The 72,089-nt window shown below is 42.7% G+C and overlaps 4 protein-coding genes across 6 annotated transcripts; 1 reads left to right on the top strand and 3 right to left on the bottom strand.

Annotated features, from left to right (window-relative positions):
• Window positions 1-12,529: 12,529 nt before the first annotated feature.
• On the bottom strand, window positions 12,530-13,904 carry LOC112239921 (hatching enzyme 1.2-like). Its single transcript, XM_042304576.1, has one exon. It carries the CDS (start codon window positions 13,541-13,543, stop codon window positions 12,734-12,736), a length of 810 nt encoding a protein of 269 aa, XP_042160510.1. The 5' UTR covers window positions 13,544-13,904; the 3' UTR covers window positions 12,530-12,733.
• Window positions 13,905-29,860: 15,956 nt separating this feature from the next.
• Window positions 29,861-33,699, top strand: si:dkey-246e1.3. 2 transcript variants are annotated; one of them, XM_042304570.1, is made up of 3 exons: window positions 29,861-30,071; window positions 30,315-30,411; window positions 33,375-33,699. In XM_042304570.1, exons 1-3 carry the CDS (start codon window positions 30,065-30,067, stop codon window positions 33,697-33,699), a joined length of 429 nt encoding a protein of 142 aa, XP_042160504.1. In that variant the 5' UTR covers window positions 29,861-30,064. The 2 variants fall into 2 exon arrangements, with proteins under 2 accessions (XP_042160504.1, XP_042160503.1); XM_042304569.1 differs by having other exon boundaries at window positions 29,865-30,067.
• Window positions 33,700-33,829: 130 nt separating this feature from the next.
• On the bottom strand, window positions 33,830-44,423 carry xpnpep1 (X-prolyl aminopeptidase (aminopeptidase P) 1, soluble). Of its 2 annotated transcripts, none has more exons than XM_042304566.1 (20): window positions 44,288-44,423; window positions 42,667-42,791; window positions 42,232-42,295; window positions 41,585-41,689; window positions 41,242-41,334; window positions 40,952-41,095; window positions 40,686-40,781; window positions 39,628-39,709; window positions 39,257-39,467; window positions 37,516-37,605; window positions 37,341-37,391; window positions 37,140-37,198; window positions 36,542-36,619; window positions 36,357-36,428; window positions 35,593-35,653; window positions 35,414-35,483; window positions 35,131-35,304; window positions 34,843-34,919; window positions 34,609-34,707; window positions 33,830-34,197 (listed from the first exon to the last, which is right to left on the bottom strand). In XM_042304566.1, the coding sequence occupies exons 2-20, from the start codon at window positions 42,781-42,783 to the stop codon at window positions 34,078-34,080; spliced, it is 1,863 nt and encodes a 620-aa protein (XP_042160500.1). In that variant the 5' UTR covers window positions 42,784-42,791; window positions 44,288-44,423; the 3' UTR covers window positions 33,830-34,077. The 2 variants fall into 2 exon arrangements, with proteins under 2 accessions (XP_042160500.1, XP_042160492.1); XM_042304558.1 differs by lacking the exon at window positions 44,288-44,423 and adding an exon at window positions 43,300-43,398.
• A 1,329-nt stretch (window positions 44,424-45,752) lies between these two features.
• On the bottom strand, window positions 45,753-69,295 carry cusr (Copper-only SOD repeat protein). Its single transcript, XM_042304552.1, has 11 exons — window positions 69,009-69,295; window positions 63,890-65,743; window positions 63,394-63,640; window positions 62,240-62,339; window positions 58,910-58,987; window positions 58,071-58,175; window positions 57,399-57,531; window positions 56,885-56,999; window positions 53,058-53,182; window positions 46,171-46,251; window positions 45,753-45,984 (listed from the first exon to the last, which is right to left on the bottom strand). The coding sequence occupies exons 1-11, from the start codon at window positions 69,085-69,087 to the stop codon at window positions 45,893-45,895; spliced, it is 3,009 nt and encodes a 1,002-aa protein (XP_042160486.1). The 5' UTR covers window positions 69,088-69,295; the 3' UTR covers window positions 45,753-45,892.
• Window positions 69,296-72,089: the final 2,794 nt, after the last annotated feature.

Genomic DNA, 72,089 nt, shown 5'->3' with positions numbered 1-72,089 from the left:
TAATACAAAACATGGCATTGGCTTTTCTCTACAAGTATGATGAATGCGAACGGGCACACACACACACGCGCGCACACAGAAATCAGCCACATCATATTTAGCTTACGTTGATTGGACTAAATTGTTTTTGGTATCTTTTAGTTGTCACTGTATTATACTAAGCAAAGGTGATGTGATGATGTTGAGTGGAGGCAACTCCTGTTGTTTTTTGCATCTTGCTGGTAACTCTCTGTGGTTCTTAATCACTAGTTTTTTAATGGTCCGAAAATGTCAGAAACATGAACTTGCTTGACCATGCTGTAGGTCATGTAACTGTCTGTTACATTCTATATGCGTAGTGGACTTCACCAGGCAGAGGTTTCTATCCGGTTTTGTGATAAAACAAAGGTGTGGTTGAATTTATTCTGCCACTGTCAAGTTATTGTCTCGGCCTTTAGGCCTGTATTTCACGATGTCAAGACATATCAATTAGCAGGTTATAGAGCAAATAACGCAATAGGTTGTAATATGGCCATTTATCCTTCCTTCTATGTCCGCTTTAGGGGTACATCACCCCTTAAAAGGGGTACCTTGCTGAGCTCTAGTGGTTTCTTGGCCTGGGTATAGAGCCCCAGACTGGTGCCTTGGGTCTGGGGTAACCACCAGATGGCTGCTTCATAGTCTCTAGGAGAGTCTTAACCTTCACAGTTCAGAACATGGCTTAGTTTAAGGATGCTTTCTTCACAGTCAGACAGTAATATATTATTCATCTACAGGCATTCAGAGACACGACTAACAGTGAGTATTTTCATTGACTTTGGGTCATATTTTCACATCAATATAATTTCCTTGTCTTGTTTAATAGCAAGGTCTCAGGTTTATATCTGAGAGATCAGATGGTTTAGATTTTCCTGTCATCATGGTGTTGTATTTAAATGCAGAAGTCGTTTGAGAAAAGTGAAACCTATACTCCCTGTACGGACGACATGTTCGTTGATGGTCTAATGGCTGTGTCAGTCTCCCCCCAAAACGAATACACACCTGTTAAAACAAGACAGGACTTATAGGGACTAACACAGACTTATGGGGACTGTCAATACTCTAGAATACGGTCCTTATGAGTGCCCTCAACATGTGCTTCCTAACACAGGACATGTTTTAGAAATGTTAAGCTTTCATATGTGATTTGCTAATCAAATTAAGATGGCCACGGTCCTTTTGCGATGATGTGATGCGATCATCACCGTAGAGACGCCTTGTTACCCTGGGATGTATACCCTAACTTCCCTAACAGGTTGCTAATAGGTTGCCAATAGCGGAAGCTGACTTGTACTAATGTCACGACCACTTAAAAGTGATATGTAACTCATTAATTAATTTCCTCTCGTTCTCATAATAGGAGATTTTCACGTTAAGGCGTGGAGGGAAAATAAATACATTCCATTGGAATATCAGGTTTAGACTAACTGAGTTAAAATAATAAACTTTCCCTCAAGTTCATAAGTGTTAGCCTGGGAGGGGGAATGATAGCTAAGCTAACAGTGCCATGGGTCTCTGGGTCTGGGGTCTGACATGCTAGCTCCTCCTGTATGGACTGTATATTCAGGGGCGATACTGTGAAAACGTTAGCTGTAACACTCTGGGATGTTAAAATGTACTGGGAAAGGATTCTGTGCGAGTGTTACATAGATCTTGTTTTCACAGTGCTAAGTTCTTTAAGTGGTGTGTTAACAGTGTTTGTGTCTGAGCTATGTGGTGGGAGTGGTGTATTTATGGCCCCAAGGTCATTTCTGCTTTATGTTTGACCATTCTCGGGTGTGCAGTGCTCATTGTATCCATGAGAGACACCTCCGTGAAAGAGGAGTCCCTTGTAAAGATTCAGTCATAGTTCAACATTCAACTCCATCTAGGACCAGCAGAGAGTTATATACATATGACTCTGAGTCAACCTACAGTTGATTCATAGGTGGGCCATGACAGTTGTAGTGACATGGAGTCGTCCCTTGCCATGGAATTCTCATGCAGTGGTGCTCACAGTCCGCTTGTCATGTCATGGTGGAATTCAGACCTCCTAACCTAAAGTTTCGCCTCGGTGTTGAAAAGCAAATCTAAAGATGAGTTAGTCATCTTTTAGAAATTAAAGAATGACATCTTATATAATTGAAGTGTGAATGGCATACATCTATTCCAACAACATTATCCCTCACAATTACATTTTAAACTTGATTGAACATCCACTAAGTCCTTAGAAAATTTACTTAAACCATAATGTGGCCATAAACCATGTGTCTTTACGTTAACCTTGTTGCTTTACAATAACATCTTTGCAGAGTAAACTAACGGCAGTCTATGACTTCCTTCCTGTCTAGGCAGTATGGTATATTTTTTATGCCTTACGATGATCTGTATAATATCAACATGGCGCCGGTCCAAATTGTAAAAATAAACAGCCAATAGAGAAGTTTGAGGACGTAATGACTTATTAGCTACAGATAGGGACGAGATAGGGACTAGGCTGTTCACTAGGGCTGGTATTGCAGTATGAGGTAGATTTAAATTAAGAGTTTCATTGAAAAATGCTATACAGTATATGCATTTTCAGAAACGTAGTTAAATTAGCTTTTATTGTTTAAAGATATTCTGAAAGAGAATGGTGTGTTTTTTCACTGTCTAATCATGTCATGGGGTTTTTCAATGACAGACATGTATTTGTTTAAAATGTATCACTTGGTGGTTTCATTTCAGAGAGACAAATAATCCTTATTTTTTTTGCATAATGCTATATATCCGCCTCACTCTCAGAGAAATAAATAGTACTGCTAGGCTTTACACAGTCAAATGTAACAAATAAAATAAAAATTATAAAGAAATGTAAAAATATATATATTAAATAGTATGTAAAACATTTACGTTTGACATTTTAGTAATTTAGCAGATGCTCTTCTCCAGAGTGACTTACAGCAACATTCATCATAAGATAGCTAGGTGAGACAACCACATTTGACAGTCAAGTATACAGGATACAAAGATTCGATTCCTGCTAAACAATGGATATATAGCGTTTTACAAAAAAATAACTCTATAATCTAAAATCTATAATCTAAAATCAATGTATAAAAAATCTGAGAACAGTAATATTTTTAGACACACATGAATGTACACATCAGCAATCATTTCTGATGTAAAAACACGAATGTGAAACGTTTGTGGATGTAGCGTTTTGGAAATAAACTCATGCTGTTTAAATCATGCTATTCTTACGCTTCATTGGGATTTCAATGGTGCCGAAAATGCTTCACTTGTGGAGAATAAGTAAACATAGTATTATAATGTTTTTATTGAGATTATGTTGCCTTATTAGGCCTAGTCATGTCTGTCTGTCTGTCTGTCTGTATTGGCAGTGTTTTCTGAACAGGACTGTCTAAGATTCCATAACCCATGTCAACCTTCAGATAGGTTCTTAATATTCCATGACGGCAAATATGTACGTTTAGAGTGACTGCCATCCATCTTGTCCACCAACAGTCTGATGAAACACTTAGCTAGGAGAATGATAACATGACACTGATGCAGAAAATGAGATCTAAAGTATTGAAGAATTGCAAACGTACAGAGTTCCTTGCTTTCCCTGGATTCAGACTAAATACTACTTTAAACGACAAACCTGACAAACCTATAATCAATCATTTTCAGTGGAAAGAGCTGACATGAGCAGAAACTCAGAGGAGATTTAAAGTGCTTAAACACTGCAAACACAGAGGGTGCTTATGGAGAGATAACATAAACAGATTGTTGTAGGGGTGGGTTGTACAGAGACATGGGCACGAGGTGATGAGATCATTGTGCTTTGTGGTTTAAAGGTTAAGGGAATCTCCACCCAAAAACAATATTTTAGTACCGTACTTGTTTCATTAGTCAATTGATGACATAGTCCAAAAATGTTTTGCTTGTCAGCAATCAAGTTTTCAAGATATGTAAGTTTCAAAATACAAAAAGCATCCCCTTATGATGCGTTTTGTATTACATGATGTTGAGTTTTGTATCACATGATGTTGCGTTTTGTATCACGATGTTGCTTTTTGCATCATGTGATGTTGCGTTTTGTATCACGATGTTGCTTTTTGCATCATGTGATGTTGCGTTTTGCATCATGTGATGTTGCGTTTTGTATCACATGATGTTGCATTTTGTATCACATGATGTTGCGTTTTGTATCACGATGTTGCTTTTTGCATCATGTGATGTTGCGTTTTGTATCACGATGTTGCGTTTTGTATCACATGATGTTGCGTTTTGTATCACATGATGTTGCGTTTTGTATCACAATGTTGCTTTTTGCATCATGTGATGTTGCGTTTTGTATCACGATGTTGCTTTTTGCATCATGTGATGTTGCGTTTTGTATCACATGATGTTGCATTTTGTATCACATGATGTTGCGTTTTGTATCACGATGTTGCTTTTTGCATCATGTGATGTTGCGTTTTGTATCACATGATGTTGCATTTTGTATCACATGATGTTGCGTTTTGTATCACATGATGTTGCGTTTTGTATCACATGATGTTGCGTTTTGTATCACGATGTTGCTTTTTGCATCATGTGATGTTGCGTTTTGTATCACGATGTTGCTTTTTGCATCATGTGATGTTGCGTTTTAACATCACATGATGTTGCATTTTGTATCACATGATGTTGCGTTTTGTATCACGATGTTGCTTTTTGCATCATGTGATGTTGCGTTTTGTATCATATGATGTTGCGTTTTGTATCACATGATGTTGCGTTTTGTATCACATGATGTTGCGTTTTGTATCACGATGTTGCGTTTTGTATCATGTGATGTTGCGTTTTGCATCATGTGATGTTGCGTTTTGCATCATGTGATGTTGCGTTTTGCATCATGTGATGTTGCGTTTTGTATCACATGATGTTGCATTTTGTATCACATGATGTTGCGTTTTGTATCACGATGTTGCTTTTTGCATCATGTGATGTTGCGTTTTTTGTATCATATGATGTTGCGTTTTGCATCCTGTGATGCAAAACGCATCATACCGGGATGATTTCTGCGTTTTGGAAGTTTAACATTAACAGTATCTAACATGAACAGTATCTATACATCATTTAACATGAATAGTATCTATACATCATTTAACATGAACAGTATCTATACATCATTTAACATGAACAGTATCTATACATAATTTAACATTAACAGTATCTAACATGAACAGTATCTATACATCATTTAACATGAATAGTATCTATACATCATTTAACATGAACAGTATCTATACATCATTTAACATGAACAGTATCTATACATAATTTAACATTAACAGTATCTAACATGAACAGTATCTATACATCATTTAACATGAATAGTATCTATACATCATTTAACATGAACAGTATCTATACATCATTTAACATGAACAGTATCTATACATAATTTAACATGAACATTATCTATACATAATTTAACATGAACAGTATCTAGACATGATATAAATATTTCTTCAGTAACAGCTTTACTGGAGAGATCAGCCTGTGTGTGACTTTCAGAACATGACGTTCTTTTGTTTGTTTCTTCATTTAATGTATTGTACAATGAGTGTACAAAACATTAGGAACACCTGCTCTTTCCACGACATAGACCAGGTGAATCCAGGTGAAAGCTACGATCCCTTATTGATGTCACTTGTTAAAGCCACTTCAATCAGTGTAGATGAAGGGGAGGAGACAGGTTAAAGATGGACTTTTAAGCCTTGAGACAAGAGACATGGATTGTGCATGTGTGTCATTCAGACAAACCATGTAAGTGCCTTAGAACAGGGTATGGTAGTAGCTGCCAGGCACACCGGTTTGAGTCTGTCGAGAACTGTAGTTTCCCGTATGTGTCAAGAATGGTTCATCCAGCAGACTTGACAACCGTGGGAAGCATTGGAGTCAACATGGGCCAGCATCCCTGTGGAGCCCTTTCGACACCTCGTAGAGTCCATGCCCCGGTGAACATAGGCTGCTCTGAGGGCAAAAGGGGGTGCAACTCAGTATTAGGAAGGTGTTCCTAACGTTTTGTAAATTCAGTGTATATCACTGTATTAAGTTTCCTAACTACAAGTCTTCACTCATAAGAGTAGACTAAGGAGACTTCTACAGAATATAGGCCTACATATAATGCCAAATACCTTTTCCAGTAGAAGTTGACAGCGTAATTTGTTATCGTTGGGGATATGTCACAGCATGACAATGTGCACCTGGGATTAGGAGGATGGAGAATATAGTTTTCCCTTCATAACCAACTGACCATCAAGTTACATATCCTGGCGTTTCCTATAGGAATACAGTAAGGCATATGCAGTGAACGCCAACCTGATCCTGTAGGCTAGCACTCTCTCTGTGTGGGTAATCACAATAGACCCACTAAACACAGTGAAAGCCAACCTGATCCTGTAGGCTAGCACTCTCTCTGTGTGGGTAATCACAATAGACCCACTAAACACAGTGAAAGCCAACCTGATCCTGTAGGCTAGCTCTCTCTCTGTGTGGGTAATCACAATAGACCCACTAAACACAGTGAAAACCAACCTGATCCTGTAGGCTAGCTCTCTCTCTGTGTGGGTAATCACAATAGACCCACTAAACACAGTGAAAACCAACCTGATCCTGTAGGCTAGCTCTCTCTCTGTGTGGGTAATCACAATAGACCCACTAAACACAGTGAAAACCAACCTGATCCTGTAGGCTAGCTCTCTCTCTGTGTGGGTAATCACAATAGACCCACTAAACACAGTGAAAACCAACCTGATCCTGTAGGCTAGCTCTCTCTCTGTGTGGGTAATCACAATAGACCCACTAAACACAGTGAAAACCAACCTGATCCTGTAGGCTAGCACTCTCTCTGTGTGGGTAATCACAATAGACCCACTAAACACAGTGAAAACCAACCTGATCCTGTAGGCTAGCACTCTCTCTGTGTGGGTAATCACAATAGACCCACTAAACACAGTGAAAACCAACCTGATCCTGTAGGCTAGCACTCTCTCTGTGTGGATAATCACAATAGACCCACTAAACACAGTGAAAACCAACCTGATCCTGTAGGCTAGCTCTCTCTCTGTGTGGGTAATCACAATAGACTCACTAAACACAGTGAAAGCCAACCTGATCCTGTAGGCTAGCTCTCTCTCTCTGTGTGGGTAATCACAATAGACCCACTAAACACAGTGAAAGCCAACCTGATCCTGTAGAATAGCACTCTCTCTGTGTGGGTAATCACAATAGACCCACTAAACACAGTGAAAACCAACCTGATCCTGTAGGCTAGCACTCTCTCTGTGTGGGTAATCACAATAGACCCACTAAACACAGTGAAAACCAACCTGATCCTGTAGGCTAGCACTCTCTCTGTGTGGGTAATCACAATAGACCCACTAAACACAGTGAAAACCAACCTGATCCTGTAGGCTAGCACTCTCTCTGTGTGGGTAATCACAATAGACCCACTAAACACAGTGAAAACATTCCCAATGTGACAATGACCTTTTTACACTTATGTATCATTATTTATATTGAATTACTTCAAATCTTATTATTATAAACGCTAAAGCCAAATTACCACCCTGCTCCTATAAGATTGGAATCCCATTTGAATACCATGTCTGAGCAGACATTGTATTCTTTCTCCACCACCTCTATCTGCCAGCTACAACATAGTGTGATTTTAATGTCATCAATCCACCATGTATTGTAACATGTTGACAGTGGAGCTGCTATAGCTGGTTGAAATACTGCCCTTTCTCAGGATTGTCCAGCGTTTCAAGTGGAGTTCCTCAGTGGAAGACCTGGGTTCAAACTGCATTTGTTTCCCTTCAAATCGTTTGATGGTTTTATTAGAGTCTGTCTGGACTGCCAGATGGATGGAGTTTGCACTTTTGGGACTATTCCATTGGTTCTATTGCGTCAGGTAAGCTCAATCAAGCACAGTGAACGGGTTTGAAAGAAAACAAAGATGATTTGAACCCAGGCAGGGTTGTCCGGTGCAGCTGGCAGAGGTTTTACAATATATAGCCCCTCCAGAGTGTCTTGTCTCTGGGGGCAGAACCCAATACCTCTCCACTCCATCCCTCCATCCCCTCTCTCCATGCTTGGATGAGCGTACTCAATGTACTGTGAGCTGTGGTGTATGTGATTTCACTGTTGGGGTTGGCAATGGTTAACAAACCTGTCTGATTCTTCTTCAACTACAGGGAAAACCCCACTGGATTGTGTTGAGAAGAGAACAGAGAGAATTAATTAATCTAAATTGGTACAAAAACCTGGACTACTAAACTATATCTGTGAGAACCACTGTCGTGATGTACAAGACATGAAGGTATCTGGCCCATTACGAGCCCCAGACCCTGCCTGTTTCCCGTGTCCATGCACCCTGTGTGAATACACAAGTCAACAGGGGGGCACATTTTTCCAACAGTCGCCATGCAAGGCTGCTGAGAGATATGGAGATGTCAGTCGGTTCTATCTTTGGGGCGGCTGTGTGCTCCTGTGTCCGTCCCCCACATACATGATTCCCCCTGAGTGTCTGAGACATTGTTTCCCAGCGTCCCGCGTTGCATCCCTAATGGCACCCTTTTCCCTATAGTGCACTACTTTCGACCAGGGCCCTGGTCAAAAGTAGTGCACTAAAAATGGAATAGGGTGCCTTCATGAAGCAGTCCCGGATGCTTGTCTCGACTCCCCGACCGGCTTGCTTTTTATTTTTCATGGGCAAATCCCACATCAAACATATATGCGTTCCCAGAGACAAGCGTATCTATCCATCTAATTTCCAAACCCAGAACCAAATATGTCACGAGAGACTACTATCCATCTCAAACTGAGGGAGAAAAAGCAAGCCAAGTCTCTGCACAACTGTACTGTTGTCATTGGAGCTGTCTTGGGGTCTTTGAGAGGATTTATGCAGTCCCGTTTTACAGCAACGATTCAAGATATGTCCAGGAGTTATTGCTGAGACTGTAGTTCAGTAGAGAACTGTAGTTTTATATGGAGGTTGATACCACGATTCAGCTCTTCTGCAAAAAATGAAGAGTTTATAAAGATGTCATAGATGGACTATATACAGTATTGTAGTGTTGTCTTGCTTTCAGTTTCCTCTTCAGAAATGCTACATCAACATGTCAAATCTAATCAGGTTGATTTGATACTTTGGTCACTGCGTGTCCTCTCAAGAGAACTAAGAGAATCGTCTTTGGAAAAACGAATTCTCCCAGACCACAACCGTTCTGGAGCTTCTCCAACGTTACAGCTGTCAGACATCTTGTTTGTATCCCAATACAATAGGGCTCCCAAGTGGAACAGCGGTCTAAAGCACTGCATCTCAGTGCTAGAGGCTTCACTACAGACCCTGGTTCAATCCCAGGCTGTATCACAACCGGCCGTGATCGGAAGTCCCAAAGGGCGGCGCAAAATTGGCCCAGTGTCATCCGGCTTAGGGGAGGGTTTGGCCGGGGTAGGCTGTCATTATAAATAAGAATTTGTTCTTAACTGGCTAGTTAAATAAAATGTTATAGTCATATTGATATAGGAGTGTTCCATAGTTCTATTATAGTCATGTTGATTTAGGAGTGGTTCAGAACTCCATTATAGTCATAATGATTTAGGAGTCTTCCAGAACTCCATTATAGTCATATTGATTTAGGAGTGTTCTACAGTTATGTTCTGTTACGTTCTGACCTTTATTCCTTTGTTTTGTCTTTATTTAGTATGGTCAGGGCATGAGTTGGGGTGGGCAGTCTATGTTAGTTTTTCTATATTTTCTATTTCTGTGTTTGGCCTGATATGGTTCTCAATCAGAGGCAGCTGTCTATCCTTGTCTCTGATTGAGAACCATACTGAGGTAGCCTGTTTTCCTGTGTGTTTTGTGGGTGGTTATTGTCTTTGTGTGTCTGCAGCAGATAGAACTGTTTCGGTTGTCACTTTGTTGTTTTGTATTTGTGAAGTGTTCAGTTTCTTATTAAAAAGATGAACACTAACCACGCTGCACTTTGGTCCTCCTCTCTTTCTCCCGAAGACGTCCGTTACAAGTGTTCTATCGTTCCATTGTAATCATATTGATTTAGGAGTGTTCCATAGTAATCATATTGATTTAGGAGTGTGTTCCATTGTAATCATATTGATTTAGGAGTGTTCCATTGTAATCATATTGATTTAGGAGTGTGTTCCATTGTAATCATATTGATTTAGGAGTGTTCCATTGTAATCATATTGATTTAGGAGTGTTCCATTGTAATCATATTGATTTAGGAGTGTTTCAGAACTCCATTATAGTCATATTGATTTAGGAGTGTTTCAGAACTCCATTATAGTCATATTGATTTAGGAGTGTTCCATAGCTCCATTATAGCTCTACAGATGTAAAGGAAGATAGGAGCCACATCAACCTCCTTGCTTCCATTTAACATTTTCTTTGGGCTTTGAGTCATTTCTATACTTTAAAACGCATGAGGTGAGTCTTCATAACAGAACCAGTGCTATTAGATGGAAGAGATAGACCTAATGGCAAAGGGAAAGAATCCATATGCTTTTTAAGAAATCTTCCACAATATGTCATCTACTGTATTCCTCTGCCTTTGTATTCTTGCCAAATGCACTCATTCCACTGGACTCAAGAAGATGCCCAGTTCCATTTTAAGAGCACTTTCACATGCACATGCATTCCTCCTAGTACCAGAGATCCTAAGATAGCTCACTCTTTCTACATGTAATTCAAAATGTGGCTCATCCTCATCAGCATTAACATATGACAATGAACAGATAGGACGTTGTCCATGGCCAGCGTCCCGAATTAAACCCTGTTCCCTATTTAGTGCACTATTTTTGACCAGGGACCATAGGACATGGGCCCTGGTCAAAAGTGGGGCACTATGTATGGGAATAGAGAGTGATTTGAGACGCGGGGCATGCTTCCACTACTGCAAAAGATATGGTTTCATACAGCATTCAGAGAGAGAATGTGTGTGTCTGTCTGTGGGACCAGGGTCCAGAAGATAAGTGTGTCTAGAACAAGAAGGATGGAGGGAGACTCTGCAAGTGCATGGTCAGTGGGAGTGAACCAGTAGAATCCCACTATCTGGACAGCACCCGTCAGATGATTTATAGATGTTCAAACTAACTATCAACAACTGTTCAACTAACCCTAACTCCAGGTTCATGTTCATCCCCTGGCTCAACCCTAACCATAACCCTAACCCTAACTCTAGGTTCATGTTCATCCCCTGGCTCAACCCTAATCCTAACCCTAACTCCAGGTTCATGTTCATCCCCTGGCTCAACCCTAACCATAACCCTAACCCTAACTCCATGTTCATGTTCATCCCCTGCTCAACCCTAACCATAACCCTAACCCTAACTCCATGTTCATGTTCATCCCCTGGCTCAACCCTAACCCTAACCCTAACCCTAACTCCATGTTCATGTTCATCCCCTAGCTCAACCCTAACCATAACCCTAACCCTAACCCTAACTCTAGGTTCATGTTCATCCCCTAGCTCAACCCTAACCATAACCCTAACCCTAACCCTAAATCTAGGTTCATGTTCATCCCCTGCCTAACCATAATCCTCAAACCTAACCATAATCCTAACCCTAACCCTAACTCTAGGTTCATGTTCATCCCCTGGCTCAACCCTAACCATAACCCTAACCCTAACCCTAACTCTAGGTTCATGTTCATCCCCTGGCTCAACCCTAACCATAACCCTAACCCTAACCCTAACTCTAGGTTCATGTTCATCCCCTAGCTCAACCCTAACCATAACCCTAACCCTAACCCTAAATCTAGGTTCATGTTCATCCCCTGGCTCAAACCTAACCATAACCCTAACCCTAACCCTAACTCTAGGTTCATGTTCATCCCCTGGCTCAACCCTAACCATAACCCTAACCCTAACCCTAACTCTAGGTTCATGTTCATCCCCTGGCTCAACCCTAACCATAACCCTAACCCTAACTCTAGGTTAATGTTTATCCCCTGGCTCAACCCTAACCATAACCATAACCCTAACTCTAGGTTAATGTTCATCCCCTGGCTCAACATTAACCATAACCCTAACTCTAGGTTAATGTTCATCCCCTGGCTCAACCCTAACCATAACCCTAACCCTAACTCTAGGTTCATGTTCATCCCCTGGCTCAACCCTAACCATAACCCTAACCCTAACTCTAGGTTCATGTTCATCCCCTGGCTCAAACCTAACCATAACCCTAACCCTAACCCTAACTCTAGGTTAATGTTCATCCCCTGGCTCAACATTAACCATAACCCTAACCCTAACTCTAGGTTAATGTTTATCCCCTGGCTCAACATTAACCATAACCCTAACCCTAACTCTAGGTTAATGTTCATCCCCTGGCTCAACATTAACCATAACCCTAACCATAACCATAACCCTAACCATAACCATAACCATAACCATAACCATAACCCTAACCCTACACTAAATGATGTAGTGTGGACAATTGACTGAAATGACTTGACAAAAGAAAGATAGAGGACTTATGTGCTTCCTCATGAGATGTATTTTTATTTCCATTACTATCAACTAACGAACATGACAAAATGAGTTAACCTCACGTTGCCTTCAAACAACACAATGCCAGATCATTTTAACATTGACAGTCCGACATCAAATTCAGACATCAGATTCCGACATCAGATTCAGACATCAGATTCAGCTCCAACTTTTCCCTCCCTTTAACACCTGTAGAGCTTGTTAACCCTCTGAACGTCGATCGCAGACATCTCCAAGCTCTGTCCGATGGGCACAGTGGCGTCAGGAATAGGAGTGATCGTCTCCTTCCTATACACAGTGCTGAACGACCATCTATTATAATGCATGACGGAGGAGTAGTCATAGGGAATGTCCAGGTTGTTGGTGTCCTCTTTGTCGAAGTTGGGCTCCTCACCGTGTTCAACATACTCCCAGTTGATCCTGATGTACTTGTCGCGGTCACTCCTGTTCTGTTCGTGGTAGAAACCCAGAGCGTGGAGCAGCTCGTGCTGGATGGTACCGTGGTAAACACACCCTCCTTTTTCGAGGGATACGAGCTGCTTACCTCCGGTTTTTCCAACCCATGAAGAACAGCCGGATCTGCTTTCGATGCTAAGGTAGTCCCTCTGGTTGCTACGTTGGACGAAGCGCACGCAGGTCTTGGCGTGGAAGGTGTTCATGGCATACTTGATCTTCCCCTGGGAGTAAGAGTCAAAATCTGAACTGAGCGTGTAAGGAATCTTGACGAGGTTCTCTGACTTCTTCCTCTCCCAGAGACATTTGTTGGACCACAAGCACCTGATGGCAGTCCTGGTTCTGGGGACCATGACGTCTCCTTCCATCAGCATCTCTGTGGTGCCATTGTTGGTCTCCAGGATCCTGGTGGTGATGTCCACCAGATCATCTGGGTCTTCTGTGAAGACCATCTCATCCTTCTCATCAAGCTGGAGAGGGTGGGCCTGTGTGAGTCCTAGGAAGAGGAGGAAGAAGGAGAGAGAAAGAAGGTAGGCCATTTTTCTTAGCAGTTGGAGAGACTGTTTGGGTGTCCTCTTTCGCTGTGGCTGTGGGGGACAGCCTGGCCAGACGGATGCCTGACGAAGACCCAGATGACACAGGACACAACATTCTCAGAAGCCTCAACTCGTGACCAATCCAGCCTTGAACTGGCTGAACCTGCTGGTCATCACTCTCTGTACCCAAAGTAGCAAATGTTTCACTGTTCCCATTGTTCAGTTGAAAGTTGTATCATCTTCATATCAACCAACGTCTGTACTGATGCATGTATGGGTCATTCAGAATGACTACATAATCTTCAGACAGAGTAGTTAGCCGCGTCTATTCAAGTTGTTCAGGTAATGTAATGTATCTATACCAGAGCTGTAGGAGTTGTCCAGCTATGCTGCTACAGTCTTTATGATGCGCCACCACCAGACCAGACACTCTCTCCCCACACATTCCTAAACCAGAAACTCTGATTGTAATTGCCCAACTCTGAGGCCGCTGTAGCCTGGTTGAGGCATTAAGGTCTTAGTGACTAGAAACATGGTAAAGGACAGACAATACTGTATAGTCCACAAGTGGTAACAATTTCATTTCATTCAATAATCCGGTTTACGTTAATACGTCGTTTTAAAGGCCTTATACCCAATCATTCCAATCCTAGCTGTGCTGAAGACATTGTACTGGATACACATAGACTGTGTGTCTGGGGCTGGTGTTTGTAGGGTTATGGAAGAGTGGAGGGACAGGAATGCTGTTTTTGATTCTGTTAGACCCCATAGCAGCACTGCAGAGATCCTAAAATGGTTGAGGATTGTGAATGGTGTAAGTGGGTGGTGACGGAGTGGGTGAGTACACAACAGATAGAGAACAGGCTGAGTATCTCTCTCTGTGTATATCTCCCTCATTCCCTCTCCCTCCCTCGCTCCCTTGCTCTCTCTCTCTCTCCCTCTCCCTCTCTCGCCCTCTCGCCCTCTCGCCCTCGCCCTTTCTCTCCCTCTCTCCCTCCCCCTCTCCTTCTCCATCTCTCTCTTCCTCTCTCCCTCTCTCCCCCTCCCCATATCCCTTTCTTTCTCTCTCTCTCTCTCTCTCTCTCTCTCTCTCTCTCTCTCTCTCCCCCCTCCCCATCTCTCTCTCTCACATACTGTAATTCATCCTCCAGTATTTATCTACATGTGTGTGCCACACACTGGTACACTCCCTCCTCCTTCCTACACCACATCATCAGACATAACCTCAGTTCCTAGTCTTCATTCATCCCGCCTGAGGTGAGAGGGCGAGAAGAACTGGGTCTGATGTATGTCCATGGGCCTGACATACAGGCACTGTCTCCAAACGTTCTGCTTCACACTGATTAAGCTACACAGTGTGAGGGACGACCTTGGATCAACTGCACTTCAAGGATAAAGATCTGTATATGGCTGAAAGCTACACACTCCTCTATGGTGAACCATCACTCTACTCTACTCACCCTCCCTAATGGTACATTCACATATAGAAATGACTAGTAGTCTAAGGATTAAAAGCCACCCGTGTTAAGTTTGTTTAAATTATTCTACCTTATCAACAAGTGCAAAGCTTCTATTTATTTTTCCTTTGATTTTCGTACTTCCTTAGTAACCTGATGAATATGTCTTCATTGCACCGCTGTCATGTTCAAGCTTAGTTAAACGACTGTGGGTCGACTCTACTCTTGTGGTACGGCAGATAGCACCCCTCTTATCACATACAGAGATTCATATAACATTCATGGGAGTTAGATGATCAAGACAGACTATGGTCTCTAATGCCACCATATTCCCTAGATACAGATGTAGGATCTTAATGTGAGCCCGTTTGCTACACCAGGAAGAGAATCGTGCGCAACAGGAAAAGTGAATTATTATGTGGATTATAATTCATGGACATTTTTGTAGGGGTTGATACATTTTCATAAGGGAAAATGAAGTCTGAAATTTTAAAGTGGAAATTACCATCCTTGAATACACTGCTAGTTTGCATTTCCTGCTGTGCAGGAAGATTCCTGCACAACAGGAGGATCGAATTAAGATACAGCATCTGTAGAGCAATACTTTTGACTAGCCCTCCCCCTATGTAGTGCACTACTTTTGTCAAAAGTAATACACTTTGTAGGGAATAGGGTGCCTTTTGGGATGCACAGTATGTTAATATCTAGGGTGTGTAGATGAAACTAGAGATGCCACTGTAATGTGATGGAGGAGATTTACACTACAGTACAATGCTGAGAACACACAAATGGAATGAGGAGGAGAGAGAGGAGGAGAGGAGGAGAGGAGAGGAGGAGGAGGAGGAGAGGAGAGGAGGAGGGAGGAGGGAGGAGGGAGGAGGAGAGGAGGAGAGGGGGAGAGGAGAGGAGGAGGAGGGGGAGAAGAGAGGAGGGGGAGAGGAGAGGAGGAGAGGAAAGGAGAGGAGGAGAGGGGGATAGGAGAGGGGGAGAGGGGGGGGAGAGGGGGAGGAGAGGAGAGGAGAGGAGAGGAGGAGAGGAGAGGGGGAGGAGAGGGGGAGGGGAGAGAGGAGGGGGAGAGGAGAGAGGGAGAGGAGAGGAGAGGAGGAGAGGAGAGGGGGGAGGAGGAGGAGAGGAGGAGAGGAGGGAGAGGAGGAGGAGGGAGAGGAGGAGAGGAGAGGAGGAGGAGGAGGAGGAGAGGGGAGAGGGGGAGAGAGAGAGGAGGGGGGGAGAGGAGAGGAGAGGAGGAGGGAAAGGAGAGGAGATGAGGAGAGGAGAGGAGAGGATGAGAGGAGAGGGGGAGGAGGAGAGGAGGAGAGGAGGAGAGGAGAGGAGGAGAGGGGAGAAGAGAGGAGGGGGAGAGGAGGAGAGGAGAAGAGTGGAAGAGGAGGGGGAAAGGAGAGGAGAAGAGGAGGAGAGGGGAGATAGGGGCATATTAACCAACTATCTTTCATTAGGGGTGAAAACTGATCTAAGATTAGCGTTTAGTGGCAGCTTTATTGTACTGCACTTCTGTCAGACGTTGAATAAAATACTTGCATGATACCATAACCAGTAAATAAGCACTAACCCTTGTATAGTACAACATGGACAGAAGAAGTCTATTTAGACCTGCTAATTACACCTGGATGTAAACTGAACGTGCAAGTTTTCAGTAGGCATGGTGTTGTGTACTCTGACCAACATGGATTATTAAGGGATCATCACCTAGTTGGAACTGTGGGGTTAGACTGTGAGAAACTCCCATTGGGTGTTTGTACAGGACAGGTTGGATGGACACAAAGCCATAATCCTAATCCAGACACATCTATGAAGGTTCTGTATAAAGTACATGGTCTCTCTGGACTCCAGCATCCAGACACAGCCAAGAAGTCTGTCAGATGTTGAATAAAATACTAAAACGTAAGTATTCCAGTCTAGGGAGTCTCCACTACTGCATCCAAAGACTCTTCCCTCCAAAGAGTCTCCTCTCCACTGCCAAGAAAGATGAGCTACTTCAGTTCTCTCGCCTTAGTTCTTCCTAGGCCTCTCCCTGGGGATGACGAGGATGGGATGATCCTTAGTTCTTCCTAGGCCTCTCCGTGGGGATGACGAGGATGGGATGATCCTTAGTTCTTCCTAGGCCTCTCCGTGGGGATGACGAGGATGGGATGATCCTTAGTTCTTCCTAGGCCTCTCCGTGGGGATGACGAGGATGGGATGATCCTTAGTTCTTCCTAGGCCTCTCCGTGGGGATGATGAGGATGGGAGGATCTTCACAGAAGACACAATGATCAAATTAAGACCACAAATCTGTACAAGTGTTAAAGGAATGGGAGGCATGAGTGAAAGGACGTTGGATTTAGAGGTGGTCTTTATTTGAAACCATAAGGTTTTAGTTCCAGGTCCAAAGTGTCTAATTATTTTATCATAATGTCAATTCATTGTAATAGCATGGAAGTAAAAACAGGTTTCATGAAACAAAAAAGTTATCCTCTAGCACCCTCAAAGTCAACTCTGGACCTGGAAGTCAGTTCCTCTGAGTTTTCTCATTCTTCCTGTCTGATCAGGGACTAATTCAGACCTGGGACACCAGGTGGGTGCAAGTCATTACCAGGTAGAACAGAGAAGTAGCAGGCTCCGGACCTCGTAGGGTAACAGTTGAACACCCCTGCGATAGAGTTTCCCAAATCATTATCAGGTAGAACAGAGAAGTAGCAGGCTCCGGACCTCGTAGGTTAAGAGTTGAACACCCCTGCGGTAGAGTTTCCCAAATCATTACCAGGTAGAACAGAGAAGTAGCAGGCTCCGGACCTCGTAGGTTAAGAGTTGAACACCCCTGCGGTAGAGTTTCCCAAACGATTATCAGGTAGAACAGAGAAGTAGCAGGCTCCGGACCTCGTAGGGTAACAGTTGAACACCCCTGCGGTAGAGGTTCCCAAATCATTATCAGGTAGAACAGAGAAGTAGCAGGCTCCGGACCTCGTAGGGTAACAGTTGAACACCCCTGCGGTAGAGGTTCCCAAATCATTACCAGGTAGAACAGAGAAGTAGCAGGCTCCGGACCTCGTAGGGTAACAGTTGAACACCCCTGCGATAGAGTTTCCCAAATCATTATCAGGTAGAACAGAGAAGTAGCAGGCTCCGGACCTCGTAGGTTAAGAGTTGAACACCCCTGCGGTAGAGTTTCCCAAATCATTATCAATATTGGATCTTGTAGGGACTGTGTATTAGCAAGCCTCCCTCAGCCTGTCAGAGATATGATTATTAATGCACATCTGATGGGTTTTGTTCAAGTAACAGGGTTGACTAGGGGGTGGTAGTGTGTGTGTGTGGGAGAGTTCATCTTCATGACAGAGTGTGTGTTTGGTACAAAGCACAGACTGTGGTGCTCTGTCTGATGACTGCACACACAGACATAGATCAGGGTATTTGTGTGGGCTGTCCAGGCTCCCACATGCCAGCTCTACACTCTCTGTCTGTATCCCAAATCCCACTACTTTTGACCAGGGTCCATACTGTATGTCTCTGGTCAAACGTAGTGCACTAAGTAGGGAATAGGTGGTCATTTGGGACGCAACCTGTCTCTTACACACACACTCTCTTGTCTGGAAGAGGGGATCACCTCAGAGGAGTGAAATCACAGGGAGAGATAAACTGACTTGACTGAGTTTGCCCTGAAATGTTCACCTTGAAAACAGGAGGCGGAGAGAGAGCTGTGTGAGAACAGTTTGTTTTTATAAGACTCCAAGAGCAGAAAATGTACATTTTGTTGAGATATATTATATTGACTTAAATTCAGTTTGAATTATATTTAGATTTTAGTCATTTAGCAACTTTTACCAGAGTAACTTACAATACATCTTAATGTGGTAAGGTTGTTTTAAAGGTGTAGTTTAACTAAAATTACCATATTTTCCCACTAGACCATAAAGTGATTGTTTCCTTGTGACAACCCCCTTAGAAAGTACTGGGTGGTCTATGTTCTCTTGTGGTAGTGAGGGAAGCTTTTTTTATTGTTAAGTAGCACACTGTGACGAGGGGCAAACCGCTCGCACACACACACACTGTGACTAGGGGCAAACCGCTCGCACACACACACACTGTGACTAGGGGCAAACCGCTCGCACACACACACACTGTGACGAGGGGCAAACCGCTCGCACACACACACACTGTGATGAGGGGCAAACCGCTCGCACACACACACACACTGTGACGAGGGGCAAACCGCTCGCACACACACACACTGTGACGAGGGGCAAACCGCTCACACACACACACACTGTGACGAGGGGCAAACCGCTCTCACACACACACACACACACTGTGACAAGGGGCAAACCGCTCACACACACACACACTGTGACGAGGGGCAAACCGCTCACACACACTGTGACGAGGGGCAAACCATTCACACACACACACACACACACTGTGACAAGGGGCAAACCGCTCACACACACACAGTGACGAGGGGCAAACCGCTCTCACACACACACACACACACTGTGACGAGTGCCAAACTGCTCACGCTCACACACACACACGCTCTCACACACACACACACACACACACACACACACACACACACACACACACACACACACACAACACACACACACACACACACAGGGGCGGGGGCGTATGCCTTATGGCTAACGAGACGTGGTGTGATCACAGAAATATACAGGAAGTCAAATCCTTCTGTTCACCTGATTTAGAATTCCTCACAATCAAATGTCGACCGCATTATCTACCAAGAGAATTCTCTTCGATTATAATCACAGCCGTATATATTCCCCCAAGCAGACACATCGATGGCTCTGAACGAACTTTATTTGACTCTTTGCAAACTGGAATCTCTACATCCTGAGGCTGCATTCATTGTAGCTGGGGATTTTAACAAGGCTAATCTGAAAACAAGACTCCCTAAATTGTATCAGCATATCGATTGCGCAACTAGGGCTGAAAAAACCTTGGATCATTGTTACTCTAACTTCCGCGACGCATATAAGGCCCTGCCCCGCCCTCCTTTCGGAAAAGCTGACCACGACTCCATTTTGCTGATCCCTGCCTACAGACAGAAACTAAAACAAGAAGCTCCCACGCTGAGGTCTGTTCAAAGCTGGTCCGACCAAGCTGATTCCACACTCCAAGACTGCTTCCATCAAGTGGACTGGGATATGTTTTGTATTGCGTCAGATAACAATATTGACGAATACGCTGATTCGGTGTGCGAGTTCATTAGAACGTGCGTTGAAGATGTCGTTCCCATAGCAATGATTAAAACATTCCCTAACCAGAAACCGTGGATTGATGGCAGCATTCGCATGTAACTGAAAGCGCGAACCACTGCTTTTAATCAGGGCAAGGTGTCTGGTAACATGACCGAATACAAACAGTGCAGCTATTCCCTCCGCAAGGCTATCAAACAAGCTAAGCGTCAGTATAGAGACAAAGTAGAATCTCAATTCAACTGCTCAGACACAAGAGGTATGTGGCAGGGTCTACAGTCAATCACGGACTACAAGAAGAAAACCAGCCCAGTCACGGACCAGGATGTCTTGCTCCCAGGCAGACTAAATAACTTTTTGCCCGCTTTGAGGAGAATACAGTGCCACTGACACGGCCTGCAACGAAAACATGCGAACTCTCCTTCACTGCAGCCGAGGTGAGTAAAACATTTAAACGTGTTAACCCTCGCAAGGCTGCAGGCCCAGACGGCATCCCCAGCCGCGCCCTCAGAGCATGCGCAGACCAGCTGGCCGGTGTGTTCACGGACATATTCAATCAATCCCTATACCAGTCTGCTGTTCCCACATGCTTCAAGAGGGCCACCATTGTTCCTGTTCCCAAGAAAGCTAAGGTAACTGAGCTAAACGGCTACCGCCCGTAGCACTCACTTCCGTCATCATGAAGTGCTTTGAGAGACTAGTCAAGGACCATATCACCTCTACCCTACCTGACACCCTAGACCCACTCCAATTTGCTTACCGCCCAAATAGGTCCACAGACGATGCAATCTCAACCACACTGCACACTGCCCTAACCCATCTGGACAAGAGGAATACCTATGTGAGAATGTTGTTCATCGACTACAGCTCGGCATTCAACACCATAGTACCCTCCAAGCTCGTCATCAAGCTCGAGACCCTGGCTCTCGACCCCGCCCTGTGCAACTGGGTACTGGACTTCCTGACAGGCCGCCCCCAGGTGGTGAGGGTAGGCAACAACATCTCCACCCCGCTGATCCTCAACACTGGGGCCCCACAAGGGTGTGTTCTGAGCCCTCTCCTGTACTCCCTGTTCACCCACGACTGCGTGGCCACGCACGCCTCCAACTCAATCATCAAGTTTGCGGACGACACAACAGTGGTAGGCTTGATTACCAACAACGACGAGACGGCCTACAGGGAGGAGGTGAGGGCCCTCGGAGTGTGGTGTCAGGAAAATAACCTCACACTCAACGTCAACAAAACTAAGGAGATGATTGTGGACTTCAGGAAACAGCAGAGGGAACACCCCCTATCCACATCGATGGAACAGTAGTGGAGAGGGTAGTAAGTTTTAAGTTCCTTGGCATACACATCACAGACAAACTGAATTGGTCCACTCACACAGACAGCATCGTGAAGAAGGCGCAGCAGCGCCTCTTCAACCTCAGGAGGCTGAAGAAATTCGGCTTGTCACCAAAAGCACTCACAAACTTCTACAGATGCACAATCGAGAGCATCCTGGCGGGCTGTATCACCGCCTGGTACGGCAACTGCTCCGCCCACAACTGTAAGGCTCTCCAGAGGGTAGTGAGGTCTGCACAACGCATCACCGGGGGCAAACTACCTGCCCTCCAGGACACCTACACCACCCGATGTTACAGGAAGGCCATAAAGATCATCAAGGACAACAACCACCCGAGCCACTGCCTGTTCACCCCGCTATCATCCAGAAGGCGAGGTCAGTACAGGTGCATCAAAGCTGGGACCGAGAGACTGAAAAACAGCTTCTATCTCAAGGCCATCAGACTGTTAAACAGCCACCACTAACATTGAGTGGCTGCTGCCAACACACTGACTCAACTCCAGCCACTTTAATAATGGGAATTGATGGGAAATGATGTAAAATATATCACTAGCCACTTTAAACAATGCTACCTAATATAATGTTTACATACCCTACATTATTCATCTCATATGTATACGTATATACTGTACTCTATATCATCTACTGCATCCTTATGTAATACATGTATCACTAGCCACTTTAACTATGTCACTTTGTTTACATACTCATCTCATATGTATATACTGTACTCAACACCATCTACTGTATCTTGCCTATGCCGCTCTGTACCATCACTCATTCATATATCTTTATGTACATATTCTTTATCCCCCTACACTTGTGTGTATAAGACAATAGTTTTGGAATTGTTAGCTAGATTACTTGTTGGATTATTACTGCATTGTCGGAACTAGAAGCACAAGCATTTCGCTACACTCGCATTAACATCTGCTAACCATGTGTATGTGACAAATAAAATTCGATTTGATTTGATTTGATTTGACACACACACACACTGTGACGAGGGACAAACCGCTCACACACACACACTGTGACGAGGGGCAAACCCGCTGACACACACACACACTGTGACGAGGGGCAAACTACACACACACACACACACACACACACACACACACACACACACACACACACACACACACACACACACACACACACACACACACTTGGATAACATTTGGGCTGTATCATGGCACATAGGTTATGAAGTGTTTGCTGTCATTACGATGTCCACTAAGAGGACAACTTTGCCACAGATGCCAAAAGACTGTTGACTTATGCTTTAATGTATCGAGCCTATTTAAATAAGTTGATTCAAGAATTATAGAAATGTATTTCTTGTCATGAATCAAGATCCCTACAGTCCTCTGCCAGATAGCCAGCTTGCATCCATCTCAATCCCAAGCAAGCCTAGCAACAAGCAACAAGCCTAGCAACAAGCAACAAGCCCTAACAGCAAAAGGACCTCGTCACACAAGGACCAGTCCTAAACACAGCAACAAGCCTAGCAACAAGCAACAAGCCCTAACAGCAAAAGGACCTCGTCACACAAGGACCAGTCCTAAACACAGCAACAAGCCTAGCAACAAGCAACAAGCCCTAACAGCAAAAGGACCTCGTCACACAAGGACCAGTCCTAAACACAGCAACAAGCCTAGCAACAAGCAACAAGCCCTAACAGCAAAAGGACCTCGTCACACAAGGACCAGTCCTAAACACAGCAACAAGCCTAGCAACAAGCAACAAGCCCTAACAGCAAAAGGACCTCGTCACACAAGGACCAGTCCTAAACACAGCAACAAGCCTAGCAACAAGCAACAAGCCCTAACAGCAAAAGGACCTCGTCACACAAGGAACAGTCCTAAACACAGCAACAAGTGTTTTCTTCTTTTAGTTCCCACCGTGTCTCCATGGTCCACTTCCAGACAAACTGTATTTGCTACCACCAGCCAGAATAGCAGGCCTGGCTATCCTCAGAGGGTCAAGGAGGGCTTGGTACCCAGCCAACAGTGCACTGAGCTGGGCCGGGAAGGAAGGAGCATTGGGGGTGCTTGGATGATCTATGATCCATACCCCCGTGGTTGTATTGAGTCATGGCAGACAGACAGGCAGACAGACAGACAAGTTATGGCATTTTAGTATATAGCTTTCTGGTGGGATAGATAGGTAGAGATTGATAGATAGATAGAGATTGATAGATAGATAGAGATTGATAGATGGGTAGAGATTGATAGATAGGTAGAGATTGATAGATAGGTAGAGATTGATAGATGGGTAGAGATTGATAGATAGGTAGAGATTGATAGATAGGTAGAGATTGATAGATGGGTAGAGATTGATAGATAGGTAGAGATTGATAAATGGTTAGAGATTGATAGATGGGTAGAGATTGATAGATAGGTAGAGATTGATAAATGGTTAGAGATTGATAGATGGGTAGAGATTGATAGGTAGGTAGAGATTGATAGGATAATTCCATCTTTGTTGGGTTTCCTAAAGCGTTATCTATAGGATAAGTATTGGCCAAAATGTATGCTTCTCTCTAGACAGAATAGCTTTGGCAGAAAAGCAGTAATTGTTTTTGGAAGGCCGACACACACGCAAACTTGATAATTGTTTGGTAGAACGATTCACCACTAAATAAGAAGCATATATTTCTGATTCATGTACGACCTTTGCTCACACTGATTTCTCCTACACATCTGGCACAAATTACAACCTCTCTGTGGGGTTACGAGGATCTTCACTTGTCCATCAGCGTCTGCTTTAGCTGTGTGGAGGATGAGGTCAGGGATGTAGTGAAGCCATGGATTGCAACAGGTATTCTAGGAATCCATTAAATGATGTGTTTCTATACTATGGGATCACAGAGGGCTATATTGTTTATGAAAACAGGGATTTTCGTAAAGAGTAATTATGTTGAATATAACGTTAAAGCTTAGCTGGATATGCAATCCGGTGCATGGCTACAAAGCTCTTGTTGGCATCCGAACGGTATGTATAGGTCAGACAGGATCGTGGAGGCAGTGTATTAACAGAGTTTATGGGTCATGCACCATGTACAATCCCCCTCTGATATATGATACAGTCATACTGGGACGTGTGTGTGTGTGTGTGTGTGTGTGTTACACTGGGACCTGTTGTACATGACATATGACCATGTGCCATGTGTATGGATTCAGTAGGATGGAACGGCGATGACAGCAGGCATCATTAAATCATTCACATAAAATGTGTCCTGACTGCCTGGGTTTTCAGTGGTCCTTGGTGGCTCCCGTTCTGCTATGGGTGAGATTCGTGTGGTGGGAGGGGTTTAACTGGTCATGTCCAGCTGGTCTCATTGGCTTCTATTTGTAAATGATCATAGAAATAAAAGGAAATGTGTTGGTGACATACAGAAACAGTACAATATGTTTAGAAGATTTGATCTTTAAAATGTTCTGCTGTAGGTCCACTAAGGCTATGCTCACCAGACAGTCAGCGTGCCACATCATAATACATCATGTATATACAGTATAACAGAATATATTGGCACCTATTCATCCAAAGTAGGCAGATGCTGCATGAAGTGTGTGATAATGTATACCAGGATGAAGAGGGATTCTAGAACCAACAGATGACTGGATAAACAACATTTATCAGTTCTGTACCGACACGAAAAAGAGTAGTGAGTACTCAGGCAGTGCCCTATGGTTAAGAAGTATCCTGGGTATTAGAACTGGCACGTGCAATAAATCAATAGTCGGGCCTTGCCATTGAACCGCATCAGAATAAATGTACCGCGTCAGAACACTAATTCCCTACCAGCTTTTCAGTAAACATAGACTGCAGGGTGAGTGGGGGAGGAGGGGCGAGGGCATGGGGTGCGGAGGGGGTAGGAGGAAGGGTGTGCTCAATGGGGAGGGGAGGGTGAGGAGGAGTGAGGCAGACGGGTGAGGGGTAAGGGAGGGGAATTCATTCATTAATGACGACATTAAACTCTACAGTCTACCACGTCAACACTGGCACTACCACGTCCTATCTGGCACTGTCTCTGACAGAAACTCTGCTTATTTACTCTACAAAGTACATCAAGAGGAATAAGGTTTACACAAATAATTACCCAAGACACTTTCCCTCCTCATAAGATATCATTCCTGCACCACTTGCCCAAATAAACTGCATTAAGAGCAACCACATGTAGCCACTTCACTATGGTGTGAGGGGAAAACTTGGCGTAGACCAGGTCACAAAATGGCAGCTCATGGCCATATGACTGAGCGGTGGTGCATTAAGTGGCGTTCGTGCTTGTAAGACATGTTAGCACATTAAAAGATGTTAATATTTGAACCCAATTGTAAATGGAGTTAGAAAAGACTCTCCTTCCCACGGTGGTTCTTGTAAGGAGCATAGTTTATGAATACCGACTGCTTCTCAAATAAACCTTTCCATCCAGTGCCACACACATACCCTCAGATCAAAACCGCTAGACTCCAGTATAGGCTACGCTAGAATACAATATCAAACGGTGGAAGTAGGTAAATAAACACGTTTAAGAGGCCAGTGTCATGCTGCATTTCCTTATCAGTCAATCTGCCTCCATATTGCTGTTTTTGCTTATAATATACCCTTAAGAGCTGTAACATATACAGTGTAGTGTGTTGTGTTATTACTGTAATATATACAGTAGAGTGTGTTGTGTTATTACTGTAACATATACAGTGTAGTGTGTTGTGTTATTACTGTAATATATACAGTATAGTGTGTTGTGTTATTACTGTAATATATACAGTATAGTGTGTTGTGTTATTACTGTAACATATACAGTAGAGTGTGTTGTGTTATTACTGTAACATATACAGTATAGTGTGATGTGTTATTACTGTAATATATACAGTATAGTGTATTGTGTTATTACTGTAACATATACAGTATAGTGTGTTGTGTTATTACTGTAACATATACAGTAGAGTGTGTTGTGTTATTACTGTAACATATACAGTAGAGTGTGTTGTGTTATTACTGTAACATATACAGTCGAGTGTGTTGTGTTATTACTGTAACATATACAGTATAGTGTGTTTTGTTATTACTGTAACATATACAGTATAGTGTGTTGTGTTATTACTGTAATATATACAGTATAGTGTGTTGTATTATTACTGTAGTATATACAGTATAGTGTGTTGTGTTATTACTGTAATATATACAGTATAGTGTGTTGTATTATTACTCTAATATATACAGTAGAGTGTGTTGTGTTATTACTGTAGTATATACAGTATAGTGTGTTGTATTATTACTGTAATATATACAGTATAGTGTGTTGTATTATTACTGTAATATATACAGTATAGTGTGTTGTATTATTACTGTAGTATATACAGTATAGTGTGTTGTATTATTACTGTAGTATATACAGTATAGTGTGTTGTGTTATTACTGTAATATATACAGTATAGTGTGTTGTATTATTACTGTAATATATACAGTATAGTGTGTTGTATTATTACTGTAATATATACAGGTTATAACTGTCACTCAACTCAGCAGCATGTCCTCCATGTAGACATAATGTGCTTTACTACTGTCTTGAGGAACAACTTTCCCCAAACAGCAGATCTAGGATAAGATGACCTGTTCCTCAACCCTATCCATAACTATAAGGTGGAAAAGAAACATCTAATCCTGGACCAGCATTTAGGGTACAACTTCTAACAACTTCTAACTCCTACAGTGGTTTCATGACAGAAACCCATGTCAATACTCACCTCTAGTGGATTATAAAGTCAAATCTATCCCTCTTTCAAATTCCAAATGGTCCTACAATAAGATATCACAGCCAAGGAGGATATAGGAAATTATTATTATTGTTTTGACATCCACATTATTTAATTTCCGTTATTGAATATTTACCATGTCATTATTCTGTTTGTGTTTCAGGCAAATTCACCCAATCACACTCAGCACTTATCTAGTGGGCTATGGTTTACAGTAGCCAGTTTGGTTGCTGTCCAACTGGTCTCGGTCAGGACAGTCAAATAAGCAGCAGTGAGAGTTCACAAGGAAACTATTTCTCCCACGTTCCATTGGCTCATTGCGGAGAGAGGAGCAAGGCACTGATTTCCCATGAGGTGAACAGACCCCCCTACGTCTAGAGAACTGTCCCTCTACACACCCAAGTCCAGTGGGTTCTTTCTCTCTCTCCTCTTCTATCTCTCTCTCTGTGTATCTCTATCCTTCTCCTCTCTTCTCCCTCCTATTTCTGTCTGTATAACTCTTTCTCTCAACCTTTCTCCCTCTCTCTCCTTCCTTCCATCCAGTGGGGTAAAGTCCTTAAATAAAACTACTTTAAAGTACTACTTAAGTAGTTTTTTGGGGTATCTGTACTTTACTTTACTATTTATATTTTTGCCAGCTTTTACCTTTACTTCACTACATTCCTAAAGAACATAATATAATTTTTACGCCATACATTTTCCCTGACACCCAGCAAAATGATCCAATTCACACACTTATCAAGAGAACATCTCTGGTCATCCCTACTGTCTCTTATCTGGCGGACTCACTCAGCACAAATGCTTTATTTGTAAATTATGTCTGAGTGTTGGAGTGTGCCCCTGGCTATCCATCAATAAAAACATTACTAAATAAATGGTGCCGTCTGGTTTGCTTAATATAAGGAATTTGAAATGTTTTATACTTTTACTTTTGGTACTTAAGTACATTTTAGCAATTCCATTCACCTGAGTATATTTAAAACCAAATACTTCTAGACTTTTTCTCAAGTTGTATTTTACTGGGTGACTTTCACTTATACTTGAATCATTTTCTATTAAGGTACAGTATGTTTACTTTTACTCAAGTATGACAATTTAGGACTTTTTCCACCATTGCTTCCATCCCCCCATGGCTTTAACTAGAATCGTAGCCAGATTCACCACAATAAACTTGTTGGTGGGATGATATGACCATGAAGACAGCCTCGGGAGAACAAGACGAAAAAGTGGAAAGATGTTTACTGAACTTCTACTGGGACAATCTATTAATACACGTTTGGCACGGCATTGAGCGGCCGGGGACTGTGACATTGTCAAGAATGTTCAAAACAGTACTGAAGATGAGCATGGAAATATACGATATCAACAACTATGATGGGATTATTCTAGAAGTATCAGGGGAGATTGAGATGTTTTCCTATTCACAGATATGGATATTGGACAGTAGGCCTTATGTAGATTTGATACATCCACAAGGGCCCAATGATGACCTATGAACTATAGACACACATATACTGGAAAGTGACAAACCCCAAATAAAATGGTCATAGATCGATGGGAGATGGCATGGTTGAAAGACTCATTTTTTTAATGAATACCGAGAATCCTAATAATGACCTCTATATCCAGGTTGTAGCCATGGTTTCACAATATGGGCTATGCACAGAGAGCAGACAGAGACAAAGAGAGCATTGTATTCCTCTACCAACTCTTCATGCTTCATTTCACACTGGAACGCTACTGCAGATAACCAGGCTATTACGCAATGTGTTCCAATACAATACAGTGTGTGCTCCCCAAATGGGATCCTATTCCCTATAAAGTGCACTACTTTTGACAAGGGCTCTGGTCAAAAGTAGTGCACTAGTTAGGGATAGGGGCCATTTGGGACGCAGGCAGTGTGTTCCTTGTTTGACAGGATGTGATGAAAAGAAGCTGATACGTGACGTATTGAACACAATGGACTTTTTTCTTATAGAGGCCATATTACAACATATTGTTATTATTGGGTTCGTTAGCTGAAGCTCAACTAGCTGTGAAAACCATTATAGTGTCAGAACATGAACACAACATATCTTGTCTGTACTAAAGTGGGTGGCGGTGTTGAGGGAAAAGTTGGTGCTGTTCAACCTAAAGTACTTTAGCTCCCTGTTAATGTAGTGGGGCACCACTCAGAACCTGCCATGAGTATTCAGACTGTTACCCATCCACCCTCCACCACTATCCCCCTCTCCCTCTCTCTCACTGTCCCTCAGAGATGGAGAGAATACTCCCTCTCTCTCTCTCACTGTCCCTCAGAGATGGAGAGAATACTCCCTCTCCCTCTCTCTCACTGTCCTTCAGAGATGGAGAGAATACTCCCTCTCTCTCTCACTGTCCCTCGGAGATGGAGAGAATACTAATAACATGTAAACTAGGGGTGTATGGAGAGATGGGAGGGGGGAAGAGGGGTACAACAACTAAAAAGGGTGCAGAACAAAGGCTGGGGGGCACCAAAAGAGGGGCGCCAAGTTTCCACGACAACAGAACAGAGCCAAGAATAGTTGGGGGGAGTCACATGGTGGCGAGGGCTTTTAAATCAGCGAGTGGAGCTTGAAGCCTGGGATCAGTCCATGTGGTGGATGCCAATGGCAACAATATGAGTGGGATTGGGACCCACAACCACAGTAGTGTGACGGTGATGGCGTTTGATATGAACAGGACCGCGGCTCTCACCACGGTCGACCAGGATATGAACGCAGCAGTACATGGTAGGTAAGGTCAACTATAGGGCTGCTTTTTGGTACCTATAAACATATTGTAAGAAGGCTTACTGTTGAATCTAGCCTCCTCATTTGTAAGTTGAATTGGGAGTGTTGTTAGTTGAGTGGGACTTTGTGTCTTAAATAAGTTTCAGTGTTTGACTTGAAATGAAGGTGAACCTTAGTCTTCACTTGTTTTCCCCTCTTCTTAGAATATGGTCACCGTAGTCACTTGTTCCTATCCTTCTTCTTCCAGAGTTCAACGTCTTCAACATCATCCTAATGTCTCTAGCCTTGTGTGTTCTCACCATCACTGGCCTGTTCTGCAGCATATCCTGTCACAACCGCAGACGGTAAGACTTGATGTACTACAATACCCATAATGCTTTGTACTACATATGAATCTTTGCAAAGATTGTATATTATATTGACAAGATATTGGATATGTCCTCAAATAAGCAAGGCAGGCCGGAGGAGGTGAGATCAGGTGGAACCATTCTAGCCAATGAGAGGGAAGATAATCGCGTAAACAGGCCATAGAGTTAGATAGAGCACTCATCTTTGTATCTGGGGCATTATAGCATCTGTTAGAGAGCATTGGCAGTGCCATTGAGGCTAACTCTATTTAAAAGTCTTCATCATTGATTGATTGTTCCTAACTCATAGGAATCCCCACTCAGTTGACTACTTCAAAATGGTGGAGGCCCTCAATAGTAAGGCCCATTCTAAAACAGGTTATATCCATGATGAGAGTTCTATCTATCTCTATGACTAAAGGCACATCTCCGATATAAAGTCGGTTTTTGGGCAAGTTGCAGCAAGTGCACTTACAGTGGGGCAAAAAAGTATTTAGTCAGCTACCAATTGTGCAAGTTCTCCCATTTAAAAAGATGAGAGGCCTGTAATTTTTATCATAGGTACACTTCAACTATGACAGACAAAATTAGAAAAAAAATCCAGAAAATCACATTGTAGGATTTTTAATGAATTTATTTGCAAATTATGGTGGAAAATAAGTATTTGGTCACCTACAAACAAGCAAGATTTCTGGCTCTCACAGACCGGCTCCTCTGTCCTCCACTCGGTACCTGTATAAATGGCACCTGTTTGAACTTGTTATCCGTATAAAAGACACCTGTCCACAACCTCAAACAGTCACACTCCAAACTCCACTATGGGCAAGACCAAAGAGCTGTCAAAGAACACCAGAAACAAAATTGTAGACCTGCACCAGGCTGGGAAGACTGAATCTGCAATAGGTAAGCAGCTTGGTTTGAAGAAATCAACTGTGGGAGCAATTATTAGGAAATGGAAGACATACAAGACCACTGATAATCTCCCTCGATCTGGGGCTCCACGCAAGATCTCACCCCGTGGGGTCAAAATGATCACAAGAACGGTGAGCAAAAATCGCAGAACCACACGGGGGGACCTAGTGAATGACCTGCAGAGAGCTGGGACCAAAATAACAAAGCCTACCATCAGTAACACACTACGCCGCCAGGGACTCAAATCCTGCAGTGCCAGACGTGTCCCCCTGCTTAAGCCAGTACATGTCCAGGCCCGTCTGAAGTTTGCCAGAGAGCATTTGGATGATCCAGAAGAAGATTGGGAGAATGTCATATGGTCAGATAAAACCAAAATATAACTTTTTGGTAAAAACTCAACTCGTCGTGTTTGGAGGACAAAGAATGCTGAGTTGCATCCAAAGAACACCATACCTACTGTGAAGCATGGGGGTGGAAACATCATGCTTTGGGGCTGTTTCTCTGCAAAGGGACCAGGACGACTGATCCGTGTAAAGGAAAGAATGAATGGGGCCATGTATCGTGAGATTTTGAGTGAGAACCTCCTTCCATCAGCAAGGGCATTGAAGATGAAATGTGGCTGGGTCTTTCAGCATGACAATGATCCCAAACACACCGCCCGGGCAACGAAGGAGTGGCTTCGTAAGAAGCATTTCAAGGTCCTGGAGTGGCCTAGCCTGTCTCCAGATCTCAACCCCATAGAAAATCATTGGAGGGAGTTGAAAGTCTGTGTTGCCCAGCAACAGCCCCAAAACATCACTGCTCTAGAGGAGATCTGCATGGAGGAATGGGCCAAAATACCAGCAACAGTGTGTGAAAACCTTGTGAAGACTTACAGAAAACATTTGACCTCTGGCATTGCCAACAAAGGGTATATAACTAAGTATTGAGATAAACTTTTGTCATTGACCAAATACTTATTTTCCACCATAATTTGCAAATAAATTCATAAAAAATCCTACAATGTGATTTTCTGGATTTTCTCTCATTTTGTCTGTCATAGTTGAAGTGTACCTATGATAAAAATTACAGGCCTCTCTCATCTTTTTAAGTGGGAGAACTTGCACAATTGGTGGCTTACTAAATACTTTTCCCCCCCACTGTATATCAGTGCATTCGTAACAAACATTACGAAACGTCAATTCGATCAAATAAGCCTCAAATAGCAAATGAGCAATTACATTATTTTATTGACAAATTCAACACTCTCTCGTTGACCTCCATAAAAAAATATATATATTTTCGTGGACAGATTTTGGGTGGAGTAAAACCTCTCGCTTTGCATCTCCTGTCACAGTCACAGGAGGTAAAGGCTTGTTGTACTACAGTACCCATAATTCCCTATACTTCATATATCTAAGTAAAGAGGCTCTACAGCATCTCCTGTCACGGTCGCAGGAGGTCATCTGTCTCTGGGTCATGTTTATCTCTGGCTTACAATTACCTCTCTGAGTCATGTTGGCATCCTCAGCTAAAGTCATCTTAGTAATGACTCTCACTCATTAGCCTACATTGGAGCAAACAAAATATTTGGTAATTGAATATGATGCTTAAATTACATTGAACCTTTGAAGGTTGTTTTGGTGACAAACCTAGACGTGTCCAGAGGAGGCTGGTGGAAGGAGCTATAGGAGGCCAGCTCAATGTAGAGGCTGGAATGGAATTAATGGAACGGAGTCAAACATGTCGTTTCCCTGTTTGATGCGTTTAATACCTTTCCAATTATTCCATTCCAGCCATTACATTACAATGAGCCAGGCTTCCTCTGGCGTAGCCTTTTCCTCACTGTACGACTCCACATTTAACACAGTAGAACAGTGACACTCCATGGACATATGATGAAACTGAATGGTCTTTTACAGCAACAGTTTTTACCATGTTGGTTTACCATGTTGGTGTGCACACAAAATAATGGACATTTTAATGCATTTGGTTTAAAATGACCAGAAAGAACACATAGAATGTCCCACAGTTCCCTGAAAGCGCATGATATCTTTTCCCGCCTCCAGGCTGTCGAAGAGGGCCCATATGTATGAGAGTGCTGTGCTCCGTGACGTACCAGTCAACCCGGTGGACATCAGAGCAGTCAAGAGATCCGCCAGTTTCAGAAACCCTCTCTCATTCTTCAGAAAACAGGAAGCATCTAAGGACAACTCCAGAATCTACTACATCTACAGTAACCCTCTACCCATAGGGCTGGAGGAAGAGGACAATATCCAGAATATCACCCCTGGTGGATCGAAGGAGCAAGAAGAGCTAACCTTTCAGGACTACGCCAATGATCCCAATAGTGGTATCATCCTGGACCCGCCCAACTTCTACATGCAGCTCTAGAGCAAGGTGGCATGTTCCACTTCATGGGAGGGGTGTTTGATTTTTTTTGTCCTATTCAAGTTTGTATTTTGGGAAAAACATTGTCTTAAGTGGATGAACTTTGATGAAGTTATTTGGAAGTTGTGAACGATCCTTTTTTCCACACTTGGATATTTATTGAATCGCCATAAAACAGTTCAGACATGGATGGTGATGATGCTTTAGAAAAGAAGCATAGCGTGAAATACACAGAGACCAGAACCATAGATAGTAGCTTCTCAGAGAAAATATCAAAAGAAAAGGTTATCATCACTGCTGAGATGAGCAATCAATTGATCAATCAATTGTACTCCTGGGCAATACAATTGAATTAAATATGAGTCAGTCATAGAATAGCCTTCAGGCGATTGGCTGGGTTTCCCTGATCAGCCAATCCATGGCCTCCTTGCGGCCCTGCCTCTCCAGCTCTGCTCCAATTGTCTCCCGGCACTGCCTGTGGTACTCGTTCACCCAATCACGCTGCAGGAAGAGAAGAGAGAGTGTCACACACAGAGTGATAACATACAAAATGGCAGAACTATTACTAATTTCCCCGGTTTCAAAGGGCACCTGTGGATATTTCCTGAAGACCTCCTTATACATGATCTTTGTCTCCTATGGCAAAGCTGATTTGAAACTGAAAGATTCCACCAAACAATACAGTATTTCTACACAAGTTTCAAGGGCTGTTTAAATTTTAGAGCTGTATAATGATGACTTTTTAAAATTAGAAATAAATGAGTGCTTTATTTTAGTATAAATAAATGAGTTCTTTATTTTAGTATAAATACATTTGTGCTTTATTTTAGTATAAATAAATGAATGACACCTCCTAAAGAAACAGTGTGTTTGGTAAAATATGAATTCCAAAGAATGGGGACCAAGACTGACCTCTTTCTGGGTGAGAAGATCTGTGTTTACCATCTTGGCTTGGATGGGGACCAGAGTGAGAGGCTCAAACGTCAAACTGCCCTTGTTCCTGTAGTTGTACTGAGGACATAGACACAAAGGTCACATGGTCTTCACACTACACGTAGTCAGTCAATCTGTCTCCATAAACATCAATACTCATTCTTCACTCTACACACTTCACTTCATTTTACACGTAGTCAGTCACTCTCTTACCTTGGGTTTTGTTGGCACCACCAGAACAACGTTTTCAATTCGAATGCCAAACAAGCCGTCCTCATAGTACCCAGGTTCTGAGGAAAGGAAGGAGACAAGTTCAGGTGTGTGTGAGAGAGAAACAAACAGAGAGAGAAATAGTTCAATTGTCTGTGTGTTTGTGTATGCATGCATGATAGTTAGTAAGTGTGTGTGTGTGTGTGTGTGTGTATGCGTTCCTGCATGTCTGTGTGTCTGCATGCATGTACGTGAGTCTGTGTACGTCCATATATGTGTGAGCGTACCCACCATCGCTGACAATCATGCCTGCCTCCAGGGGCTCGTCGGCGAAGGTCTTGTAGGAGATCCCACAGGGTCCCTCGTGGACATTGAGGAAACATCCCACCCCGTGGCCCGTACCATGAAGGTAGTCCAGCCCAGACTCCCACAGCGCCTGGCGGGCAAACGAGTCCAGCAGGTGGCCTAAGGGTGGAGGGGGAGGAGGGGGGAGTGGAGGTTTACATTTCACATATTAGTCATTTAAAAACAAACACTGGCAACATTGACTACTCCACAAACAACAAGGTCTCACCTTTGGTTCCGTTGGGGAAAATGGCAGCGCTGACAGCTATATGTCCCTTCAGAACATAGGTGAAGGTTTCCTGAGATACAGAGAGAAAACCTATAGGTCACTGAACATACCACTGGGACTTTCCTTCTGTCATATGCTGTAGCAGGTCGTGAGAGGAGAGGCATATGGATAATTGTTACCTTCTCATAAGCAGAGGGGGATCCAAAGTGCATGGTGCGGGTGACGTCTGTTGTTCCATCACTAGAAAACACCAGAATTTATTAGAACAATATGTTTTATTTGTAACGTGCTTTTCTTATGTGTCACATTATTATGTATTACATGTAGCATTATGTGCAGCATTATCACATGTAGGATTATGTGCAGCATGATTACATGTAGGATTATGTGTAGCATTATTACATGTAGCATTATGTGTAGCAGTATGTGCAGCATTATTACATGTAGGATTATGTGCAGTATTATTACATGTAGCATTATGTGTAGCATTATGTGCAGCATTATTACATGTAGGATTATGTGCAGTATTATGTGCAGCATTATTACATGTAGCATTATGTGTAGCATTATGTGCAGCATTATTACATGTAGGATTATGTGCAGTATTATGTGCAGCATTATTACATGTAGGATTATGTGCAGTATTATGTGCAGCATTATTACATGTAGCATTATGTGTAGCATTATGTGCAGCATTATTACATGTAGGATTATGTGCAGTATTATGTGCAGCATTATTACATGTAGCATTATGTGTAGCATTATGTGCAGTATTATTACATGTAGCATTATGTGTAGCATTATGTGCAGCACTATTACATGTAGGATTATGTGCAGTATTATGTGTAGCATTATTACATGTAGGATTATGTGCAGCATTATGTGAAGCATTATTACATGTAGCATTATGTGCAGCATTATCACATGTAGGATTATTGCTTACATATACTGGGCTCCAGAGTCGAGGAGGTAGATTTCATTTAGAGAGAGAGTTCTGTTGGTTTCAGGGAGGGGTCTATAGGACAACAAAAATAAGTACATAAATACAAAATAAGTTATCAAAAACATGATTATAGACAACTCTACATTAATTACAGTGTAATAAAGTTCTACAATAAACAAAGGAACCTGTAATGAATGATTGCTCCGTTTGGTCCAACACTGGAAATAGATGGGAAGCTGAGTCCGACAAAGTCTTTCTGTTGGCTGAAACCACATAAAATACATGAATATTTATGTGTGTATGTAAGCAATAAGGACTGAGGGGGTGTGGTATATGGCTAATATACCACGGCTGTGGGCTGTTCTTAGGCACGCATCGCAGAGTTGAAGTAGGTACATACAGTTCCTAATTGTTTCAATAGAGGGAGTTCAAATGCTAAATATCCCTCTCATGCAAAAGCCTCTGACTCACTGGGAATATCTCAATTACATACTCCTCGTGTCCGCTCTACGCTCTCCTTCTCAAAACCCATTGGATGAGAAAGCCAGAGATCCCTCCCCTCTGACCTTCTCCTCCAATGTGTTTTGAGAAAGAGAGCTGTATGCAATTGTCCTATTCTTTGTGCTTCAGAAATGATTTTTCACAGTGTAGTGACTGCACGGAACCTATAAAATCTCAATCTAAAGATCCAGGATCATCAGTGAAGTTGGAGAGCAAACATCAGAGAAGTTGTTATTACATAGCTTTGTTATTTTATGGTTGAAGTGAAAAGTAGAACCCCACCTGCGTAACTCCTCGGCCTTATCTGCTGCGGATATCTCAGTCACTGTGCCTTTTGGAATCTAGAAAACCACAACCACACAGTACATGACACGCAGTCATTGTAACACTCACAGCCAAAAAGTCTGCAATCATAAAAGTGTAATACTACTTTCAGCTACAAAACTACTGGAAATTACATTTTAAAAAGTACATATAAAGTACCTCTTTTTCCAACCAAGCGAAGAGCTCACAAAGGGCGACAGCATCCTTGATCTGTGGTTGAGGAGAAAAAGTCAAACAGGATCAATGGCTGGTTGATGATACAATTATGGTGATTTGATGAGGTCTAAAATCCAAGTAAATAATTGTAAGGGTCAAAAGGTTAAAGGTAACTCACATGGGCCATTTTCATCCCTTGAATCTCGGTGGCGTTCTTGACAGCTTTGGCGAGGCAGAGAGGAGTGTAGGGGATAGGAGACCGGTGGGCCTGTGGGACAAAACAGAACAACAAAGCAATGAATTAGTAGGTACCTGATGCTACACATATCATTTGACTAAATAGGCCTACATGTAAACTCAGCAAAAAAAGAAACGTCCCTTCTTCAGGACCCTGTCTTTCAAAGATAATCCAAATAACTTCACAGATCTTCATTGTAAAGGGTTTAAACACAGTTTCCCATGCTTGTTCAATGAACCATAAACAATTAATGAACATGAACCTGTGGAATGGTCATTAAGACACTAAGGTCACAGTTATGAAAACTTAGGACACTAAAAAGGCCTTTCTTCTGACTCTGAAAAACACCAAAAGGAAAAAGATGCCCAGGGTCCCTGCTCATCTACAAGAACGTGCCTTAGGCATGCTGCAAGGAGGCATGAGGACTGCAGATGTGGCCAGGGCAATAAATTGCAATGTCCGTACTGTGAGACGCCTAAGACAGCACTACAGGGAGACAGGACGGACAGCTGATCGTGTAACAGCTGCACAGGATCGGTACATCCGAACATCACACCTGCGGGACAGGTACAGGATGGCAACAACAACTGCCCGAGTTACAGCGGGAAAACACAATCCCTTCATCAGTGCTCAGACTGTCTGCAATAGGCTGAGAGAGGCTGGACTGAGGGCTTGTAGGCCTGTTGTAAGGCAGGTCCTCACCAGACATCACCGGCAACAACGTCGCCAATGGGCACAAACCCACTGTCGCTGGACCAGACAGGACTGGCAAAAAGTGCTCTTCACTGACGAGTCGCGGTTTTGTCTCACCAGGGGTGATGGTCGGATTCGCGTTTATCGTTGAAGGAATGAGTGTTACACCGAGGCCTGTACTCTGAAGTGGGATCGATTTGGAGGTGGAGGGTCCGTCATGGTCTGGGGTGGTGTGTCACAGCATCATCGGACTGAGCTTGTTGTCATTGCAGGCAATCTCAACGCTGTGCGTTACAGGGAAGACATCCTCCTCCCTCATGTGGTACCCTTCCTGCATCCTGACATGACAAAGCCACCAGCCATAATGCTCATTCTGTGCGTGATTTCCAGCAAGATAGGAATGTCAGTGTTCTGCCATGGCCAGCGAAGAGCCCGGATCTCAATCCCATTGAGCAGGTTTGGAACCTGTTGGATCGGAGGACGAGGGCTAGGGTAGTTCCACCCAGAAATGTTGCAGGTGCCTTGGTGGAAGAGTAGGGTAACATCTCACAGCAAGAACTGGCAAATCTGGTGCAGTCCATGAGGAGATACACTGCAGTACTTAATGCAGCTGGTGGCCACACCCCTTTGTTCATGGACACATTATTCAATTTCTGTTCGTCATATGTCTGTGGAACTTGTTCAGTTTATGTCTCAGTTGTTGAATCTTATGTTCACACAAATATATACACGTTAAGTTTGCTGAAAATAAACGCAGTTGACAGTGAGAGGACGTTTCTATTTTTGCTGAGTTTATTAACAAAAGTACTTTACATTGTTTGGGGGTAACTCATCCCCATCCCACTCATTCTACCAATGTGACACAGCCATGCACAGTGGTCATTTTGTGCCTGACTACACAGTTGTACTCTCTCACCTTGGGAATAACCTGCATGAGCACCCACTACAGCCATTTTGTGTCAGGAATTACACAGTCGCACTCTCTCACCTTGGGGATGACCTGCGTGAGGGCGCAGCTGGCTTTGTCGCTGATCCACACCTTCTCCTTGGGCCCCAGGGAGGCACACACAGCCTGCAGCTCTGTGAACACAGACTCATAGGGGGCAGTCTGGATGCTAAGCTCCACCTTGGAGGGCGTGTCCAGCTGAAGGTGCTCCCTCACCGTCGGCACGGCCAGACGCTTGATGTCCATGAAGAGCCTAGGTGGGGTCAGAGGTCAGATTCATGACCTACTTCTCATGGGAGATCAAAGTATGCTGTGCATTCTATACTGTGTCAGAGAAAGGACAGTCGGGAAAGAAAGTAAAGTGTTTTTATTTTAGATTCATTAAGGTGCTTTTAGGATTTAGGTGCATTTACCTGATTGTGTTCATTCCAACGATGGCGTACGCAAAGAAAACAGGGTTGTACTCGATGTCAGAGCCACGGAGGTTGAACAGCCCTGGGAAGAGCAACACAGTTAAAACACACTACCACTTTACACCTGTTTGGTGGGAACGATTTTTCCTGTTCTCCTTCAACAAATTCAAGCATTTCATTGTAAGGTCTACTACACCTGTTGTATTCGGCACATGTGACAAATCAAATGTGATTTGGATTTTTATGTACAGTGGTTTGAATCTTGTAAACAGCTATTTAAAAATGTGTCTTTTGCTAAAAATAAATGAGCTAGCACTGTTATTATTATTATTAATATGATCCTAATCATTATTATTAATATGATCCTAATCATTATTATTATTATTAATAATTGTATTTTTATTATGATGAGGTTACCCTCCTCACCCTCTAGGGAAGAAGCCCAGACAAACCCCCTCAGTTAGACACATTAGTCTAAAAGTGACTGGACGACTGCAATCAACATCAACATTGTCCTCCCTAATTAACACAAACACTCTGGCCAGCCAATCAGCTCTGAGAGCTCTATAGGCTCGTTAGGGCCAGCTAACGAGGTGCTCAGACAGGCATCTACAGGGACACCCGTACAGCCTCAGGGTTCTTGGATCGTGATCAGAGGGTGTCGTGTCTACCTCACAGGGTTATGCAACCTAAATGTTTGGTGAGGTCATTCAATAAAGTCCTGTAGGTCTACTGGTTGGGCAGACGTTTGTTCCAGCACTAACACACCTGATTCAACCCATCAACTACTCTTCAATCAAGACATTTGATTAGGCCGTCATTGTAAATAATAATTTGCTCTTAACTGACTTGCCTAGTTAAATAAAAATGTGTTGAATCAGGTGTGCTAGTGCTGGGTTGGAACGAAAGCCTGTGCACCCTGTAACTCGACATGACCAGGGTTAGTGAGTTGGTGATATTTTATATGGTAATTCCAACGACTGTTTAGGGTGAATTATATAGGAAAAATGTCTCTGTGCTGTGTTATAGTAACTATATCAGTATAAAGGGAATCATACATGCAATCTCATCCAGCGCCGTGGCAACGAACCAAGAGATCTTCCTCTCGGCCATCTTGGATCTCAGAGCGGTCATCTTGTCCTGCCAGGTCAGACCTGGAACAGAGGAGGACCTGGATTAACTGTGAACCATTGATGAGGAAGAAGTATCAAAGACATTGTACACACATGTACAGCTACTACCTTTCAACCAATCACAGGATAGGATACATAACACCTCTAGAATGTTGAATAGGTCAATAATGGTTCCAAGCGGTACTACCGACCCGTGAACCCCAGGCCCAGGGTGAGGAGCTGAGTGGAGGGTCTGGTTGGACGGTCCATCCAGATGGCATCTATCAGGTTGTCCTGAACAGCCACCAGGGAGTGACCTGCACTGGCCAGGGCCTTAGACATGTTCTTCCACTGGTCTGGATGGAACAACAGACAGGTCATGTAACCATAGTCAGCACCAAAATGGTAGATACTTAGCACTGGAAGTATAGTACACAACATGTGCTACACCATTATCACTGTGTTACTGTGTACGACGTAAGAGATGTGGAACTCCACGGACCAGCAGCAATGATCCAGGGGTCCACTCCTACTGTCGAGTTCTCAGGCAGCACACTGATCAGCCAGTCCTCCTGGCTAAGTGTCTCCTTCAGACCTGGTGACAGGAAACACCCGCAATGAGCCAGAAAATACTGACACATCTCACAACAGAGTCGACGGTCCCATGTGTAGGATGTCTTATCAAGAGAAGCATCGGCCAATCTATACTAAAGTGGTTAAGTGCATTTGCTTTAAAGTTAACTTTAGCTGCAGAAGAAACCAACTTCCACTTATACTAGCTTCAACTAGGTGTCTTCAGATGCCATATCCATTCAAGAACTAAGAGTGTTGTTGTTGTTGTTTACCCATCTTCATGAGGGTCCAGTTGTTGTCCATCTGCTGGCTGGCCTGGAGGAAATACCGTCCGTCTGTCCACATGGCCGCATGCTTCTCTGTTACTATGGCCGTGCCTGGAGACATGTCATCAATCAATCAAGGCTACATATCTGTTCTCTGTTACTATGGCCGTGCCTGGAGACATGTCATCAATCAATCAATCAAGGCTACATATCTGTTCTCTGTTACTATGGACGTGCCTGGAGACACGTCGTCTTAATAGCTGATTCTTAGTCATGTCTTTAGTTGTCACTATGCTACTGTTCAAAGGTTGTCAAGCAAGGCTACAGAACTGTCCTGTTTCTATGGCCTGATTTCATTTTATTATCAACGTGTCCAATCTCTGACCCTAATTCAATACAAGCAAATGTCTGTCTATATTGTTTACAGATGCCCTGTTCTTTCTTAGGGCGTATAAGTTCACTGTTATAATCAAGGTGTGCATTTATGGGAAATGACAATACAACTTTCCTGGTATTGTATGAAGTGTTGATTTCATCTGGTCTGACATGAATAAAGGCTGAGATAAGTTTGTCTGTGTATTCACTGGTGTTCTCGCCATATCAGCCTCCTTTATAACAAGGGAACTAGATCCTGACACAAACACACACAATACCTGCGGAGCCATTGAAGCCACAGATGAATTCACGTCTGCAGTCACATGGTGCGATGTATTCACTCTGTAACGAGAGAGAGAGAGAGAGAGAGAGATCAGATCCAGCAGTAATCAGGTATAAGTGGTCCCCTAGCAGTTATTATAACATCTTAATTATTCCCCTCTTCACATCACGACTCAAGACCAGAGAGAGAGAGAGAGAGAGAGGGGGGGTGTAAGGGAGGGATGAGGTTTAGAGAGAGAGAGAGAAAGAAAGAGTAGAGTGAAAGATGTGGAGATGGAGAGGACCCTGCTAGAAAGTCACATTGTCCATTACTAGAGGTCAGGCAGACTTATACTCACTATTGTTCATTATTTCTAATTAGTAATTCTGTGTGTGTGTGTGTGTGTGTGTGTGTTCTTGCGTGCGTGCGACCGTGTGTGTGTGTTCAGTACCTGGTGTGCGTCTCCAGAGGGGACAATGTAGGCCTGGATGGGCTCAGCAATGTACTTGGTGTTCCTCATGGCTTGCCGTAGCTGCCGCAGCAGCTCCACCGTGATCTTGGGAGACATGGCAGCGTCTAGGGAGAGATATACAGGCGGTAAAGCCATAACAGACGAACTGAACAGGCAGCCCAAGAATGGGACTCCGGAGGGATCCACAGTTACAGTATGCTCCTGCCTCCCCTCTCGAGTAGGTTAGTTAGTTTCAGTCACAGTTTTACCTCCACAGATACAGGGGTTTAAACCACGATAGAGTAACTGAACAGGCACACCATGGTTAAAGATGCTCCCTCAGAACTAGACTACACACAGCAGTGTAATACAACTGGAACGACCCTGGTTTATATCGACTTTACCATTGGAGCATGCTTTTGTGACACAGTTGAATTCCGTGGGGCTACGGGCCAGAAGGTGCCGGTTTCGTTACCTTGGTGCCAGAAGTGGACCATGTATAGTCTAAACTAGAATCGACCTCCTACAAAATGATAAGCAATAATAACATAAACGCTTCGTTTAACATACCGAACAAACTAAACATATATGTTATTCATTATTGTGAACTCAGACTATTAATAATGCAATTACCTGAGCCCATGTCGTCTTCAGCAGTCTATGAGATATCTGACAAACAGCCTGTTAACGTGGGGCTCAAAGTCTTAGTCTGCACCTGGATCTTTAACCTTGCTGACTCAGACAAACTTAGGGTTAAATATTAACAGATTATGATTATTATCTTTGCTGCAATTGCAAACTATTCAATTACCCTTAGGCCTGAATGCTGCCTTTATACAGTATACTTTGATCATGCATCAAGGTCTAAGAAACCCATCTACAAAAAGGCATTTCGTGAGATCGTGATTTTGAAAGATTTGACATACTGTAAGGTATATAATGGATAATATCAGTGGTTTCATTTCAGGCCGTTAAAGGAATAAAATCATCCCATATTATTGATGGGGTAGTTTTATTCATCGATGCCAGAATGGGCGTCATCCAATCGCCTCAACAAAGCCACCGCCGAACTCACGGATTGGCTGAAACCTACATGCGATGTTGTTTACCATTTGAGAACAATTATGTGGGAAGTTCGCTGGCAACAAGTGGTGGGAAACTGGTGAGCTAATTAAATTGCTAATTGAATGATTCCAACTGGCATAATTGTGTTAATTCAATGCAGTTATTTTGTCGCAGTTGGGATAGGTGTGGCATTTCATCAGTTTACTGTGGGGGATATTCAATGGAAAAGTTACTTTGAGCAAAATAATACGAATTTCTTAGCCAATATTGTATATATTTCATTAGAGTATGAGTCACACGTTGTTCATAGCTGTAGTAGGTAACACATTATACATATATTTTCTACAAAAAAATATTCGTGGGCTTTGCCTATCTTGCTAGCTAGACAACATTAATGGGGCTACGCGAGTAGCATGTAGCACGCGAGCGTCTTCCACATTACAACCACACGATATTCTCTATTCATTGCTTTCTTGCATCGGGCAACTGAACCCCCGATAGAAAGTTTGTTAACACCATGTCAGTTTAATAAGATAACGTTAAATTGTACATTTACCTTAGAAATTCAATTGTGTCGTTTAAAACACTATTTTATGCAGCTGTCCCTTGTGTTAATTTACAAAACAGTAGGCTGCCATTGAATCCTTGACGTTTCTGGTCACGTGACACGAGCTTCTTCCAATAACCACACGGAGATGAGACTCGCCTCCCTTTAATTCAAAATACAGCGGCTCAAGTAAACAGCAACATGTATGAAACAGTATGTAGACCACGTCCCTGAATAGGAGCAAAAGGCCTATAGAAATGTCACGTTTTCAATAATTCGTATTTATCCAAATAGATGTTTTCAATCATCACATATTATTTTTATGGTTACTCAATAAAAACATATATGCAAGACTTCGAAATTCACCTTAAATGGGAATGTGGCAGTTTAATACATTAATACATGAGAAAACAATGCATACATACAATGGGACACATTTGCAAACATTTACAGCATCTCTTTCCTTCAAATTGCATTTTTGATACAGTAATTGGATAGGGAAGGACAATGAACAATTGTTGCTCTATTACGTTTGCTTTGATGTTCTGGATATTGGGCTGAAACAGTATACTCAGTCATATTTACCCAAATGTGGAATATTTACAATATAGTACAGGAAGTTGGCATTTAGTTGGCATCTAAAGTATATATATTTTTTATATCTAGGATAAAAAACGAATAAACAAAAAAATGCTTGCTTCAAGAGCAAATTCAAACCCACACCATTCAGACCAATGACAAAAAGATCATCAAAATATAGACTTCATTGCAGTTTAGAAAATAGGAATATTTGACAGTTCCAGTGTTGATTCAAAGTGAGGGTTAGGGCTATGCCCAAATGGCACCCTATTCCCTATATAGTGCACTACTTTTGACCAAAGCCCAAGTCTTTGCTAGGTAAAGCCCCGCCTTATCTTAGCTCACAGGTCACCATAGCAGCACCCACCTGTAGCATGCGCTCCAGCAGGTATACTTCATTGGTCACCAACAAAGTCAATTCCACCTTTGGCTGCCTTTCCTTCCAGTTCTCTGCTGCCAATGACTGGAATGAATTTTAAAAATCACTGAAGCTGGAGACTCATATCTCCCTCACTAACTTTAAGCATCAGCTGTCAGATCAGCTCACAGATCATTGCACCTGTACATAGCTCATCTGTAAATAGCCCATCCAACTACCTCATCCCCATATTGTTATTTTTGATTTTTTTTGCTCCTTTGCACCCCTGTATCTCTACTTGCAGATTCATTTTCTGCACATCTATCACTCCAGTTTACCTGCTAAATTGTAATTACTTCGCCACTACAGCCTATTTATTGCCTTACCTCCCTAATCTTACCTCATTTGCACACAATGTATATATATTTGTTCTATTGTGTTATTGACTGTACGTTTGTTTATTCCATGCGTAACTCTGTTTAGTTGTTTGTGTCGCACTGCCTTGCTTTAACTTGGCCAGGTCGCAGTTGTAAATGAGAGCTTGTTCTCAACTGGCTTACCTGGTTAAATAAAGGTGAAATACATATATATATATATTTAAGTCTCTGGTCAGAAGTAGTGCACTATATGGGGAATAGGGTGCCATTTGGGATGCAAACCTAGATCTACAGTATAAACTACTGCTGGATCAGAGAGTGTAGGAAGTAGGCTGCAGCTATCGTCAACATCACCAGATATCTCCCAGGCTCCAGCAGTTGTCCAGAACTTCCTGTTTAAATGAACATTGAGATGAAAGATTGTATTACATTAATACGTCTACACAGTAAGGTTTATTTGTATGTTTCTGTTAAGTTATACACTATCACACCTACTGTATTGGGTGTGTGTGGGTGGGTGGGTGTGTGTAGGTGGGTGGGTGTGTGTGGGTGGGTGTGTGAGTCAGTGGTGTACTTACTTGAGCAACCTTCTGTCTGCTTGAAGATGCCCATCTTCTCACTGTCTTTGATAGAGTTCATCTTGTCCGTACTCACCTCCCCTGAAAGTCAACAGGGTTATTGGTTATTAAAAGTCACAGTAGTATGTAGAATTGAGTTACCACAGTATTATTACAATGTTATTGCCACTTTATTTTGCCCTGTAATGTCTTCATCAGGCTTCCCTAAACTAAGAATATTGTGTAAAGATTGTTTTGGAGTCTGTGAAAGCTTGGATGGTATATCATGCATTCTCTGTCAGAAAGTTGGTTGGCCCTCTTTGATGTTACGTAGGTTGATACATTGCTATGTTTTCATTTATGAAGCCCTTTTACAAAAAGTTCCACTGTTCCTAACATCATTACTTAACTGTAGTCATACTAGCTACCACACCCGGGCTCAGGGATGACTAACTCTGTCAATTCCTGTGGTCTCTCAGAGTTAGGTAAATCAGCTTTAGTTTTCTTGCACATTATTTGTGGAACAATCTTCAAAATGTTAAATGTGAAGTTCTGGTGCCTCTAGGTCCATTCAGAAAGCTGATTGAGGACCTTATTACTGATGAATGTGATGTGCTGGTGCCTCTAGGTCCATTCAGAAAGCTGATTGAGGAACTTATTACTGATGAATGTGATGTTCTGGTGCCTCTAGGTCCATTCAGAAAGATGATTGAGGACCTTATTACTGATGAATGTCTTTGTTTTTTATGACCGTGTTTTTCTTTATGCTTGCATTTGGTATTTATATTTTCATGTGTGTATTTTCTGTAATTTATTGTCTCAGTATGACTCAATAAATACATATACAGCCTAGTCTGAGTACCCAGATCAAGGAAAAACTGTTTTTTTCACTAAGATAGTTATCATTCACAACTCTGTATGTCTTCATCGGGCAGCCCTAGACTGAGAACGTTCCACTGTGTTCTTCTGATGTCATAAAGGCCATCCTGTCTGTGCTATACTGTGGTACCACTTCTCCATACACTGCTCTCCTCTGTCCTACTGGGACAGACAACTTGGAGGGGGACACAGGCTGCATCCCAAAGGGCACCCTATTCCCTACTTAGTGCACTACTTTTGACCAGGGTGCATAGGACTTTGGTCAAAAGTAGTACACTATAGAGAATAGCCAGACACTTAACTCCTGCATCAGGTTACCCAGCAGTTTTTCTAGGTTTTGTAAGGCTTTTGAATGGGCAGAATTATTCATTGTCTGGACAGACACAGAGGCCTGAGCAGCTAGCTACTTAGTGCACTACTTTTGATCAGGGACATTAGGGTTCTGTTAAAAGTAGTGCACTATGTAGGGAATAGGGTGCCTTTGGAACGCAACTATATCTGAGTAGCTCTCACACAAGGGCTGAGAAAACAACAAAGCTTAATGGAGGGAAGAATCAACACCTAGCATAGCATCTACACAGACTCCCACGATTTGACAGTTCATTGAAAACGACACACAAAAACCCTGGTAATTGCTCTGTAGCATGAGGAGGAGTTGTTTTTCTCCATTATACAAGGCTTAATCTGTGTCCTTCAAACCATCTGTGAGCAGCCTACTAGAGGTCGACCGATTAATCGGAATGGCCGATTAATTAGGGACGATTTCAAGCTTTCATAACAATCGGAAATCTGTATTTTTGGACACCGATTTGGCCACTTTTTAATTTTTTAAATTTTTTACACCTTTATTTAATCTTTATTTAACTAGGCAAGTCAGTTAAGAACACATTCTTATTTTCAATGACGGCCTAGGAATGGTGGGTTAATTGCCTCGTTCAGGGGCAGAACAACAGATTTTCACCTTGTCAGCTCAGGGAATTCAATCTTGCAGCCTTACAGTTAACTAGTCCAACTGTAACGATTCTCCTCTTCGTCTGAGGAAGAGTAGTCAAGATCGGACCAAAATACAGCGTGGCACGTGTCCATGTTAATATTTATTTTAACTCAGAACACTAAGACAAAATAACAAAAATAGACCAACACGAAAGAGTTCTGTCTGGTGCAGAGACAGAAAACAACTACCCACAAACACAAGTGGGAACAGGCTACCTAAGTATGGTTCTCAATCAGAGACAACAATAGACAGCTGCCTCTGATTGGGAACCATACCAGGCCAAACCCAGAAATACAAAACATAGAATGCCCACCCGAACCTATGCCCTGACCAAACCAAAATAGAGACATAAAAAAAGGAACTAAGGTCAGGACGTGACACCAACGCTCTAGCCACCTGCCTCTCATTGCACTCCACAAGGAGACTGCCTGTTACGCGAATGCAGTAAGCCAAGGTAAGTTGCTAGCTAGCATTAAACTTATTTTATAAAAAACAATCAAACAATCATAATCACTAGTTAACTACACATGGTTGATGATATTACTAGTTTATCTAGCGTGTCCTGCATTGCATATAATCGATGCAGTGTGTATCGTTGCTCCAATGTGTACCTAACCATGAACATCAATGCCTTTCTTAAAATCAATACACAGAAGTATATATTTTTAAACCTGCATATTTAGCTAAAATAAATCCAGGTTAGCAGGCAATATTAACCAGGTGAAATTGTGTCACTTCTCTTGCGTTCATTGCACGCAGAGTCAGTGTATATGCAACAGTTTGGGCCGCCTAATTTGCCAGAATTTTACGTAATTATGACATAACATTGAAGGTTGTGCAATGTAACAGGAATATTTAGACTAATGGATGCCACCCCTTAGATAAAATACGGAACGGTTCCGTATTTCACTGAAAGAATAAACGTCTTGTTTTCAAGATGATAGTTTCTGGATTCGACCATATTAATGACCTAAGGCTCGTATTTCTGTGTATTATTATGTTATAACTAAGTCTATGATTTGATAGAGCAGTCTGACTGAGCGGTGGTAGGCAGCAGTAAGCATTCATTCAAACAGAACTTTCATGCGTTTTGCCAGCAGCTCTTCGTTGTGCGTCAAGCATTGCGCTGTTTATGACTTCAAACCTATCAACTCCCAAGATTAGGCTGGTGTAACTGATATGAAATGGCTAGCTAGTTAGCGGGGTGCGCGCTAATAGCGTTTCAAACGTCACTCGCTCTCAGACCTGGAGCAGTTGAGGGTGGCTGTTGTCGTTGTGTTGCTGGTTCGAGCCCAGGGAGGAGCGAGGAGAGGGACGGAAGCTATACTGTTTCACTGGCAATACTAAAGTGCCTATTAGAACAACCAATAGTCAAAGGTATATGAAATACAAATGGTATAGAGGGAAATAGTCCTATAATTCCTATAATAACTACAACCTAAAACTTCTTACCGGGGAATATTGAAGACTCACGTTAAAAGGAACCACCAACTTTCATATGTTCTCATGTTCTGAGCAAGGAACTTAAACATTCGCTTTTTTCATGGCACATATTGCACTTTTACTTTCTTGTGTTTTTGCATTATTTAAACCAAATTGAACATGTTTCATTATTTATTTGAGGCTAAATTGATTTTATTCATGTATTATATTAAGTTAAAATAAGTGTTCATACAGTATTGTTGTGATTGTCATTATTACAAATAAATTTTAAAAATCGTCTGATTAATCGGTATCGGCTTTTTTTGGTCCTCCAATAGTCGGTATCGGTATTGAAAAATCATAATTGGTCGACCTCTACAGCCTACCTCCTCATTCTTCAAAAAGGCATTCCTCCACTCACCAACACCCACAGCTCGTGTTTCAGCACCTCCATTCCCTCTCTACCTGACTGTCAGTTGTGACACTTTAATGACAAAGACAACTATATAAGTGGTGTGATGTTCAATTACTCAGACAACATAATTATAACGTGTCGGATGTAAACAATAGGTTTACTACATTCCAGGTGAATGCTTTTGACTAATGTAGTGTGTCATGGCCTCCAAGAAACTAGATTCCAACATAGATTTCTAAATATGTAAATACACACACACACACACACACACCTAAACACCTTCTTTGCCCACTTTGAGGATAATACAGTGCCACAGACACGGCACCCTACCAAGGACTGTGGGCTCTCCTTCTCTGTGGCTGACGTGAGTAAGACATTTAAACGAGTTAACCCTCGCAAGGCTGCCGGCCCAGACGGCATCCCTAGCAGCGTCCTCAGAGCATGCGCAGACCAGCTGGCTGATGTGTTTACGGACATATTCAATCTCTCCCTATCCCAGTATGCTGTCTCCATATGCTTCAAGAGGGCCACCATTATACTTGTACCCAAGAAGGCAAAGGTAACTGAACTAAATTACTATTGCCCCGTAGTACTCACTTCTGTCATCATGAAGTGTTTTGAGAGACTAGTCAAGGATCATATCACCTCCACCTTACCTGTCACCCTAGACCCACTTCAATTTGTGTATCGCCTCAATAGGTCTACAGACGATGCAATCGCCATCACACTGCACACCGCCCTATCCCATCTGGACAAGAGGAATACCTATGTAAGCCATTGACTACAGCTCAGCATTCAACATCATAGTACCCTCCAAGCTCATCATTAACCCTGGGTCTCAACCCCCGCCCTGTGCAATTGGGTCCTGCACTTCCTGACGGGCCGCTCCCAGGTGGTGAAGGCAGCAAACACTTCGCTGATCCTCAACATTGGGGCCCCACAAGGGTCCGTGCTCAGCCCCCTCCTGTACTCCCTGTTCACCCATGACTGTGTGGCCATGCACGCCTCCAACTCAATCATCAAGTTTGCAGACGGCACAACAGTAGTAGGCTTGATTACCAACAATGACGAGACAGCCTATATGGAGGAGATGCCGGCACTCGGAGTGTGGTGTCAGGAAAACAACCTCTCACCCAACGTCAACAAAACAAAGGAGATGATCTTGCACTTCAGGAGGCTGAAGAAATTTGGCTTGTCACCAAAAACCCTCACAAACTTTTACAGATGCACAATTGAGAGCATCCTGTCGGGCTGTATCACTGCCTGGTACGGCAACTGCTCCGTCCACAACCACAGCAGGGCTCTCCAGAGGGTGGTGCGGTTTGCACAACGCATCAGCACCCGATGTAACAGGAAGGCCAAAAAGATCATCAAGGACAACAACCACCCGAGCCACTGCCTGTTCACCCCGCTACCAACCAGAAGGCGAGGTCAGTACAGGTGCATCAAAGTTGGGACCGAGAGACTAAAAAATAGCTTCTATCTCAAGGCCATCAGACTGTTAAACAGCCATCACTAACCTCAGAAAGGCTGCTGCCTACATACAGACTTGAAATCATTTGCCACTTTAATAAATGCATCACTAGTCACTTTAATAATGCCACTTTAATAATGTTTACATATCTTGCATTACTCATCTCATATGTATATACTGTATTTTATACCATCAATTGCATCTTGCCTATGCTGCTCAGTCATTGCTCATCCAAAAATGTATATGTATATATTCTATTCAATTCCTTTACTTATATTTGTGTGTATTAGGTAGTTGTTGGGGAATTGTTAGATTACTTGTTAGATATTGCCGCACTGTCGGAACTAGAAGCACAAGCATTTCGCTACACTCGCAATAACATCTGCTAACATCTGTATGTGACCAATAACAATTGATTTGACCTTTCCAATATAACGTTAGACTGGTGATAGACCTACGCTGTATTGTCACTGTTAGTATTTGACTTGAACTGACATTTACCTTAAAATGAGGGACAACAATGTGCAGTAGCTGTCATTCTTACTGGAATTGCTGTCATCGCTTCAACACCTCTGCAGTGAACCTGTCCTGAAACCACTTCTGAATATGGGTGACTAGCTTCTCACTACTTTCAATGACTCACTGAGGAAGATACTTTATTGTTTTTCTGAAGATGCTGTAGGCTCTTAGACTATAAGCTCTAGGGGATCTCCCTCACAAGTGCTTAAAGCTCCAATGCAGCCGTTTTAGCTCAATATCAAATCATTTCTGGGTAACAATTAAGTACCTTGCTGTGATTTAAAATGGTCAAAAATAGCAAAGAGCAATTTCTCAAACTAGAATTTTGCTAGGACTGTCTGGGAGTGGTCTGAGTGAGGAGCTGAAAACTGAAAATTAGCTGTTATTGGCAGAAAGATTTGGAACTCTCCTTCTTATTGGTCTATTAATTAATTTACCACCTGGTGATATCACCAGGCAGGCTAAAGCGTCATCCCACTAAAACAGGCAAGAATTTCAGGCTGTCTTTTCAAACAGCTCTTACATTAAAAGAGGATTATCATAATTACATTTTAACCTCATGGTGAGGAAAAATATATATTGTAAAACACGGGAATATCACTTTTCGACTGCACTGGGACTTTACACTTTATTGTTATTGTTAAAACAATTCCCCCACATGCACTGTCAGATGTTATAGGCTGATCTGATTCATCAGCACAACCCACCCACTTCCTTTTTACACCTTACATGACACCACTCCCCGTTCAGTTTTAGGGTCAGGAGAGGGGACTTGATATATTATCATGGGCACAGACAATAATGAATTCTGTAATGTTTTGACTTTGCCATAATTATCAGTGTTTGTGCTGGAACATTTGTCTGTGTCTTATTTGGAAAGAATGTAACTTTTGAACAATATAGAAATTCAAAGGGAACACGCTTTCAGGCAGATTTTGATAAAGGAATATTGGGCATCATTGCACTGAACCATAGACAAACAATATACTTCTGTATGTCATCAGCTGTACCAGAGATAAGGAAGCTGATAATTGCATGGGCACAGACAAGAATTACAAATGTAATGTTTTACATGTGTCTTAAGTGCCACTGCCTCCGTAATTCCGAGACATAAAATGTTTCTTATTTTTCCTTCTTTGATCAGAGAATATTGTGAATCACTGTGCTGTACCCATTCACATACAGCATTCTATTACTGGCTGTACCTGAGACAAGGAAGCTGACTTTCTGGCACGGTCCGTCCACTGTGGCCAGAGGAGACCCTGGAAGGATGGTGACCCTGGACATGTTCACCTCTAGGACATCTGCCACCCTACTGCGGAAGTCAAATCTGGAGAGAAAAATGAACAATAGACAATTTGTATTATTGTTTTTATAATTTGTTTGGAAAATATACAATTTTGACTACATACAGTGCCTTGCGAAAGTATTCGGCCCCCTTGAACTTTGCAACCTTTTGCCACATTTCAGGCTTCAAACATAAAGATATAAAACTGTATTTTTTTGTGAAGAATCAACAACAAGTGGGACACAATCATGAAGTGGAACGACATTTATTGGATATTTCAAAAAATTTGAACAAATCAAAAACTGAAAAATTGGGCGTGCAAAATTATTCAGCCCCCTTAAGTTAATACTTTGTAGCGCCACCTTTTGCTGCGATTACAGCTATAAGTCGCTTGGGGTATGTCTCTATCAGTTTTGCACATCGAGAGACTGAATTTTTTTCCCATTCCTCCTTGCAAAACAGCTCGAGCTCAGTGAGGTTGGATGGAGAGCATTTGTGAACAGCAGTTTTCAGTTCTTTCCACAGATTCTCGATTGGATTCAGGTCTGGACTTTGACTTGGCCATTCCAACACCTGGATATGTTTATTTTTGAACCATTCCATTGTAGATTTTGCTTTATGTTTTCGATCATTGTCTTGTTGGAAGACAAATCTCCGTCCCAGTCTCAGGTCTTTTGCAGACTCCATCAGGTTTTCTTCCAGAATGGTCCTGTATTTGGCTCCATCCATCTTCCCATCAATTTTAACCATCTTCCCTGTCCCTGCTGAAGAAAAGCAGGCCCAAACCATGATGCTGCCACCACCATGTTTGACAGTGGGGATGGTGTGTTCAGGGTGATGAGCTGTGTTGCTTTTACGCCAAACATAACGTTTTGCATTGTTGCTAAAAAGTTCAATTTTGGTTTCATCTGACCAGAGCACCTTCTTCCACATGTTTGGTGTGTCTCCCAGGTGGCTTGTGGCAAACTTTAAACAACACTTTTATGGATATCTTTAAGAAATGGCTTTCTTCTTGCCACTCTTCCATAAAGGCCAGATTTGTGCAATATACGACTGATTGTTGTCCTATGGACAGAGTCTCCCACCTCAGCTGTAGATCTCTGCAGTTCATCCAGAGTGATCATGGGCCTCTTGGCTGCATCTCTGATCAGTCTTCTCCTTGTATGAGCTGAAAGTTTAGAGGGACGGCCAGGTCTTGGTAGATTTGCAGTGATCTGATACTCCTTCCATTTCAATATTATCGCTTGCACAGTGCTCCTTGGGATGTTTAAAGCTTGGGAAATCTTTTTGTATCCAAATCCGGCTTTAAACTTCTTCACAACAGTATCTCGGAAACTGCCTGGTGTGTTCCTTGTTCTTCATGATGCTCTCTGCGCTTTTAACGGAACTCTGAGACTATCACAGTGCAGGTGCATTTATACGGAGACTTGATTACACACAGGTGGATTGTATTTATCATCATTAGTCATTTAGGTCAACATTGGATCATTCAGAGATCCTCACTGAACTTCTGGAGAGAGTTTGCTGCACTGAAAGTAAAGGGGCTGAATAATTTTGCACGCCCAATTTTTCAGTTTTTGATTTGTTAAAAAAGTTTGAAATATCCAATAAATGTCGTTCCACTTCATGATTGTGTCCCACTTGTTGTTGATTCTTCACAAAAAAATACAGTTTTATATCTTTATGTTTGAAGCCTGAAATGTGGCAAAAGGTCGCAAAGTTCAAGGGGGCCGAATACTTTCGCAAGGCACTGTACATACATACATACATACATACATACAGAGGCTGCATAATAATGGAACGGAGCAAATGGAATGGCATCAAACACCTGGAAACCATGGAAACCACGTGTTTTATGTATATGGTACCATTCCACTGATTCCGCTCCAGTCATTATCACGATCCCGTTCTCCCCAATTAAGGTGTAATCAACATCCTGTCATATATACAGAGCATTCAGAAAGTATTCAGACCCCTGTACTTTTCACATTTTGAATAAACATGTTTTTTCCCTCATCAATCTACACACAATAACCCATAATGACAAAGTGAAAACATGTTTTATAAATGTTTGCTAATTTATTAAATATTAAAAACTGAAATACCTTATTTACATAAGTATTCAGACCCTTTGCTATGAGACTCGAAATTGAGCTCAGGTGCATCCTGTTTCCATTGATCATCTTTGAGATGTTTCTACAACTTGATTGGAGTCCACCTGTGGTAAATTCAATTGATTGGACATGATTTGGAAAGGCACACACCTGTCTATATAAAGTCCCACTGTTGACAGTGCATGTCAGAGCAAAAACCAAGCCATGAGGTCGAAGGAATTGTCCATAGAGCTCTGAGACAGGGTTGTGTTGATGCACAAATCTGGGGAAGGGTACCAAAATATTTCTGCAGCATTGAAGGTCTCCAAGAACACAGTCGCCTCCATCATTCTTAAATGGAAGAAGTTTGGAACCACCAAGACTCTTCCTACAGCTGGTCGCCTGAACAAACTGAGCCATCGGGGGAGAAGGGCCTTGGTCAGGGAGGTAACCAAGAACCCGATGTTCACTCTGACAGAGCTCCAGAGTTCCTCTGTGGAGATGGGAGAACCTTCCAGAAGGACAACCATCTCTGCAGCACTCTACCAATCAGGCCTACTATAGAGTTGACGGAAGTCACTCCATCAGTAAAAGGCACATGACAACCCATCTGTGTGATATTGAGTATACAAAACATTAAGAACAGTATGCTGGCCAATGTTGATTCCATTGTTTTCCACCGCTGTGTCAAGTTGGCTGTATGTCCTTTGGGTGGTGGACCCTTCTTGATACACACGAGAAACTGTTGAGCGTGAAAAACCCAGCAGCGTTGCAGTTCTTGACTCAAACCAATATGCCTGGCACCTACAATCATACCCTGTTCAAAGGCACCTAAATATGTTGTCTTGCTCATCCATCCTCTGAATGAAACACACGATCCATGTCTCAAATGTCTCAAGGCATAAAAATCCTTCTTTAACCTGTATCCTCCCCTTCATCTATACTGATTGAAGTGGATTTAACAAGTGACATCATTAAGGGATCATACTGCAGCTTTCACCTGAATTCACCTGGTCAGTCGATCATGGATAGAGAATGTGTTCCTAATGTTTTGTACACTCGACGTATATGAATTGATGATGATGTACTGTCATCCCATAATTCAGGATTAGTGATGGTGTATTATCATGTAAATGAGATATGGTTGTATTGTTTTCTTGGTACGACTATTGGCACTGGGCCAAACCCTTTATGAGGAAATGATCAATGAGTTGTGTCACATTGTTGTCAATGAATCCTCCATCGTCTTATACAGGTGTGGCACCTGAGGAGGTGGTGAGAATACACTCTTTAAAAAAAGGTGCTATCTAGAATCTAAAAGGGTTCTTCGGCTGTCCCCATAGGAGAACCCTTTGTAGAACCCTTTTGGGTTCCAGTTAGAACCCTTTTGGGTTCTATGTAGAACCCTTTCCACAGAGCAAGATAATACTGGTGTTTCCTTGATGGTTGAAATATTCCCCATACATGTAAGTGCCAGGTACTCAAGTCTAATTACATGTAACATTCACTTCCTCATTCCCTCTCCAGTTCCACGGTTTAATACCCGCTCAGTCTCACATATTGGCTCCCAACACGAACGCCTGTAGGTCTTAGCTTAATGGGCTAACACAGTCTTGAATTCACAGGTGGTTTAATACCCAATCACACCCACCTGCTGAAAGACATGACGTTGGGGAAGGTCTGCTCTGCCCAGGGGGATTCTGGAAGAATGACGGCACACGCCAAGACATCACTGCCTCTCCTCAGGACCAGGGTCCTGTGGACCACTACAACAACAACATCAACAACAGCACCAAAGTCAGAAATATACTTTGAATATTATCACCTCAATGAATTTGTTGTTTCACACATGACATATCCCCTAATAGTGAAGGTGGTTGACATTTTTCTCACGAAACTTGATTCTCTTGGGAAACAATGTGATGCAACAATTTTGGATTGCAGTTCGGTGAGCGTGCAATGACAACACATCAATATTATGTTTCATGTGCATCCTAAAGGAGTCTAGATTTCTGAACAGACAATGTGTGTCTATTACCTGTGTACTCGCCTGACATGTGTATGCTGGTGTCTGAGTACAGCCATCTGTATTCTGTCTGGTCCAGCTTACAGTGCTGTGTGTGTGTGTGTCTCTCCGTGTGTGTGTGTACATGCTTGTGTGTTACCTGTGTAGTCCCCAGCCAGTTGTATGCTGGTGTCGGTGTAAAGCTGTCTGTGTGTCAGGCTGAGTGTCCCCTGTCTGGTCGTCAGGTCTCCCACCTCACAACTCAGAGCGTTGTCACGGGAACAACTGGAGTTCTGAGAGAGAACAGAACAGAGCAGAGGACGGAACCAACCATAGAAATATAATTACTAGAAGGGAAGTCTCCATTCATGTCAATAGGGCTGGGTTAGAGGTTCCATGACTGTTCTACTCATTCTAATGTTATTGAAACCAATTCCAACAAACACTTCCACTTCTGGTTATGAGAACAATGTGAAGTATATGGTTGTGATTGTGGTGTAGTTTCAAGTTTTAATGTCACACGCATAAGTACAGTGAAACGCCTGTCTTGCAAACTCAAAACCCAACAACTGTGACATTGTCAAAGACAAAGATTCGATGGAATATCAAACACAGTTCCGTTGGATTCCATAAGACTTGCTGATCAAGTGGAACTTTAAAGTTGGAATAAAGCAGAGATCAGCGCTACATAGTGGGGGAAATTGTCCTATGATGGCGATGTGCTGGGCCCTAATCCACAAAGTGTCTCAGAGGAGGAATGCTGATCTATCCTAGACACTTCATGAAGAAGGACCATGATGTATTGTGAGTGAACATGAGAGAATAAACTCACCCCAGCTTCCATGTTGAAGGGGTTAAACGTGTCCCCAACACCGGGACACTGGTTGTGGTTCAACTCAGAGCCTTTACCAGTGATGGTCCAGGAAACCTCTGTTACCTGGTTACAGTGGGGAAAACAGGATTTCTCTGATGTTTTATCATTCTTCTTATACAGCTCCCCTTTTCTAATAGAACCTGTGATAGGATTCTACGGTAGATAGACTCTAGTGACAGACATTAAAATGTTACAGAGCAGCTGATTTGTTTCTACATACGTCTGCATTGTGTTTCTACATCTACATTGTGGTTCTACATCTGTATTGTGTTTCTACATCTGTATTGTGTTTCTACGTCTGCATTGTGTTTCTACATCTGTATTGTGTTTCTACATCTACATTGTGGTTCTACATCTGTATTGTGTTTCTACATCTGTATTGTGTTTCTACGTCTGCATTGTGTTTCTACATCTGTATTGTGTTTCTACATCTGTATTGTGTTTCTACGTCTGCATTGTGGTTCTACATCTGCATTGCTTGCTCTTTGGGGTTGTAGGCAGGATTTCTGTAAAAGCACTTTGTGTCAACTGCTGATGTAAAAAGGGCTTTATAAATACATTTGATTGATTGACTTTGATTTCTCGATGCCGAGATTGCACAGTAGGCTAGATAACAGCCACTATGTGACAGAAGTTATTTGTTGCCACAAAAAGAGGATATTTTTCCAGGCTCCTGTTTTTAATTGAACCTACCTGTGATAAGGTTAGGAATTAGATAACAATGACAATGTGACCGTTTTTGTTGTTGTATCTATTAAAAGAGATTGAACAGATGCAAGAGGTCCATGCATGCTTACATCTAGCACCTGTGACGCCCGCACGTCCACCTCCAGAGTGATGTCACTGTAGCTGCCATCCAGAAAAGTCTGCTGGGACTGAAGACAGTAGAGGATACTGTTAGACTAGCTACTGAGTCAATGGGACTGAAGACAGTAGAGGATACTGTTAGACTAGCTACTGAGTCAATGGGACTGAAGACAGTAGAGGATACTGTTAGACTAGCTACTAAGTCAATGGGACTGAAGACAGTAGAGGATACTGTTAGACTAGCTACTGAGTCAATGGGACTGAAGACAGTAGAGGATACTGTTAGACTAGCTACTGAGTCAATGGGACTGAAGACAGTAGAGGATACAGTTCACCTAGCTACTGAGTCAATGGGACTGAATACAGTAGAGGATACTGTTAGACTAGCTACTGAGTCAATGGGACTGAAGACAGTAGAGGATACAGTTAGACTAGCTACTGAGTCAATGGGACTGAAGACAGTAGAGGATACTGTTAGACTAGCAGTGAAGACAGTAGAGGATACTGTTAGACTAGCTACTGAGTCAATGGGACTGAAGACAGTAGAGGATACTGTTAGACTAGCTACTGAGTCAATGGGACTGAAGACAGTAGAGGATACAGTTCACCTAGCTACTGAGTCAATGGGACTGAAGACAGTAGAGGATACTGTTAGACTAGCTACTGAGTCAATGGGACTGAAGACAGTAGAGGATACTGTTAGACTAGCTACTGAGTCAATGGGACTGAAGACAGTAGAGGATACTGTTAGACTAGCTACTGAGTCAATGGGACTGAAGACAGTAGAGGATACTGCTACTGAGTCAATGGGACTAGCTACTGAGTCAATGGGACTGAAGACAGTAGAGGATACTGTTAGACTAGCTACTGAGTCAATGGGACTGAAGACAGTAGAGGATACTGTTAGACTAGCTACTGAGTCAATGGGACTGAAGACAGTAGAGGATACTGTTAGACTAGCTACTGAGTCAATGGGACTGAAGACAGTAGAGGATACTGTTAGACTAGCTACTGAGTCAATGAAGACAGTAGAGGATACTGTTAGACAGCTAGAGGATACTGTTAGAGGATACTGTTAGACTAGCTACTGAGTCAATGGGACTGAAGACAGTAGAGGATACTGTTAGACTAGCTACTGAGTCAATGGGACTGAAGACAGTAGAGGATACTGTTAGACTAGCTATTGAGTCAATGGGACTGAAGACAGTTAGACTAGCTACTGAGTCATACTGAAGACAGTAGAGGATACTAGCTAGCTACTGAGTCAATGGGACTGAAGACAGTAGAGGATACTGTTAGACTAGCTATTGAGTCAATGGGACTGAAGACAGTAGAGGAGTTAGACTATTGAGTCAATGGGACTGAAGACAGTAGAGGATACTGTTAGACTAGCTATTGAGTCAATGGGACAGAAGACAGTAGAGGATACTGTTAGACTAGCTATTGAGTCAATGGGACAGAAGACAGTAGAGGATACTGTTAGACTAGCTACTGAGTCAATGGGACTGAAGACAGTAGAGGATACTGTTAGACTAGCTACTGAGTCAATGGGACTGAAGACAGTAGAGGATACTGTTAGACTAGCTACTGAGTCAATGGGACTGAAGACAGTAGAGGATACTGTTAGACTAGCTACTGAGTCAATGGGACTGAAGACAGTAGAGGATACTGTTAGACTAGCTACTGAGTCAATGGGACTGAAGACAGTAGAGGATACTGTTAGACTAGCTACTGAGTCAATGGGACTGAAGACAGTAGAGGATACTGTTAGACTAGCTATTGAGTCAATGGGACTGAAGACAGTAGAGGATACTGTTAGACTAGCTACTGAGTCAATGGGACTGAAGACAGTAGAGGATACTGTTAGACTAGCTACTGAGTCAATGGGACAGAAGACAGTAGAGGATACTGTTAGACTAGCTATTGAGTCAATGGGACTGAAGACAGTAGAGGATACTGTTAGACTAGCTACTGAGTCAATGGGACTGAAGACAGTAGAGGATACTGTTAGACTAGCTACTGAGTCAATGGGACTGAAGACAGTAGAGGATACTGTTAGACTAGCTACTGAGTCAATGGGACTGAAGACAGTAGAGGATACTGTTAGACTAGCTAGCTACTGAGTCAATGGGACTGAAGTCACAGTAGAGGATACTGTAGACTAGCTACTGAGTCAATGGGACTGAAGACAGTAGAGGATACTGTTAGACTAGCTACTGAGTCAATGGGACTGAAGACAGTAGAGGATACTGTTAGACTAGCTACTGAGTCAATGGGACTGAAGACAGTAGAGGATACTGTTAGACTAGCTACTGAGTCAATGGGACTGAAGACAGTAGAGGATACTGTTAGACTAGCTACTGAGTCAATGGGACTGAAGACAGTAGAGGATACTGTTAGACTAGCTACTGAGTCAATGTAATTTAACCAGGTGTTTTAAGGTTATGCAATCTTACGTCACTGGGAACATGAACACCTGCTGTCCTGTCAGCAAAGCTATATTAGCACTGGTTTTAGACGCTCATACCAGGTGTTCTGAACTGTCTGTAAAGAGCACGCAAATCCTGCATCTGATAGACCATAATATTTGAAAGGATATTTGATGGGTTCTCTAAAGCATCCTAAACAGTGATAGAGATACACTGTGGAGGACACTGGTCTGTATAGGAGCCTGACAAATACAGCTGTTCTCCTGAGTGCTTTAGACTGGGGACTGCCGGGGGCTGCCGGGAGGCTGGGGGCTGACTCTACAGGCCAATACTACATGGCTGTGTTTACACAGGGAGCCCAATTCTGATATTTTTCCACAAATTGGTCTTTTTACCAATTTGATTGTTCAAAAGACCAATTAATGAGAAAAAAAACAATCAGAAATGGGCTGCCTGTGTAAACACAGCCATAGACACACATAGACAAACACAAACACTCACAGATATACACACACAGATCCAGACACAGGCCCTACCGTCACACACTGGACTCGCCACAGCCCTAATGAATTCACTGTCTGGCGCAGCAGAAAATACAGTGTCATGTTTTTGTGGCAGCTTTGTAATGATTCGCCAGCTTACTCTCCTGGGACGTATCATAACCGGGATAACATCCACCCTGCAGTGTTCTTGTATTCCTCATGGTCTGAATTAGTCTAAATCCGTTTCCCCTCTAGGCAATAATGAAGTCTTTTTTGTTGTTGTGTATATTTGGCAATTATTGCTTGATTGGATTTTTGTCTGAAATCGCATTAGACCGGATTCAAACCAATGAAGTACTTTTGTGCCATCTGAATATTGTAGAGAGCAAAGGTGAGGTCCAGGTCTTACCAGTGTGACTGTCCCCATCACCGTGCTTTTGAAGACAGCCTTGGCAAACACCCAGTGTCCATCTGTTGCATTCTCAGCTAAGACGTCAGCACACCGCATCCTGGAGTTCACAAACACAAACAGACCAACTATGAACTCATTAAAGAAATCAATTGTTATGAACAACTCAAAAATGAAACATTTAGGGGACGCAAACCTGATTCAGATGTGTTATAAACTGTTATGCCGATTCAGAAGACTGACCACATACCCCCTTTACAAGTCAACACCACAACAAGAGATGAGGATGCAGTTTTCCAGACATCCTACCCTATAAAGGCCTTTACCTGTTTGGCTTTTTGTTGTGCCAAAGAAGCTTCATTCAAGGTAATAATGTGAGCTGTCCCGTGTCCTGTATAGCCAAGTATGGCTCATTTGGTAGAGCATGGTGCTTACAACGCCAGGGTTGTGGGTTCAATTCCCGTGGGTGAACAGTATGAAAATGTATGCACATGCAAATACAGTAAGTTGCTCTGAATAAGAGCATCTGCTAAATGTCTGTGTGTCCTAGAGTGTTTGGCCAGTAACCGAAAGGTTTTTCTGGATCGAATCCCTGAGCTGACAAGGTACAAATCTGTTGTTCTGCCCCTGAACAAGGCTGTTAACCCACTGTTCCCCGGTAGGCTGTCATTGTAAGTAAGAATTTCTTCTTCACTGACTTGCCTAGCGAAATAAAGGTTACATTTAAAAAATAAAAGTGAATATATCTCCCTTTTACATAAGTACAGTGTTTGATTTGAGTCAGAAATGATTCTGCGTGAACTGACTGAGCTAAAGAGGAATGGTAAGATCATGTAAAACATTCTAATTTTGTCAGAAGTTCCATTCATGAATGTCAAGGTATCACAAATGTGACCCAAAGAGGAACCAAGTCTACAGCCGTCTTAAATGAATCACACACCACCTGTTACAATCTTTCCCCTTGTGTATTTTTGGTTTGGCTGTTTATAGCCCTCCTGGAGGGAACTGTGGCTATACGGACCCATGACAAAGGACACATTTTCTCTCTCTCTCTCTGTCTCTGTCTCTCCTTCTCCCAATCTCTCTCTCTCTCTCTCTCTCTCTCTCTCTCTCTCTCTCTCTCTCACACACACACACAAAATCTCCACACTCACCTGGATCCGTTAGTGTAGTGAACCACCAATGACCTCCCCACTATACTGTTCGGCCCTGTCATCGGCATATTCCCGTCCAAATACTGAGTCTGTGTCTGGTTCAGATCCGTCAGCATCCCGAACTTCCCGCTGATGTCCCCGGTCTCATACTCATCCACAGTCCCTGACCCCGGAGCAGGAGAAGCAGACACATTCCAGGAGAAGGGGTTGAAGTGGTCCATGACGTTGTTGTCCGAGCAGGGCTCTCCTGTAATATTAATAATAATATGCTTTATTTGATAAAAGCCTTTCACAAAATGAGGGGAAAGGATTGATACTTTGCGTTTTAAAAAATTAAGATTTTATCAAGTCATCCGTTCATATTACAAAAGAGTTACAACTTTGAAATGAATTAACAGATATACACACAAAGGCTGAACAAACAGTCAGAACACTAGAGGACTTTCACAACACTCAAGGACATCTGGCTCCCATTGTAATGTACATGAAATAGTACCTGTGGTACTGATAGGCAGCATGTGGACGTGGTAGCCCCCAGCCCTGGAGCTGAGTCCAGCCAGGGAGACGTCCATCATAGTTGGGCCCTGAGGGAAAGCCTGGGAGAACCGGATTTGGCCCCTAGAGACCCCTGGTCCATGCCAGGGGCCCAAGACCGCCGCGGGCATCCGGACCTCCGTGAGGTTAGCACAGGCTATCCTGGGGGCGGCGCCCTCCGCACTGTGGATCACCACCGATCGACCAATCATGGAGCCCGACCTGGCGGGAAGTGACAACCAGGAAGTGGTATCCGTGAAGAAGTGTTTGGCCGACGCCCCACCCACTCGGGTCCCCAGGTCGAGGGTGCTGTGTTTTTTGGAGAGGTCCCCCACCTCACAGGAAAAGGGGCTGGAGGGGCCACAGTGGAGGGCGTAGCTCAAATCCTTTGTGTCCACGTTGAAGGGGTTCCAGTGGTCCCCCGTGGTCCCACACCTCCCCTTGTCCGCGTCTGTCTCCGAGCTGATAGGATACATGTGGATGTGCCAGTGGTGGTTACGTGTAGCGGTCTCGGAGGGTCTCCCATAGGACAGATCCATGAAGACTGTGACATCAGACAACGGGTTGTTCTTGAGTTGGACGAACTGGACCATACCCACCACATGGTGACGGAATGTTGCCCTGGCTACATGCACCTCTCCTGGGTAGCTTATGTAGGCGCACAGGAACCTAGTTCCATCCGGACGGTGGATTACCACAGACCGACCCACTATGCTGTTCTGTCCGAACAGAGGGAGGTTGAAGTCTGTGAAAACTGCTTCCATCACAGCTTTACCCTTTAGTGACCCATGCCTGGCGCTGAGGTCCCCTACTTCATACCTGTCATGGGTCGACCCAGGTCCAGAGGGGTAGGTGGGATCTTTAGTGTCCATCCCAAACGGGTTCCAATGGCCTCCAACGTTGTCGTTGGAGCAGGTTGTCTGCGGCGGTGACCTCATAGGAGGTGTGGGGAAGTGGTGGATGTGATAGGGTCCGACCCGGCTCCCCAGATTGGTCAGATTCACTCTCAGTTTTGTGACTTCGAACGGCGAGTCCTGCCTAAAGAGGAAGTAACCCTTGACCCCTCTCATGTTCACCAGGGCGCTCACCTCCTTCCTATTCATTTGTCTGATCTCAGCGCACATATAACTCGAAGACCCCAGTTTGAGGAGAGCAAAGCGGGTGTTGGAGCTGAAGCTAGCAAGGTCCAAACGAGACTTGACGGGTGTAAGAGGGCTGCCTACTTTCAGTTCCCCAAGCTGGGTGAGAGATGAAGGTTCCAGACTATCCAGAAGAGCCTTACAGTCTCTAGCAGAACTCTGCGACGTCAAGATGGTGATGTTGGTTGCCGTAGCACCGACCTGACCAATCGTTGCCAAGTTTGCGAGGACCCTGGCGTGGGTCTGTCCGACGTTCTGCCTGATGTAAATGTCGCCGGCGACCGATCTGAAGAACCTGGCCTGCCACGTCTGAACTGTGGTTTGACCGCTTATGACTGTACAAGCTTTGGTGCCGTTGCACGTCTCCAAGGTCAACGAAAGGTCTTCCAGATTTGACCTCTGCTTAAATAGACTGGACATATTAACAGTGGTGTTGGATGAGAATGGATCAATGGTGAACGTGAAGATGCTCGCTCCTACGTTGGCTTCAAGGCAAGGCTGAGCAAAATGGCCGAACATCACAGGGAACACACTCAGGGAAAAGTTGAGCGACGAATCACAGGTTCCGGTACCGGTGACGTTTATGGTCGCCGTCTGATTAGTGGAGTCAAACCGCACCCATCCCGTGACTCCCCCCATGTTTAGGTTGGCCTGAAACTGGATGCAGGAACTGAAACCTGAAAAACACAGACAAACAGACAGAGAGACATACAGACAGACAAACGTGGAAGTAAATAAGTGCACAAGGAGGTACGTCCCTATTGTGTTACATATGAATTGTTTTGGAGTGTTCACATGCTTTGCCATTATGGACGTAATAACTGACAGGTGTAGTAATTGATATTGATCTTTCTCATTTCTCAAGGAAGTTCTTAAAGGTCCAATGCAGCCGTTTTTATCTAAATATCATGTCTGGGTCACAAATAAGTACCTTACTGTGATCGTTCTCAATTAAAATGGTCGAAAAGAAACCAAAATATCTTTTGGTAGAGGTCCATTTCTCAAGGTAGAATTTCACTAGGACTGTCTTGGAGTGGTTGGGAGGGGGAAACTGAAAACTAGCTGTTATTGGCAGAAACGTTTGGAACTCTCTTTTTTATTGGTCTATTAACTAATTACCAGGCAGGCCAAAGCTCCATCCCACCAAAACAGGCTGAAATTTCTGACGGTCTTTTCAAACAGCTCTTACACTAAAAGGTCATTATTATAATCTTCACAATTTCACAGTATTATTTCAACCACTATGGGGGCCATAGTGTGGAAATATATATATAACACAGGAATTCATGTTTTTGCCTGCACTAGGCCTTTTAGGATAATCTTAAAGTGGTTTATAATATTTCTACAAGCTTAAGTATTGACGACTATACAGTAGCAGTGGTTAAACTGACATATTTTCCAAGGCATGTAGAAAGGGTTTCCCCCACTATTACAGTTACTTCCTCATCACTGTAATGTCAATAGCTAGTATATTTTCATCATTACTGTAATGTCAATAGCTAGTATATTTTCATCATTACTGTAATGTCAATAGCTAATATATTTTCATCATCACTGTAATGTCAATAGCTAGTATATTTTCATCATTACTGTAATGTCAATAGCTAGTATATTTTCATCATTACTGTAATGTCAATAGCTAGTAAATGTTTTATTATTACTGTAATGTCAATAGTGGTGGAACAAGTACCCAATTGTCATACTTGAGTAAAAGTAAAGATACCCTAATAGAAAATGACTCAAGTAAAAGTCACCCAGTAAAATCCTACTTGAGTAAAGGTCTAAAAGTATTTAGTTTTAAATATACTTAAGTATCAAAGTATAAATCATTTCAAATTCCTTATATTATCCAAACCAGACGGCACCATTGTCTTGTTTTTTTATTTACGGATAGCCAGGGGCACAATTCAACGCTCAGAAATAATTTATAAACAAAGCATGTGTCACGACTTCCGCCAAAGTCGGTCCCTATCCTTGTTCGTTCGGCGGTCGACATCGCCGGCTTTCTAGCCATCGTCGATCCACTTTCATTTTCCATTTGTTTTGTCTTTGTTTTACACACCTGGTTCCAATTCCCAAATTACATGCTCATTATTTAACCCTCTTTTTTCCCCATGGTTTTTGTGCGTGATTGTTTTATTGTATGTTCGGTCCGTTGTTTTGTGGGCTTGGTATGTACGACTTGTTATTTGATATTTTGAGTAAAGTTACGAGTGTTACTCATCTCTGCTGTCCTGCACCTGACTCCTATGCACCAGCTACACACAGAACATTACAGCATGTGTGCTTAGTGAGTCCACCAGATCAGAAGCAGTAGGGATGAGTGTGTGAATTAGACAATTTTCCTATCCTGCTAAGCTTTCAAAATGTAATTGTCTTTAAGAATGTAGTGAAGTAGAAGTAAAAGTTGTCAAAAATATAAATTGTAAAGTACAGATACCCAAAACAACTACTTAAGTAGTACTTTAAAGTAGTTTTACTTAAGTACTTTACACCACTGAATGTCAATAATTAGTACATTTCATCATCACTGTAATTTCAAAAGCTAGTATATTTAATGTGAGACGATGACAGATAGCTGCAGCGAATTAGTAATATTAAGTAATCAACATGCATGTAGTACCCTATAAAACAGATACGCCTACCAGTTAATATACCTTCATATTCTAGCCGAATGTTAGCCTATGACTCAGGACTGTTATGAATGTAAGGTATGCAGTAAACATCAATATTAGGATATCTGGAGGAAGTAAACAAAGCACCTATGAATGTGGGCTATTGGACTCTACCTCTCACTTAACCGATATGCCCCCTTACCAGGAGTACACTGCTCACCTGATCTAAACTGAAATTACACTGGTCTCATGTAACACATGAATGGATTTCATACAAAAGCTCAACTCAGCCATAGAGAATAGGCTACTGGCGCCAAAGACTGCTGCGTGAGCCAAGCCATGTATTAAGGATCAATGAAATGGCTATCACCCTTGCTACCCAATGGGCCGATAACATTGTCTGAAACTATAGGGCTTTAGTCAAAAGTAGTGCACTATGTAGGGAATAGGGTGCTATTTGGGAAGCAGACATTGTCTCTCAGCGCATGTAATTCTATCAATTAGCCTGGGTAGCCCTGAGAAATGCTACAGTATCAAATGACATTCATAGCTGCTACGGGTGGAGGGTGAAGGGTGAAAAGGTAATAACAGAGTAATATGTAAATATACACCACAGGTGTGTTCTGAACCTGTGACCATTCAGAAGACAACTCCATTGGAACATTACTGTGATTTTTGCCATCAAGTTTGAAAGATTAGTTTGATACTTGATAGACTAGTTTGATACTTGAAAGATTTGTTTGATACTTGAAAGATTTGTTTGATACTTGATAGATTAGTTTGATACTTGATAGATTAGTTTGATACTTGATAGATTAGTTTGATACTTGATAGATTAGTTTGATACTTGATAGATTAGTTTGATACTTGATAGATTAGTTTGATACTTGATAGATTTGTTTGATACTTGATAGATTAGTTTGATACTTGATAGATTAGTTTGATACTTGATAGATTAGTTTGATACTTGATAGATTAGTTTGATACTTGATAGATTTGTTTGATACTTGATAGATTAGTTTGATACTTGATAGATTCGTTTGATACTTGATAGATTAGTTTGATGGATTAGTTTGATTGATTGAATAAAACAAAGTATTCAGAAAGAAACTGTATTGATCATAATCTCTTTTTAGGGACAGTTAATAGTAATAGTTAACAATCAATTATTAACTAAGCAAGTGGATTTCAAGGTGTAAATGTTATGTGACCTTTTCCCACACCCTCTACAGTAACCAAGTAAACAGCACTTCGTATACAAAAGAACTGCAAACTAACCAGGCTTAAGTATTGCAAAAGTATTTCAAAAACCATTTGACGTACTTACCCAGAAAAGCCAACAGCACGACAACTGGAACAAGGCACATATTGGCAAATGTGTGTATTGTACTAATGTATGAAAACATGCAAAAAATAAAACCAATTTAAAATGTACATGCAAAATCCAAATCAGAAGTGTATAATAAAATGTTGAGTGTGTGGAAGAGAGATCATAGTGTGTGTCTGTGTGCGAGCGAGCGAGTGTGTGTGTGTTTGGTCTCAGAAGGAACGACCGTGTGTGTGTGAGAGAGATGTGTGTGCAGCCTCCCTCTCTGTGCCTCTCTCTCTCTCCCAGCATCAACCCCTGCTGTTTAAGCAGCTGATTGGTCCAGCCAACACCACTGTATCTATTCTATGGAGCATAGGAGGGGCTGGCTGGAGGGGCTGGCTGGCTGGTTGGTTGGCTGATTGACTGAGTGACTGCCTGACTGGCTGTTTTGCTGACTGGTTGGCTTAATGACTGATTGGCTGGCTGACTGGCTAGTTGAATAACTGGTTGGCTGACTTGTTGGTTGGCTGACTGACTGACTGATCAACTGGCTGAATGACTGACTGGCTGGTTAGCTGAATGACTGACTGACTGGCTGGTTAGCTGAATGACTGACTTACTGACTGGCCGGCTGGCTGGTTGGCTGACTGACTGGCTGGCTGAATGACTGACTGCATGACTTGACAGTTTGTCTGTCGGACTGGATGACTGGTTGGTTGGCTGACCGACTGGCTGGGGGGGAACTCCCCCTTATCTAATCTCTATGGTCACACTAGGAGGCTATAGCTTTGTGAACACACACTGTTGCCTGTAAATATGATGAACAATAACGCATGTGGATACATGCACACTCACAAAGTACATAGACACACACAGAATTACCCGTACACATACACACAAACTCAAAGTCACAGCTGACACAACGCCTACACAGGCTGATGACCACACAGCCACACAGTACATAGACACACACATAGAATTACGCATTAATATTTACACGCATGTACAAATACACACAATGGTTATGTGGACAGGAAACCCATATTAGGGATTTCCTGAGCCCAAGTCCACACTCACACACACACACTCACACACACACATTCAGACGGCAGGGTAGCCTAGTGGTTAGAGCGTTGGACTAGTAACCGGAAGGTTCAAGCGGAAGTTCAAACCCCCAAGCCACCTAAGGTTTTAGAAAGCACCCTGTTTCTAAGAATGTAGGATCTCTTCATTGATGGTATTTTAATAAAGTACTTTTTAAGTTGGACTTTTACTCTATGAACCATTTCACCTTGAGGGGGAAAGAAATATCCTGTACTGTAGTAAGCCAGACCTGTACTAGACAAAAACTGTGTATTGGTAGTCCTATAGGGATGTGAGTTAAGGGCGCAAAAATATCTTACATATCTACATTTAACGTGCTTGAGTATTTTATGCCGGTCTGGAATCTTGAATGAAACTCAGTTTTGTTGTTCCGGACTCTATGTCATCAGTGCATGTTATTTTACTTAAGGTTCTTAATTGGTTTAATTGATTGGGGATTTTAGCATCTGGTCAGAAAACCAGTGTGTGGATCAGAAAACCAGTCAAGTATCTGGTGTGACTCATGCAGCGCGACACATCTCCTTCGCATAGAGTTGATCAGGCAGTTGATTGTGGCCTGTGGATTGTTGTCCCACTCCTCTTCAATGGCTGTGTGAAGTTGCTGGATATTGGCGGGAACTGGAACACGCTTTCGTACACGTCGATCCAGAGCATCCCAAACATGCTGAATGGGTGACATGTCTGGTGAATATGCAGTCCACGGAAGAACTGGGACATTTTCAGGTTCCAGGAATTGTATACAGATGCTTGCGACATGGGGCCGTGCATTATCATGCTGAAACATGAGGTGAATGGCACGACAATTGATAAAATTGATAAAATGCAATTGTGTTCATTGTCTGTAGCTTATGCCTGCCTATACCATGACCCCACTGTCCCCATGGGGCACTCTGTTCACAACGTTAGCATCAGCCAACCATTCACACACACGATGCCATACATGCTGTCTGCCATCTGCCCGGTACAATTGAAACCGAGATGAATTCACAAAGAGCACACTTCTCCAGCGTGCCAGTGGCCATCGAAGGTGAGCATTTGCCCACTAAAGTCGGTTACAATGCTGAACTGCAGTCAAGTCAAGACCCTGGTGAGGACAATGAGCACATATATGAGCTTTCCTGAGACGGTTTCTGACAGTTTGTGCAGAAATTCTTTTGGTTGTGCAAACCTACAGTTTCATCAGCTGTGTGAGTGGCTGGTCTCAGATGATTCCGCAGGTGAAAAAAGCCAGATGTAGAGGTCCTGGGATGGCGTGGTTAAGGTGGTCTGCGGTTGTGAGGCAGGTTGGACGTACTGCCAAGATCTCTAAAATGGTAGAGAAATGAACATTAAATTCTCTGGCAACAGCTCTGGTGGACGTTCCTGCAGTCAGCACGCCAAACATCTGTGGAATTGTGTTGTGTGACAAAACTGCACATTTTAAAGTGGCCTTTTATTGTCCCTGGCACAATGTGCACCTGTGTAATGATCATGCTGTTTAAACAGGTTCTTGATACGCCACACCTGTCAGGTGGATGGATTATCTTGGCAAAGGACAAATGCTGACTAACAGGAATGTAAGCAAATGTGTACACAACATTTTAGAGAAATAAGCTTTGTGTGCATTTGGAAAATGTCTGGGATTTTTCTTTTTTCAGCTCATGAAACATGTGACCAACACTTTACATGTTGCGTTTATATTTTTGTTCAGGATGTGACATTAGTATGAGTCGGAAAATGATTTCATCTGAGGTTTAGCCAGCCAAGAGAGATCATCTTTATAGCATTCACTGTGGAAGCTCTTGCCTAACATGGACAGTTGGAAAAAGAGTCAGGCGCTAGGCTCTAAGGATGCCCCCTAAACTGTACATCCTTATCACTTGGGCTTAGATAACATCCCCAAGCTGAGTCCAGCCTACCTTATGAGGTTCATCAACCTTTTTCAGTCCCGCTTGAACTGAGACAAGGAATCATCCACTGTTCTTGGGATAGGCAGATTTGATTGAGTATTAGTTT

The sequence above is a fragment of the Oncorhynchus tshawytscha genome, linkage group LG02, assembly GCF_018296145.1.
Source record: "Oncorhynchus tshawytscha isolate Ot180627B linkage group LG02, Otsh_v2.0, whole genome shotgun sequence".
Taxonomy (NCBI): domain Eukaryota; kingdom Metazoa; phylum Chordata; class Actinopteri; order Salmoniformes; family Salmonidae; genus Oncorhynchus; species Oncorhynchus tshawytscha.
The sequence above is the reverse complement of the archived record's forward strand: the minus strand, read 5'-3'. Positions and strand labels throughout refer to the sequence as shown.

Excerpts from the sequence above, each read along its gene's own strand:
- si:dkey-246e1.3 (XM_042304569.1), top strand. The coding sequence starts at position 29,956 with ATGAGTGGGATTGGGACCCACAACCACAGTAGTGTGACGGTGATGGCG. Across the intron at positions 30,068-30,314 it reads TATGAACGCAGCAGTACATG|AGTTCAACGTCTTCAACATC; the intron begins GTAGGTAAGGTC and ends TTCTTCTTCCAG. Across the intron at positions 30,412-33,374 it reads TCCTGTCACAACCGCAGACG|GCTGTCGAAGAGGGCCCATA; the intron begins GTAAGACTTGAT and ends TCCCGCCTCCAG.
- LOC112239921 (XM_042304576.1), bottom strand. The coding sequence starts at position 13,543 with ATGGCCTACCTTCTTTCTCTCTCCTTCTTCCTCCTCTTCCTAGGACTC.
- cusr (XM_042304552.1), bottom strand. The coding sequence starts at position 69,087 with ATGTTTTCATACATTAGTACAATACACACATTTGCCAATATGTGCCTT. Across the intron at positions 65,744-69,008 it reads CGTGCTGTTGGCTTTTCTGG|GTTTCAGTTCCTGCATCCAG; the intron begins GTAAGTACGTCA and ends TGTGTTTTTCAG. Across the intron at positions 58,988-62,239 it reads TGATGGGGACAGTCACACTG|TCCCAGCAGACTTTTCTGGA; the intron begins GTAAGACCTGGA and ends TACTGTCTTCAG.
- xpnpep1 (XM_042304558.1), bottom strand. Across the intron at positions 37,199-37,340 it reads TCGCTTGGTTGGAAAAAGAG|ATTCCAAAAGGCACAGTGAC; the intron begins GTACTTTATATG and ends GTGGTTTTCTAG. Across the intron at positions 35,654-36,356 it reads GACTCTGGAGCCCAGTATAT|TGATGGAACAACAGACGTCA; the intron begins GTAAGCAATAAT and ends GGTGTTTTCTAG.